The sequence below is a fragment of the Thermobia domestica genome, chromosome 10 (assembly GCF_964235325.1).
Source record: "Thermobia domestica chromosome 10, izTheDome1.hap1.1, whole genome shotgun sequence".
Lineage (NCBI taxonomy): Eukaryota > Metazoa > Arthropoda > Insecta > Zygentoma > Lepismatidae > Thermobia > Thermobia domestica.
This window is the reverse complement of record NC_137463.1, coordinates 233,162,945-233,227,866: the sequence shown is the minus strand read 5'-3', so window position 1 is coordinate 233,227,866 and position 64,922 is coordinate 233,162,945. Positions and strand designations below refer to the sequence as shown.

Genomic DNA, 64,922 nt, shown 5'->3' with positions numbered 1-64,922 from the left:
AAGCCTGAAGCTTCTTGTTTCATTTGTAAAAAGGATTTCACATATGACCCAAATAATCCTTCACAAACATCTTTTTCCGGGACTAATAAATCAAACTCCCATATTTCATGAATTTCAATTAGCTCATACCCATTGTCTAATGCTTTGTGCAGTTCGGGGGTACAGAACGTACCGGTAATGATACGTTCAAGATCTATGTGCGTACATTCATCACCATTTTGTTCATCCATGCACGATTTACACAATCCAAAGATTAATCTTCCTCCCGTAACATAAGGGAGGATTGGAAAATATAAATCGGAGGGTGGAAGAACACTGCATTTTACAAGTCCATGAATGTTTCGCACATTGGGGAAATTGGGGCCATTGTGTACTTTAGGTACATTCACAGGCATGCCTCGTTTACACATTGTTGCGGGATAAAGGGAAGTGACATCTACGTAAACTACGTATTCGTCCTCTGCACAGTCTACATATAACTTAAAATTTTCTGTTCTACCTCCTTGATAGGCAGATTTCGGAATGAGAGGATCACGAATATGTTTGCACCGTTGTTCGAGGATCTTCTGTATACGTTTATCACGTTTTACCATTGCATCCCATTCACATTCCCAAATTTCTATTAAATTATAACCTAATTTTTTCAAATAGTTGCGGCAGTGCACTGTTTGTTCGTATCTCTTTTCAAAAGTGTTGTACGCACCATTTTCTTTGCATAAAATGCTATTTCTATTATCTTTATAACAGCTTTTACAGGAATGCCAGTAACATCCCATGAACTGATATATAGTGTTTGTTTTAGCGTCAAAACCATCGACTTTATATCTGCCAAACCGTTCCTCCAACGCATTATTCGAAGTAACAATAGATCTCTTTGTTACGTGTTCCATATACTTCAACCACTTTAATGCTTTAATACTCTGTTGTTGAGTAAGTTGGAACCCGTTTGGAGGAATAACTGGAATTGTGTTTTCAATCAGGTGATGACACCGGTACGTCAACATTGCTAGACTAGCGATCGTCGTGCTGGAAATAAAACATTGAATACCATTTGTTTTCTCTTCAATCATGGAGGTAAATTTAATTACTGCCTCCGCCAATATACGCACATCGTTCCGGCAGTACTCCAACAATTCTTTCTGAAAATCAAAAATATCACCATTCCGTACTCGCTCTTCATGCCACAGCATAAGTTCTGCCCGGTCTGCCGTACTACGTGAGTCTGGGTCATAATAATACAATGCCGGCCATTGTCCAACATAATTTTGATGTTCCTCTGTATTAAAGAGGTATGGGAAATCTCCTTTTCTCAATTCAACATTCAATCCTAAGGTTTTCGGTAATTTGGATAATTTTACACCAAGATAAAGAAAAGTGTCCCGAAAATAAAAACGATTACTAATACTAATTTGAAATATCTTTTGACCGTGCATAAGAACATGTGGAGTTATTTTTTGTTTCTCAATAAGTGTCCGCACACAAAATAGGCCATCATATCGCGAATTATTGTGAGCAAGTGCCACAATGATCTGATACTCTGGCCTTTCCATAAGCACATGTTCAATAAACGCCTCCATGGTTGTGAAAGAAAACATACGGTTCCCGGATATTTTATCTCCGCACTTGAAACACAAACTATCTACTCCAGTATTTATGCAGTGAAAACATAGATTCAAACAACAACATAAATTTACGGCATGCTCCCGTTCACCTTTTTCATTTGGTGCTAATAGCATGGTTTCCACATCAAATATAATATACAAAAACCGTTCAGTGCGTTTTAGTTTACACTTTTGAACGAAACATCGATGACCAACAGTTACGTGCACTTTACAAAGACTACAATAGTAGTCGCCGCATACATGAGCTGATTTTCTTTTTCTCACATCGTAAATTACACCACATGCGTTACACAATTTCACGTAATCACATGTGGATTTCTTTACTTTATTTAGTGTTAAATGGTTATTAAAGCAAATGCCTTCAGGAAAGTTTCTATTACATTGTGTACAATGTACCAATTTCGCGTTACTATCTTTACCATGAAAATGTTCACAGTACGAACATCTCATCTGACATTGGTGAGCCGCACGTGTTTCATAAAATCCTTCCAAGCACGACAATCCTTCCAAACTTGTCTTGCCCATAAAGGAAGTAATATTCTTAATGGGCTGGAAATGACCCACAGTATCCCCTCTCTGATACAAAATAAATATCTTTTTCTCCGCATTTATTCCTGGGTAGCGTACCACAGGTGTTCTGGAATTTTCCGGTAATTCATATACTACAATTTGATAATTCTTTTTCACTAAATAATTTTGAAAAGCAACTACATCTTCCAAATCAAATCCCTGTTTCCGTTCAACGTACATTTTCGCATCATTACACAATTTTTGTGCTTTATTTTGCCAAGTTTTGCGTGTAGGCAAGGTCATAGTGTATAAAGCCTGCTTACTCTCTTCATGTTTCGTAATCCAATATACTATGGATTTTGGCAGACAAAGAAAATCACTAGCCTTTGTGGCCACCACATGATCCTTGAGAAAAATACTCATTTCTGCATATTTTCTTACCGCTGCGCGTTTACGTATACCCTGTCCGTGTAATCCATCAACGATGTCAAACCGGAATTCTAATTGATTTCCTAAAAGAAATGATTCATTGCTATTTAGTACGTTTTCCACCGTTCTAAGAACCACATCGGTATTCAAATTTTGACGTTTTCGCCATGGAACAAACACTTCTTTATTCAGGAGATTTCTGTCGGAATTTATTCTTAAACCAACAAAATCGTGGGGTCGTGTATCCCTCAGAACGGTAGAAAGCGCATAATCCATCATGGACGTAATATAATCCATGGGATTTGTAATTATATGTTGCACCGTTGGTTTTACAATAATTTCCACCCCTTTCATATTGAAACGCGGGTACTCTCTTACATTTCTCCCCACAATTTCAAACATATTACACTCTCTTTCATTTCCTCCATACCCTCGCAATGGAGGGTGCTAAGAAGTTGTGGGCCGCATATCTTCTGAATAATGTGCATTATTCAGACGATCAACACGCGCATTTTCTTCCTCAATTTCTTGCAATTTTTGCCACAACATCTCTGTAAAGTCAGTTTCAGAATTTTGAATTTCTACTGGTTCATCCAAATTAATTTCATTTAATAGTGCCCAATCAATATGTAATGAGTCATCATTATCATCATCATGTTCTGATTGAACATTTTCTCGATTTCCCGTAAATGAAAAGAACGCGGATACACTTTTGTCACTCACTCGCTCTAACTGCCCCTTCTCAGAAGCCATATACTTTAAATATGACATAAATGCCGCATCATACAGTCGATCTTCACGGAAAACTCCGTGATCAAAAAGCTCTATAATGTTCGCTGCTGAGCGAACATTATTCAGTATGATATATTGATTATTTTTATAATATAGGTACAAAAGCGATAGTAGATCACTTACAATTTCAGACGATCCAACATTCCCTGCTGCTTGCAGGTCCACTACTTGTTGCCAAGTCTGTAAAACACGTTCAGCACTATCCAAGCCTCTCAGTCTTCCCTGGAAAATGGTTTCATCAATCACGTTAAATTCCTCAAAGTAAAACTCCATTTTTTTCTGTAAAATACAAGACAAAAAAGTGCAATCAATATATGTATACAATGACTAAAAAACCTGAAAACAAACAAAATTTTGAAAATAATAATAATAATAATAATAATAATAATACTTACCGAATATTAATTTATCTCTGTTTAAGTGATGATCCAATTGAAATCCACGTCGCTCTCTGCTTTTTCTCGTTTCTATCACTTATTTGCTTCAGCATCTAAAACAGAAAAGAAAAAAAAGTGTACTTAGTTACCGTATTACGACTTTTCAAATTACAAAATATAATATTCAACGTAACACTAACGCTCAACCATATTGGCTTTGCATGTAAGAGAGCCATGGCTCGATTCGCGATGCAGATTCTGTTAACTACCTATCCAATATAAGATATACCATAAAATATACCATTTATAACTGAGAAAAATCTACAGTACAAGCAAGCGTGCGGTTCTCCACGTGGAACAACCCTGGTTCGAGTTCCGGAAGTATCATGGCTCCCTACTCAATAAAACTTCCCATATACTTTCTAAATACCAGTTATACGTCTTACACAATTCATAGCTACATATAAGTAACAATATCTGCTAAGCAAAATGTTTATCGTACGGCTTTTCACGTGGAAAAGCTCTGGTTCGATTCCCGGGAGCGCATTCTGCTAACTTTCTGTACAATATAATTTATATATACCTGTTATGTCATACACAATTCATAGCTATGTATAAGTAATAAGTTCACACTTCAAGCATACAATTTAGCGTACGGTTCTCCACGTGGGAGAATATTAATTCGAGTCCCGGTGCAATCATTAATGTTGATTCCCTCCATATTACATTATACTATATCTTAGTCACGTTATAATTCCATAAAAGTACACCGAGTCATATCATTTTTAAATGCCGGAAAATCCGCAATCAATTCCCGATAAAACCAAATAGTTCCGTCCCCTTATACTTCCAACAATTACAATATGTCCCTTTCCCATATAAAAAAATGAACAAGTATACTACAAGAAAACTACAACGTTAGTACTTACCAATCTTTCAATCTCTCCTAGTAATAAAATATCTTCTTCGCAAAGTTAACACTTGATGTTCTTGGCTCACTCTTCTTTCTAAATGTACACATCATGCAAATGCATCAGTATTTATATACCCTTCAATCTTTCCAGAAGTTTCGAGTGTGTTCTTCCCCCTATTCCAACAATAATAAATTAAAAAAAGATCTCGAAGTTTCTAGTGCTTTCTTTCACTCATTCCGACGATCACAATTTCTAGAATATTCTCCAGCAGCTGCCGCGTTACATGTGCTGCATATTAATGAATTACCTTGTTCTACGTGTGTGATCTGCATATTTTATTTCCGAAAGGTCTTTTCTGTATTCTGCTTGTCCAATTAACATTTCTTTTAACCGGAAACCAATTTATTATATGTCATGTTACCTCCGGCCGCACCTGCATACATTATGTGTCATTAATATGCGGGAAAAAAGGGTGTATCCATTTTTTCAAACGTGCATTAGGAACTGCTAAAATGTCAAAAAAGTCCTCACTCATGAATATTTATGACTGTTTACTTTTGTCTAACTTGCTACTAGTTTGTCTTCCACTGTTATTATCTCGTTGCTCATAGATACCAGTGATGAAGTAATTGGTCGAAAATCACGCGGCCGCTTCTTACATCAATTCATGAAGAAAATTGGTTCCAATATTAGGTACCTAAGTTCAGTATTAACAAAAAAAAAAAACTAGCCTCTTGCAACCATGCGTAGCACACTTTAATACTTACACTTGAAATAAAAATATGACAGGATAAAGACGATTGCCTTTGTCTTTGAATTTCATATGTGAATAACAATATAGGGCTTTTCAGATAGAGGAGGGGAGGGGCAGGTTTTATTAAACAAGATCGTACACCTGATATGTTTTAACTATAGGCAACTTGTACTTGCAGGCTTAACTCAGTCTTCTGAGGTCAAACGACAAATACCATTAAGATGTTCAAGAGAATAACGTATCAGCATTATTACATACTACAGACACAAAGATACCACTAGGCTCTCAAGTTTCAAAATTATATTGTGTGTGAAAGCAGTTAGTAGATTTAATTCTTTGTCACATGGTAGCTACACCCTGAGAGAAATTCAGAGGGGGTCCACGAGAAAATTCTTTCGTCATAAATAAAAGTTGTACTACTTAGAATTATTATAAAACGAAGATATCAATTGGAAGATGGTTAAAAATAAATAAATTTAAGAAAAAAGTTAAGACATGGATAACTGATATTTACCCTCGTTTACGCTCTTGGTTCAATTTAGCTGTATTTATATGCTTTGGACATTTGAGATAGAAATGAATAAATCGAGAACCGTTACCTACTAACAAACACAATAGGTAAAACCTAAAAATGCGAGCCCTAGGAGTTATAATTTTTGCCAAATTAACTTCCTGCCATTCTGTCCTGCCATTTCGTCCGCTGCCATTTTGTCCTCCTGCCTTTATTTCCTGCCATTATGTCCCCTGCCATTTTGTCCTCCTGCCATTCTGTCCTAAATTCAATGAACTGTTTTCAAAGGCATCAATTATCTCAGATACAACTTTTTCAACAGCTTTGATTGTGGACATACCTTTCCGAAATCCATATTGTGCACAGTTAATGAGTTTGTTATTTTCAAAGTACAGAGTTAGTTGTTCTTTCATGCAATGTTCAATAATTTTTGATACAATTGGTACGAGAGATATTGGTCTATAGTTGCTGGGACAGTTTTTGTCCCCTTTTTTATGTATGGGAATAGTAACCGCAATCTTAAGACAATCTGGGAACACTCCTTCTACTAGTATCCAATTAATTGTGTAAGGGGTTCCACTATTACGTCTATAATGTTTTTAATTGTACTATTAGTAAACCCATAATAATCCTCGCTACCAGATGTCTTAAACTTACGAACCACTGACAAAATTGTTTCAGGTGTTACGTTTGTCCATTTAAATGTCAAGTTACTAGTATGATTTCTACATGAACTTAGAATACTTTTAAAGTCTATAACACCGTTTTCTGTGGACTTAGAGATATTGCTTGTATTACCATTTACATACTTAGCACTACTTACAAAGAATTCATTAAAAGTGTCAGGGGATATTGATATTAAATCATTTTCTTTTCGTACCCCTATTTCCCTGTTTATAATTGTCCACCCTGCTTTACATTTTTTGTATGGTTTACAATAAAATTGTCGTTTGCCTTAATTTTTGCCGCACTTATTTCCTTTCTGTAGTGTCTTTTAGCTCTGATGTATTTTTCTTTTGCCACAGGACAGCCCGATTTAGCCCTATTGTACAGCGGGGGACACTTCTAAATGGTACACCTTAGCCGTAAATCTCCATATGGCTGTACCATTTAGAAGTGTCCCCCGCTGTACCAAGCAATGACAACCTTACGAAGCTCTGCTAGTTGCGGAGTATACCAGTTACTAACATTTTGCTGTAATTTGTTTGTAGATAAGTTATAGCGTTTAAATTTTCTTGGACAACATTCGTTTAGGCATCGTGTTAAATTATACATAAAAAATTCACACGCTTCTACTACATTTTTACATCTGAAGAATATTTGCTGCCAGTCAATTTCTTTTAATTTATGTCTTAAACTACAGATATTATCTAAACTAAGTACTCGAAAACTCTTGGTCACCACCCTAGTATTATTGTGTTTGACAAAGGGGTATAACACATATAGGCCATCGTGATCTGACAATGAGCACTGTACTACACCACACGATAAATCATTTCTATATACATAGGCCATATATATATATACACAGAGAGAGAGAGGGAGCGAGAAATCATTCCATTATACCAGAACTCATGCCCCCGTTTTTACATTTGCTCAATGACTCTTGAAGCCAGAAACATTTGTGGGAGAGAATATTTCCCAAACAGTTGATTACAGTGTTTATTGCTTAGTTATGTTACATTAGGCGATCTTTTTAAATTCTTCAAATTATTATTAGAATTGGTGCTGTTGTAGTTTATGGATCCATAGATTTATAGGATCTACAGGAAAATATACAAATGTTATTTCCGTGCTATCTCGCTTTATGGAGCATATTTACCGGTATATTCATAAAATATTAACTTCTCTTAGCAGCAAATGTAGTGGTATGCCTTAGAAAATGTCTCTTAAGGAAAAAAAGTGACATTGTTTTACAATACGAATCCATAGATTTATAAAATTTACAGAAGAAATTTTTAATCAAGTTTTAATAGAGTAGTGTAGAAGTAATGAAAATATGCTGTGCACTTACCTCTGAGATGCGTATTTACATGGAAATATTGACATTAAAGTCGGCATTTATTCCGAAACGTTATCTTCCGTAAACTGCCACAAAATTTTGGCAGATCTGTAATTATACCCATTTTGTGTCGAGAACAGAACCCACCCAACCCCTGCTGGGCTTCTATCTTGTTCCTACTCTTACTCCTACTACTACTTACTCCTATTTCTACTACACACTCCTACTCTTACTACTACTACTATTCCTATTCCTCCTAACTGCTACTATACATACTCCTACTACTCTTACTACTACTACTACTACTTATTTCTACTCCTAGGGGCGCGGTGGCTCAGTGGTAGAGTATTCACCTTCGGTGCTTGGGGTCCCTGCTTCGATCCCAGCTCGCGCCGTGTGAAGTTTGTGGCGGACAAGCCATGCTCGTGGGTTTTCTCGGGGTTCTCCCGTTTCTTCCCACTTTCTTCATTCTACCATTTCATTCATTTGTCAAAATCACCGTCTTCTTTAACCTAACCGACCTAACCGTGGGTCCTAAAACTCAAAGATTTCATTTCATTTTCTCCTCCACCTAGTACTATTATTGCTACTACTACTACACCTACTCCTACTACTACTACATCTACTACTACTTATACTATGGATCCGTATAGTAAAACTACACGTTGTTTGCTGTTTTGCAGAACACCTGTTAAATTTAACTGCACCGGAGAATGCAAGAGCACACCTCAAAAATGATTGCTGAAGGTGGGGCGCGGTAATTTTGGCACCGGAAATTTTGGCACCAGTAGTTTTGACACGGTAATTTTGGCACCAAGAAACGAAGCAAGCGGAAAATTTGGCACCATTTATAATTGAAGTACAGAAAATGTGAGAAAATACTTTGAATGTAATAGATATTTAAATTTACATGTTATTAACTAGGACTGTTCCAGCGCGATAAATCAAACCAGTGACGATTGTACAGTCAGCGACAAAATTTCTTTCTCTTCTGTAAAATTTATTTGCCTATAACTTTGGAATTGATGGACTGATTTGAAATGTTTTCTGTAATTTATGGAAAACTGAATCTTCTTTGAGTTGCTGAAGACTGCACTATGTTCACTGCACTGGGTTTGTATTTTACTTTCAAATGCAAACAGTAACAGCTGATTCGAACCATGGAAATTGAAGTACAGAGAAAAAAATAGAAAATACTCTGGATATAATAGATATTTACGTTTACATGTTAATGACTAGAACTGTATCAGCACGAATAATGAAACCAGCGACGAATGTACAAACACCAGTAAAAGGTAATATTGGTAGCTTCATTAGGTATTCAAAGCAAGTCAAAATGGAAATTATTGAACTCTTAACTAAGAAAACTTAAATACACACTTACGCAAGAAAAATTAACAAATTAATAAATTAGTTTCAATAACACATAATTTGCAATAATATATGATTCACAATAATCCCAATTCTAAAACATTGCACCTTTTCTTTACATCTTTAACTTTTGTTGTGCACAACATTAAATGAAACAGCATGCAAAAATTCTTGCATGCTCTTTGTACCAGCATTGTAGACCAAGCACAAATTTTGAAGTCTTTTCTGCAAATGCTCATAGATCCGCTTCGTCGTAAATTGGTACATTAACATCTATTATATCCAGAGTATTTTCTAATTTTCTTTCTCTGTACTTCAATTTCCATGGTTTCAATTAGGTTTTACTGTTTGCACTTGAAAGTAAAATACAAACCCATTAGAGAGGAATTTTAACTTACTTTGAATATATAATGAAACTGCCAATAGTATCTTTACCGGTGTCTGGACTGTCAGTAACAAACGTTCTTTTCCTATGTTAAAATCTCTTCCGCGAATATTTCTCGAATGGACGGACAGATTTGAGTGCAATATTCAGCAACTTAAAGCAGATATAGTTTTCGGTAAATTTCAGAAAACTACTCAAATCAGTCCATCCATTCCAAAGTTATAAGCAAAATAAATTTTACAGAAGAGAAAGAAATTTTGTCACTGACTGTACATTCGTCACTGGTTTGATTCGTCGCGCTGGAGCAGTTCTAGTTAATAACATGTAAATTTAAATATCTATTACATTCAGAGTATTTTCTCACATTTTCTGTACTTCTATTATAAATGGTGCCAAAATTTCCGTTTGCTTCGTTTCTTGGTGCCAAAATTTCCGCCTTTCGCTGAAGGTACAGAAAATTAAACCAGAGAGAAATGAATATATATATATTTTTTTATGAATGTGTATGTGGATCCGTATAGTGATGGGCAGTGGGAATATTCCCGGTGAGAAGGAAAATAAAAATTAGGAATATTCCCGTGTTTTTCCCTGACATATCAATTCCCGGGAAGAAATGTATTTCAATTTCTTTACTTTATCTTCCAAATTATAAGAACCATGTGACTAATTACTTTATTTTCATTTATTATTATTTATTTATTTTATTTATTTATTTATTTAAAGAAGAAAATTAATATATTGGATGTATCCAATATATTAAAGAATATACATAAAAAATACATAAGCATATTAAATTATAAAATAACAATATACAAAATATTAATGAAATAAAATAAAAGAATAAGAAAAATAACTGCTACAGAAATTAACAAATAAATTTTCTACTTATAAGTGCTATTACTTCTCTAAAGGAAATCGGACTTCCTGATTCCCTTTATTGGTAGAGTTTAACGTACCCGGTATTCAGAGATGACAGGACTTCGGACTTCCAGAAGTCATGTCTATCTCACAGTGTCGGGTAACTTAATTCAATGCACTTATTTCAATATTGCGAATTTTTTTTGTATTTTTTATGCAAAGAATAAAAAAGAAAATGACTCACATAAGCAAATGCTTGTGTGTAAGCCTGATTCTCGTGTTTTATTTATTTTCTTATCGTAACATATGAGGTTTATTCTTACTTTTAACTAACAATAGTTTTTTTTAAACACTTTTTAATTCTTTTAACCATTGTAAAATTAACCTTTTATATGTTTTGAAATTACTTTCTTCTTTGATTCGGAGTGGGAGTTCATTATAGATCTTCGATGATCTGTAATATGTTTGGTGTTGAGTTATAGATTTAGTCGTTGCTCTAATTTCTAAATTTTTGTTTGCCACATTTCTGGTTATATACGCATGTTTTACTACTTCCCAATTGTTTCTGTTCTTTTTAACATATATTAATACCTTCTGCAAATATAATTTTGAAACTGGTAGTACTGAGAATTGGTCATAGATTCTATCTAGTCTACTCTCAAGTCCCTTTTTTAAACATATTTTTACAATATTATTTTGCTGAACAATCAGAGGTTTTAAATGAGTAGGGTAAGCAGCTCCCCAAATTAATATACCATATGTAAGTATACTATTTACAAGAGCATAATATACAGTTCGTAATATTTTTATGCTTACAATGTTTCGTAATTGAACAAATTTATATAATAATTTTCTTAGTATCGTGGCGATATGTGTAATATGAGAAGACCATTTTAGATGCTTGTCAATAAATATACCTAAGTATTTTACTTTATTTTCACTAATAAGAGGACTACAGTTACATTTTTCAATATTTTGACAATGATGCAATTTAAGTGACATGTTTTCTGGCTGTCCTGTTAAAGTTGGTGAAAACGTTATATACCTGTTTTTTTCAGCATTTAATACTAACTGATTATTATCAAGCCATTGTTTTACTTTCTTCATTTCTGCTTCAGTTTTTTTAAATACATCTGTCCATGTTTTACCAGTAAATATAAGTGAGCTGTCATCAGCAAATGATTGTATATGCCCGTCCATTTTTAAATTACACAAATCATTTATATAAATTAAAAATAATATTGGGCATAATACAGTTCCTTGAGGGACTCCTTGTTATACATATAAATAATTGCTTTGAAAATTACCTATTTGGACGGCCTGTTTTCTGTCTTTCAAATAACTGTTAAACCAAGATAGCGATATACCCCTTATTCCACATCTTTCTAGTTTATTTAAGAGAATTTTGTGTGATATTGTGTCGAATGTCGAATTTACTTCTATGTTTTAAATAATTTCGAGGTTTAACAAATTAAAATTAGTTGACTACTTTATATAAGTTCCATTTCCATTTGCACTAAAAATTAGCAAAGTACTAATTTATAAATGATGAAAAGGAACCAGTTTGTAAAGTAATTTAGAAATTATGTAGAAATAGAGATGAAGTACTATCAATACCCCCCGAACCACCGTTAGTAGTAGACGTCGATCTGTCTCCTGGCTCTGACTAAAATTTCTGAAAAGGTGCTCAGACTTCTCTTACATGTAAATTAACGCATGAAATTTCGAGAAATAGGTACGAAGAAAGGTCGTGTGTTCCAATGTTACGTGCTAAATTATAAAACTAGGTCAGTGTCTTGCAAATATTGTGAACATAAATATGTATGCGCAAATGTGTCTTCTGAGACATGGTGAGATATATATGTCTTCTGACAGTTACCCAACCTAATTTGTTTATAACATATAAAAATTTAATATGTTCATAATATCAATAGTAGAGTCAAGTTTAGAAAATTCACATACATATAAATTTAAACTGTTTAGCGGTGTAAAAGTGTGTGGACTTACTATACCATTTTTCCAAATATTTACTTGCATAGAACATATTGTAAGTAAAAATACATTTATCGTATTCTCTAAATATAATAAAATATTAATAAAATAACATAATCCCGTTCAGAATATACATTTTGAAGAATCCGGACATAACAGTAATAATATACGGTGATAAGAAACGAATTTATTATTGAAATCATAATATAGTAATAGAATTCAATTTTCTTTGTGTTTGTACATAAATTCCCGGAATATTTCCATTTTGGGGAATTTTCCCTGGGAATATTCCCGAAAAATATATTCCCGCGAATTTACCCATTTCTAGATCCGTATAGTAAAACTGCACGCAAATTGACTTTGGAAAAACTTAGTATAATGAAAGGTGTGCATATATGGCATAAAATCAGCAGTACAAGACACAAATTAGCAAACCAACTTGTGCTAGGTGGCCACTACAATTCTAACCGAATCAGGGCAGGAACACAAGATCGGGCTTCGACCTCCAGCGCTGGAGTGCTTCTGTAGCGAGCATATGCATCAGTGACAATGAGTATTTGCATAGACAGGGATATATGGCATGAAATCATATGCCTTGCGTATGACAGCTTTACGACTCTTCTGTGATAACTTTGTTCACTTTCTATACTTAACACCTCACTTGATCTTACTAGAGAACACTTTGCATTTTGTATATTTACCTTATTACACATGTGAGAGATTCCTTGAAATCCTAACGTTTTGTGCTCTCCAATGTCCGGTTATTCAAACTTCTGCTTCAATTTTCTCCGATCTCTGCCTCATCATAATTTCCTTACAGTTTACGGACAATATCATTGTTGTCAGTACATTACTTGAGACCATTCATTGTAACTATTCCAGCAGTTTTGGACACCTTTTAGATCATTAGGTGTCACGATTTACAACACAACACTTAGAAATCAGAATTTGTATTTCTATAGAAATACGTAGCTACGGTGAATTTTTCAAAAATGTGCCCCATAAAATTGTATAGCACCGTTATTTCAAAAGAGGAATGTATACAAGTAATCAAAATATGTGGGATTTTATACACTTTCTTAATAATCCTGTACTTCTTCAGCAGAGAGTTGATTGTAGCATAAAAATTTGATCTCACATTTCATCTATACTTTTTGTTATAAAAACATTCGAGTTCTCTGTCTATATTTTTTTAGTATATACTTGAGAGTATTTCTTTTTTTAATCCAATACTTCTCGTCGTTTCAAATCAATAGCGGTTGAATACTACACAGGCATATTGTCTCGTAGTATTGGACCTTTCTTAACATCAATAATACCGTATATTATCTGGTGCGCGTCTGCCTCTCACATCTAAAATAACGTAGAAAAACGTAATGGAAAATTTAATGCTTTTAAGAACACGGGCATATCCTCGGAAATAGGGACAAAAATTCATGAAAAAAATATCGTTATAATTTTTAGTCAAGTTGTTATTTTGATAAAAATATAGTTGTTTGTAGCTGGCATCATTGATTTTTTTTTCAGGGAATCTTTATTTTGTTATTTTTCCGTGGGTTAAATTTCATCTACTAAGTTTTAATGTTGATTATACTATATAAGCTCTATTTATTATTACATAGGTCTTATTTTTTCTATGTTGGTATCCCAAGTAAAATTGTACATAACTGATATTAATATGAAGCCTTGTCTTAAAGTAAAGTTCAATGTTCAACCTAATTAAACTGTGCTTATTTCAAGTTATTATAAATGTATGTTGCTTATACTTAATAATAAAAGGTCGTTCACAAATGTAACGTGAGTTGCCCGACTCTGTGCACATTCCATTAAAATAAGTAGTCATAAAATCTAAATAAAAATTTAATATTTTTGCCATAATTAAATTATATGTTTTCCTTTCTTGCATAGTAATTTGATGCACGTAGCTATCCCAAGGCAAAAGAAAATGTACTGAAAAATCACAGCCTCTGAATGTAGGGAAAAAATTTGTAACGTGAGTTCCCATACTATTTTATTTTTTCCTAGGCTTGCTGTATCATATAAAATGACGATAGTTGGTAGTTTTCTGTATAAATATGACAATTTTACTTTTTTTTTTTTTTTAACAAAAGCAGAGCTTTTAAGTTTACTTGTGGTTAGTATTCTTCAAAACATCCGCCATTACGTAACGTGAGTTACAATGGACATACCCACGTTATGCTATAAAGATGCCACAATGAAGTGAATTGCTATTCTATGACAATGGTCCAGTGCAACTAAGTTGCTTTTTCTTGTTATATGCAACAGTAGATTTTAAAAATGAACGGAAGATATATTGTGGCCCAAAGTATATTTTAAATAGTTATTTTATTTTATTTTCATTTAAATTAATTAAAATTATATTTTGTTAAAATTCAAAACTCTCATTATTTCAAATTAATAAAATAAAATTAAAAAATGCTGCAAACTAACAAAAACATTACAAAAGCACGTTGCATTGTATTTATATTTATGTTTATATAATCATTAAATAACGTTAAAAACACAATTTAACAAATGTTGTAATTATTATAATAAAAAATATTACTTAAAAAATTTAAAAAACGTAATATGAAAAGAAATTGTAAAATTTTTTTAACATCTACAAAATTTTTGGTTATATCAAAACTGTCAACATTGCAAACACAGGCATTATAAAAATTTCAATCACAAAACCACAATAAAAAAACGAAAAGGTTTCATCAATCAAATAAAACAACACAAAAATAAAAAATAATGCAGCAAATTTCAACAATTAAAAAAAATCCAAAGCTTAAAAAACTCAAAGCAAAAAATAAAAATTAGTAGTCAAAAAAAGTTAACAATTAATAATAAAAAAAAAAAACTAAATCCAACTCTAAACTTATATAATCTACAATCATTAGATATTCTCTATAAAGTCCAAATACCAACAAGTGCTTCCATATAATAAACAAAATCTCTAATTATAATCATTATTAAAATACAACAAACACTAATCCATAAAGCTATTAAAAAGTAAAAAAAAAATATCGCCAAAACGCAAAACAATCCAGCAGGTATGTGTCCCTTCCTAAATTATTACCAATAATACAATAACCAAAAATGCCGTTAATATAATCTAACAAAATTTAGCTTACCCAATCATTACACTATACACAAATCTTTAAATTAAAAATACATAAATATCAATATAATAAAGTTATTACTTCTCTTTAATAACTTCTCGCATAACATACAAAAATCAATCATTTCCCGTGCATTTCAAATAGTGGACGGAAAAAAGCTTTCTTATGTCAACAAACAATTTCATCCCTTTATTTAAACACAACACAAAAAAAATTCACAATATGTATAACCCAACCGTCATTAACTGCCTACACCCTTCGAACTAGGGAGACCCGGGTTCAATTCCCGGCGGGAGCTCATATGGTTCGGATTCCACGTTAATCAGTAGGTCCACGTCTCACATAGCCTCGCTGCTGAAAGGGACGCTAAACTGAAATTCAACAACAATCAACAACAACCCTTCGAACTAACCCTTACGCACGGACTCACCAATTCGCTCTGCTACGACCCTTGTACATTTTTATTTTATTTATTTATTTATTTATTTATTATTATTATTATTATCTAGAACAGGTTGGATTATTTTGGCACTATTTTGTATGACATATGTCTGCACGTTCTATTTATATTCGTAATTGATAAGCTTCCTAAAGTGAATCTGCACAGAGCTATCTAGTACCTCCCACAAGAAACAATGATTCAAAGCCCACTTTCTGATTTAGAAAAAGAGGGCTTGAAAAATGTTGCTTGAAAGTACTCGCCAGCTAAAAGATATATTAGCAAGACCATTTTGCAGTCAGGGTTTATACAAATGAACAAAAATCACTTTGCGACACAGTAAATATTTCAATACATTTTTATTTTGTTTATTGCCATGTATCTTACAAATAAAAGAGCGTCATTTGCTATTTATTCTTGAATTAATGTTATTGATTGATCGGACTTTACTCGCCAAATGTAAAAGAGTACTCGCGAGTGGATTTTTTCAAGCCCTCTATATATAGTCAAGCCATTTAAATAGTGTTCGAAGCAGGGTTGGCAAAAACCATGGTTTTTATTTAAAAAACCAAAAAAAAAACGGTTTTTTTGGTTTAAACCAGGTTTTTAGGGTTTAAATGATTTGCTCTATATATTCATATCATATATGGACAGAAATAAGTTTATTTCGCCTTGATGTTATTATGCAACAACCTGGTTATGCTGGAAGGGGTCACATAAGCTTAAAGCGGAATAAAAGCCGCTTCTCGAGCTACATCCGAGAGAAATTGTCCTCCATTTGAACTCAGATCCAGGACTAATTGGTCACAAATGCGATACGTCTGCCGACTCACTCACGAAGGAATCCTGATTAAAAAAAAAATACGTTATACGGATCTTTACATGCTTCTTAATATAACTGTCAAGAGTCATTTCAGAAGGACAAAAAGATAAACAATTGCACAAGTGAAACCATTACACAGAATTACATATGAACAATTTCAAAGTACTACGGAGTACAGAACTAATTAGTTCAAGTTACTTAACAACGATTTTTATTGGTCCAAATTAAAGCAATACACCGACTTAATCTGCATATCAATAAGAAAAGTGAATAAAGATACGAATTATTTGAGTCCACTTTGGCTCAAACTCATTTATACATAAATAGGTACCAAAGATACTTATTTCACTAAATGCCTCTCGTTGGGTCTGTATGACCCCCACCACCACCACCACCACCACACACACACAAAAAGTACGGCATTTTCGATGTATTTTATCAATAGTAAACGTTGAAACGAAACAATATTTAGAATTTTTCTTCGATTGCAATTACATAACAATAATAACAACTACAAAAAAATCACAAAATAAACTTGTAAAAAGAAGTTGCTTTTGTAGTATAATCTTTTTGAGTAATGAATGGGGAATTTAAATCTGAATATAATACGAATAATATACGTAGTGAAACGTGATAACCCACAAATGTGTGTTTATCAAGATTTTACAAACACTTACACTTTTACGAACATTTTTTGTTTTTTGGTTTAAACCAGTTGGTTTTTTTGAAAAAACCAGCTGGTTTAAACCATGGTTTAAACCACCTTGGTTTAAACCAGCCAACCCTGGTTCGAAGTGAAGAAAAAAGCACAGGTGGCATGTTTTTATTACGATTTTGACTCGATACATCGCCTATCTAAATGTTGAAATGCAGTGAGAGTATGGTATGTTGCCTGAAATATTGCACTTCTATTTACATAATGACTGAAAACTAATGGAGAGCTTCTCTGTAGTAACGCGGGTGGGATATGGAGAGATTTTGATTCCTCCAACAACTTTCTGAATATATATATATATATAATATAGGGTGTTTCAAAACAACACCGACAACGTTTGGGAGGTGATTTCTGACACCAAGATAAAACAAAAAGTATAGACCAACTTATGTGCACAAATGCTTCCTTTCGGAGTTACAGGCTGCTGAAAACATGAAAAAATGATTTTTAAAGGTCCATAGCTTCAAACTATGTGACCTACCGTAGTCGGATATAGATTCACTTTTTATAGAGGTAGTTAGTGAGTACTTCAACTTATATGGCCGTAGCCAAAGTCCCTCCATAAAAATTGTTGCGTGAGTACCTTAGGATTTTGATACGTGTATTTTTGGATAACGCACATATTAGTTCCTAAATAAAGTCTTGACCCGACTACGATAGGTCCCATAGTTTTGGAGCTATGGACCTTTGAAGTTCATTTTTTCATGTTTTTGGCAGTCTATAACTCTGGGAGGAAGCATTTGTGATCCAGGTTGGTCTATGCTTTTTGTCTTATCGTGGTGTCAGGAATCAGCTCCCAAGCCGGGGTTGGCAAAAGCCATGGTTTTTATTGAAAAAACAAAAGAACCCGGTTTCTTGGTTTAAACCTTTTCTTTTTCTTTTTTTTTTTTTTTGGTTTAAATAATTTGCTGTGTGTATTTATATCACACATGGACAGAAATAAGTTTGTTTCACTTTGGTGTTATTACGCAACAACCGGGTTATGCTGGAAGGGGTCACATAAGCGTAAAACGGAGTCCAAGCCGTTTCTCGACTTACATCCGATACAAATTGTTCTCTATTTGAACTCGTAACCGGGACTAATTGGCCACAGATGCGATATGTCTGCCGACTCACTCACGAAGGACTCCTGATACTTTGTATTGATCTTTACATACTTTTAATATAATTGTCTAATTGTCAAGAATCATTTGAGAAGGACAAAAAGATAAACAGTTGCACAAGTGAAACCATAGTACAGAATTACATATGGACAATCTCAAAATACTGAAGAGTACAGAAGAACTAATTAAGTCGAAGTTAGTTCACTACGACTTTTATTAGTCCAAGTTAAAGAAATACAACGACTTAATTTGCATATCAGTAAGAAAAGTGAATAAAGATAAGAATTATTTGAATCCACTTTGGCTCTGACCCATTTATACACAAATAGATATCAAAGATACTTCTGATATCAGTAAATCCTCTCATGGGGTTTGTATCACCCCCCCCCCTTTTCCAAAAGTACAGTCTTTCGATATATTTTATCAATAGTAAACATTATTAAAACGAAACAATATTTAGAATTTTTCTTTGATTGCAATTGCATAACAATAATAAGCTATAAAAATCACAAAAGAAACATTCATAAACTTAAAAAAAAGAAAGTTGCTTTTGTAGTATAATCTCTTCGAGTAATGAATGGGGAATTTAGGTCTGAATATAATACGAATAATATGCGGGAGTGACACGCGATAACCCACAAATGTGTGTTCATCAAGATTTTACGAACACTTACACTTTCACGAACATTTTTCGTTTTTTGGTTTAAACCAGTTTTTTTTTCTTTTAAAAAAACCAGCTGGTTTAAACCAGCCAACCATGTCCCAAACGTTGTCGGTGTTGTTTTGAAACACCGTATATATCCCCCTTATGTTGTATTATAGGGAACTTTACACGATAATGCTCAAAAATCGAATGAGGGTATTAACAATTTCCTGTGGGAAAACTCCCGGTCTCTCACTCGACTGTAGGGTATTCCAAACACTTGAAAGATCGCTCCCAGAGCAGACAACTCTTAAATCCTCCCGTGCTCGAAACATGGCATTTATATGCATTAAGGCAGGAAGACATACACACATACATAACAAAGAAACAATTTAATATGGTACATCAAAATATAAACAAGGTAAACTTCTTTGAAGACATCTCATTTTAAGAGCAAAAGTAGGGAAAATTTAAGAAAAATGTCGGTTTTGTCAACTTAGAAATTATTTCTAAATAAGAAATAAAATCTTTCTTCTTGCAAAGCAATTTGTGAATTCATAAAAAATGAATTCATTAAAGGTACTTAGCATCTGCTTTTCAGTGACGATATGTTTTAATCATTGAAAAACCAGAGACGGTATGCCTTCATCACTTGAAAACCGGAGGCGATATTGCATACTACCGGATACCGTCTTACTTCGACCACTGCCTATTTTTATATATATATATATATTCCCCCTATTCCCCCTCGTTCCGGAGATAGGGGTGGGGATAACTTTTTTGCCTCTTGCACTTGACGTTTTTCGTTTGAAACATTCTAGCACACCCTGTAGTTGGAGTTATGTTACAAATTATATCTCGTTTGAAAGGTGATGAAACAGGCTTGCAGATAGTATATAGATTGTCCCAGTACTGCATATAAGAGGGAAATTTTTCCTATTTCCGTATAAAATTTCCTTTTTAAAACAATTTTGCACTGTTTTTGAGTGAAAACACTCTCTAGAGCAACGTTTCCCAACCGGTGTGCCGCGAGGAAATCGAAACAAAATTATTAAATCTATAGCAACCAAATTGCAAGACATAGGAAAAACATATATATTTTTGTATTTCACATTACTATGAATTTCTACGATGGAAAAAATTACTGTAATTGTAATATATTATTCTACATCTATTGCTGTGTAGCTGACAGTATTTCGGCTTGTACACATTTCCACGGTTAGCTGCTATGTTACGCTTCAATTGAGAGTCATACTAACACCGAGAAATGGAAGCACTTGTACGGTACGCGTCAAGTGAACGTTTGTAGAACACTCATTCGCACGTGAATGACAGAACAACACTGTTCAACAGCTGTTTTGACTTTGACGCATCGCAAGCTATGTGATTGCAATAATATGCACCGGTTTTGGTTAAAACAGCAAACTTAAAAGTACAAGACATTTGTTTGTTAGTTCGTTATCTAGTGATCCTCGTTCTTCGTGAAAGGTTGAATACAGTTTTCGGAAAAGAAAGCGTATTTTTAAAAATCTGAGTCCTATATTTCATTGCAATTGTTTTCTATTTTAAAATTAGAATAAAAAATATTCATAATGAATTAACATAGGGGAAAACCAGTGCTCGAGCTTTCATCTCTGTGAGAAGGAGATCAGTAATCACAGAAAAAAATACCATGGTATTTTATATTTGGAAATAATAATACTAATAATAATAATATCTATGAGTGTGCAGCGAGAATTCAAGTTACATCCGTAGTGTGCCGCAAGTTGAAAAAGGTTGGGAAACGCTGCTCTAGAGGAAGAGGATCAGATTAGTTGAAATTGGTTTTTCAAAGAATATCTATAAACTTTCGGCATCCTCCTCGTATTTCACTAATTAAAGGAGATAGGTCTGCAACTTCTTTGTCGTATGGTCATGTTTTATGACAATAAAGGTGGATACTACTTTTAACCATAAGATACCACCCCAATTTCATCTCCGTGTGAGGTGTTCCATCGCACATGCCCTGAGAGATTAACAAGTCGAAGAAGAAATGCCGCAGAGTATCCACTTTGATATCCGGATTTGACCCCCTCTAAACTTCTTTCTTTGGGGAAATGTAAAGAACACAGACTATGCCGGAAAACTACAATCACAAAACAACAAAGATTTGAGACCAAATTGAGCACATGTATGATGCTATATCGTTAGAAACAATGCAATCGAATATATCTCTGTTTTACGTCGTTATCAACGATGTATTGTGGCGAAAGTTGGTCATTTTGAACAGTTACGTCTTTAAGACGCATAAGACCAACGAAAATGGCACATCTATCTCCTTTGATTAGTGAGATATTCTGTTTTATATAGTGTACACAGCAATTTGGAATATATGTATATACTTTATTTCTTAAGGATCATCTGTTTGCTGCTTGTTCTGGCAGAATGTTTGAATGGAATATGACATATATAAGCATTAAAATGAGATAGCAAGAACAGGAAGATAGAGACAATACTACAATACGAGAATGAACTCTTGATCAAAAATGCGTGACACCACTGAGGAGAGTCCATCTGCAACGGAGACGGAGACGCACAACTTCTCGAAGCCCCTGAATGTAAGTTGTTTATTCAGTATAATTTGAAGTTTAATTTTGTTCTGATATCTTTAAAAATCTGTAATATTTCAGCCATACTCAGTAGTCTAGTGGCTAGCGCGTGTCTTTGGTGCTCATGGTTCCTGGTTCGATTTCCGGCGAGAGAGCACAAAAAAGTTAATTTCTCCATCATTCACAACTTTCATTAATCATACATCTCCTTTTGCCCAGAAAGCATAACCATTTGACTTTAAGTGATATCTCGTAGTTGTATCACATCTCATCCTTAGGCGAAATTGGTTGCTCCTTTTCTTCTTACGATGTTCACTCCTAAGATTGTTGTCCTTCTGTGTACTTGAAAGAACTGGACAGACTGAAGAATGCATAATTACTATATAAAACAGGGAGTTAAATAACACAGTTTATGATAACCATCAAGCTAGTGTATAGGTCAGTGTCGATCTCGTTTTTTGTAAATCTGATTGACAAACGATGCCTTATTAATCAAACGAAAAAAACGTTATTCCACAATTTGTTTTCATACTCGATAAATGTGCGAATGTACTGTGCAGTACGGTTTCATCATTTCTTGTAGCTAGATGCAACACAAATGAAATTAAGAAGTTGGGGCTTTAGATCTGATTTTATAAACTAAAATCTTGAGAGCAGAGGCTCGTGACCTGCGTTTGCTTTATAAATGAAATTAAATGCTTTTCAATTGGAAGAGGGTGAAAAAAGGGTTGAAGAGCAATTGATGAATTTAGGTAAATGTCTACACATCCTTTGCTTAGAACTCTCGGTGATCCTTCATCGATGAAACTCTCAGTGTTTTGTAGTCCTTCTTCAGGAACATGGGATCCAAGTTATGAGCGGCCAGATGGCTCGAACTAAACTGGGCACAAATGCGAAAAATCCGAATATATAATAATAATAAATCGCGAACAAAACAAATCACGAACGTCTTTAAATATCGAAATTATTCTCGCTGTTGACCAAAGAATACGCAAATCAACATGTCATTCACTAAGACTTTGATAAGTTGTCGAATTATACGTCGCGGAGAGTTACTTTTTACATCCTCGTCTTTGATTAATATCGTCCGCTTTCTCCCAACGTGTCCTCTAGCGTGCCCCATATCGATTTCGTTAGAAGACCTCGGTTATTGAATTCCCAGTTCAATGAATCGGCAACTGACTGATGAAATGCTAAGTGTGAATAGACTGACGTAAGATAAAGTGATCTTTAGGAATGTGGACAAAGGAACAATCTGCATGTTTATTCATTAAGAAATACATAATAGAAAAAAGTCAACACAAAATAGAAATTCTTTTACTGTTGCAGACAAACTTAGAGATCTCTTGCCCCAACCACTACCCATTTGCCCACACACAACCCTCGGGCAATCTTAGGCAGCACGTGCGCTGTCATTCTCTTCAATGTTGCCGTACTTCTGTAACACTTGTATAGACCTTATTGAAAGAAACAAAATTCAGCATTTTTTAAAAGACAAAGGAAAGGGGCAACAGAGAGATGTGGCAACGTTGATTTTTGGGTAACAGGAATCATAAATCTGTAACAAATGTCGCCAAGAACAGCAAGGTAAGCTTTGAGGACTTTCCAGATTCCAGGGAAAAAGTATCTCTAAATATGTCTGTAAATAAACTGTAATTACACTGAAAGAAATTTAACATTCATCTGATAATGAGAATTCATTGTGCACGAATTCAAATAAATAGTGTTTGTCATTTCCACGAGTTAGTTCAAAATATCTCATGTCCAAAACCTATTATTATTTTACACCATTCATCGTGCTGTACACGATATCTTCCAAGTACGATATACTGTGTACCATATTTTGATCTTTAACATTAGACATACAGTAGTAAGTTTAATTTTGGTGTCCATCATTAGCCCAGTGCAGGTTTACAGCGTATTCATGATAAATCCACACTTTTATTAATTACCAAAACATATATGGAAAATTTATTATTGCGAGGTACTTTGTCAATGAGAATCAAGTGTAAGGAAGAGAGATTATTACTGAGAATCTGTAGTCTCAATAGATATTCTGTATCCATGTAAATCGGTGCAATTAGGTCAAAGGAATTTAGAATTTAGGTAATTTGGAGACGAGACTGTTAAGAAGTGGGTTGCGCTACCTGTTTTCGAGATTGAAAACAACGAGATAAAATGCAGTTGTCTGGAAAATTATATAAGTTTTGTTTTGTTTGTTCATACGTTCAAGTTTAGCGTTTGTTATGTTAACTGAGGAAACTTCACGTGTAGTTCAGAGGAACGCGACGGTATGTGAAATGTGAAGTGGACCCGCAGATTAAGGTGCAGTTCGAACCAACACAATGTGTTCAAATTTTCATTAAAACTTTCCCACCAGGATTCGAACCCGGGACCAATTGTACCAAAGGCTCACGTGATAGTTACTAGACCAGCAGAGAGGGCGCAATATAGATATGATTAAAAGAAATTTGACATTCTGTGTCAAAGAACATCTTAAGGATGCAATACAGAACACCTGGTTTAAAGTCTTTCTGAACGCTTTAAAAGAAACATAAACACAATTTATTAGAGTAAGGAATTTTAGTCGGAGCCGAAAATAAAATCCAAAAATTGGTTTTGCATAATTTTGTGTATGCTTTTAAAACAAATGAAAAAGTGGAAGGCTGATTAAAAAAAAAAAAAAAAGATTCAGTGTGTACCTGGCACATTAAAAACCAGTACGAGTTACGAACTGTTTCCTAATATATTTGTTAATTTTTAAAATTAGAAATTTAGTAATTTTTCCTAAGTTTAGACTATAATATCTCTTACGTCATATTTTCAGTACCTACCAAAAAAAGAAAAGAAAGAAAAACTATAAAGAAAACAATTCTGTGTATACGAAACACTTGCTAGGACCTAATGAATACTAATGTTAATGTTTCAATAGTGTATAGAAGTTTTCAGAAAAGTCGAGCAGAATAATACGGGCATCCCGTGTTTTTTCCCCGACTGTACATTATAGACCAATATGATTCATGTCTCTGTAATTACGCTACAAGTTAGAAACAGTTCGTAATATCAATGATATACAATGTGCGACTTTGCCTTACATAGGTGAATGGGCCACAACGTGTTATTCCTTTGCCCATGGTACGTAATTTTTTGTCCCTGGACATATCTTTGTTATTCTTTTCGAATGAACTATGTTTGATTCCAAAGTCCGTGTGACACGTTCATAACCCTTCTTCGCAAGTAAATCCTCAACATTTATAATTACAAATAAACTTGTGTCAGAAAAAATGCTACTAACTTAAGTATGTTGGAATTTTATACTTTTGCATAGCAAGTAATTGCAAGACAATGAAAACTAATATGTCTAATAATTACAGGTAAGAGTAAAAATTGAGACTTTTGATGACCATTACGAAGAAGAGAAAGCAGTACTTGGATTCGTACCTGATCCTGAAGGGAAGGAAACTGCAAACAGTGAATTAAGCTCTCAATCAGGGATCGAAATTAACGAGATACAACTAAAGTCAGAAGTTGTAGTAGAGGAAGAAGAAGAATTTAATGATATCAATAATGACTGTAATTCGCAAGACGTTGATACTCAGTCACCGCTTGAGGATGAACCAAGTTATGAAGAACTAGAACTACCTGCAGACGTATCATGCGAATCAAGTACAGATACTTCCACATCACATAATGCAGATAAAAGCAAGAAATGTAAAGGGCTGTCTCCAAGTGTGTAAGTGTATTTTCTTTACATTCGATTCGCAATTGAATTACTGAAGTCGTACACTGTTATGATTAGATTGTGTCTAAGTGTGTCGCGATGTCTCAGACGTTCAGTAAAATATATCGTCAGTCAAAAATGGTTGGAAACCACTGGTCTAAGCTGAATACGTTTAAATATGCTATTAATAGACAGGTTTATTAATACGCTATAGGATACGTATCTACTAGGCTCTTATCTTGCATCCAGAATGCAACTAGAGGAGCTGTTATTCAATAGTGCTCCAGAAGAAACCAAAGTAATATAACCAACTAAATTAACTTCTGGATACAAGGTGATTGCCTATGTATTTAGTAGATAGTTTTGTTTGTCTTCATAATGTGCATTATGCTTTAAAAACATCATTTGCAGGAAAAAAAAAAAAAAAAACTCAATCTGAAAACAAACTGAAATTCAGTGTTCAATGAGATATTTAACTACGTTGAAGGAATTTTGAAAAGGGTACCCACTGAATGTGCACGGTTGTTCAAGCATAACATGTAATTGGGTTCGTTTATACTAAATTTCTTATATGTTAATATTGTAAGCCATTCATAGTGATGACTGGAATCAGGATTTATATTGAGTAAAGATTCTGTCTCTCTAACACACATATAAAAAACTCCAAATAATGTATATGGAGTTTACGAGCTAGGGGGAAAACTAACGAGACGATTCTATAACTGAAACCAAGTCGTAAAGTGCCTGTCCACTGATGTCCGGCAATGAGTAGTTTGGGAGTCACAAGCTTCCGAAGTCAGGTGAAAATAAAATTTCGAGCTAAGTATTGAAAAAATACACACTTATATGCTCTTGAAATATTCTATCTAAAGACATATGTTTCAAAATCATGCAGTATCTACGCATAGAATTTTCTTATAAAATGGAAAATATTCCTGATAGCTCTTTGAAGTAAACATGGGTACAAATGAGCATGCATGCACCATTGATCATTAACAAACGAAAATTCCTTTGCGAGATGTTGTCAGGAGTTTCCCTACATTCCCCTTAGACCTCCGAACTTCGATGGACACTCCCTCAAGAGATTTGCACAATATACACTTAACACCCCCTAATTTGAGATTGCAATCGTTGGCATACTCAGAAAATTTTTTCAAACCTCTTCGAAAGACTACAGATTCGTAGCAACTATAGGTTTCAGAAAGGATTTTTTTTTTTTTTTCGACGTGCGTCTTTCTGATTCCTGGAAATAAACAGAAGGTGATCACAAGAATGTTGAACAACCCCTGCCCGCGGCGGTTTCTCTGCTTTTCAACGAGTGAGAAAATAGAAACTATTCCGGTGTAACACATTTTAACTCTGGTTATCAGAGAGTGAATATACTTCCGAGTTCGATTGTTTCGCTTTAGTTTACGGGAGTATGAAGAGAGCAAGAAATACGCTGGAAAACTGTTTTTCAAGAAGAAAGAAAGGGTATGTTTATATATCTAATACACGTTTCATATATTATGCAAACATTGAAGAGCTATTGTTTAAAAAAAATCTATTGCTCAGACCAGGATGGGGTAGAATGTAGAAGTAGTCAGGGCCTTTGATATGGTATCATTCAGGTATTCGCATGGTGAAACTGAGAAACCCTGGAAAATCTCAGTTAAGGTGGTCGTCGCTGAGTTGGAACTCCCGTTCCTCCGCAGTCCACATTGCAAATCCGAAGTTCATTTTGGGTATAGAGATCGTCTTGAGGTGTGAGAAACAGGATCATGTGGCGACAACCAACGTCTGGTACTCTGGAGAGTGTCATAGAGGAGCCACTTATGTCACCAATGATCACGCTATCAAAGATAGGTGTGTTCAGGTGTGCCGAGTGAGCAAGGAACAGGCTGTCACTCGTTCCTCGCTGGCTGCCGACAATGTATGGGGCACCCACTTTCTTAACTTGTATTACTTTCCTATTCCATACAGGTGCAGTCTAACTGTTTCAGTGGAAACATAGAACCTTTCTGTAAGTTCATCACATGTTAGGTCGTCCTAAATGGCTGCTTTCAGACGTGTTATCCAACACATGTGGTCGTCCACTGCGAGGTTCATCCGAAAGGCTCACATCTCCCGAACGGAATTTCTGGAACCAATGCTTGGCGGTGCGTTCCTTCACGACATTCTCCCCAAATGCCTGGCGTATGCGGCAGCTGACAGATCCATTTTAAAGTCTTACATGAAACGCACGCGAACAAGCTGCTTCGATACCCCCATTTCTCTTCAACACTGGGCGAGCTATGGTAGCTGTGTGTGTGCAACGTGCCTGTATTACTGATGGTCATTGGTCAGACTAACTCGCGATCATACAACACATATATTCCTGTAGTTCAGAAACACTTGATTTATTTATTTTGTACTATGATCGTGAATTTTTTTAAAAAAATTGCTTTAATTAAAAAGAAGACTCAACGAATCATATTTAAATTAACAAGAAATTGGCTACTTATCAATGTGAATCCTTTCTTGGGAAGTCTAAATATTTAAACTTTATAAATTATATGACTGAGATAACAGATAACCCTAAAGTTTTATCTTTCTTTGTAAACACGAATGAAGTTGCAGTTTTCTAACACAATACGAATATTTAATGCATAATGTCATGGAATTACGATGGCAGGGTTGGCAAAAACCATGGTTTTTATTAAAAAAAACAAAAAAACTGTTTTTTTGGTTTAAACCAGGTTTTTTTTTTTTTTTTTTTTGGTTTAAACCAGGTTTTTTGGTTTAAATAATTTGTTCCATACATTCATATCATATATGGACAGAAATAAGTTTGTTCCGCCTTGATGTTATTATGCAACAGCCGGGTTATGCTGGAAGGGGTCACATAAGCTTAAAGCGGAATAAAAACCGCTTCTCGAGTTATATCTAAGAGAAATTGTCCTCCATTTGAGCTCGGAACCAGGACTAATTGGCCATAAATGCGATACGTCTGCCGATTCACACTCACTCACGAAGGAATCCTAATAAAAATAACGTTGTACTGATGTTTACATGCTTCTTAATATAACTGTCAAGAGTCATTTCAGAAGGACAATCAGATAAACATTTGCACAAGTGAAACCATTATACAGAATTACATATGGACAATTTCAAAGTACTACGGAGTACAGAAGATCTAATTTAGTTCAAGTTAGTTAACAACGACTTTTATTGGTCCAAATTAAAGAAATACAACGACTTAATTTGCATATCAGCTGGTTTAAACCAGCCAACCCTGTACGATGGTTTTCAAAAATTAGTAGTTCAGTATTCCGCTTAATTCCAAAGTTGATACAAATATACAAAAATATTGATTTTTGTCATTTGTAACCATTTCTATAATTAGAACAGCGTTATATTTAAATAACCAGGAAAGGAAACATTTTCTTTCATATACGAGATCTATCCTTACGAGTCAGAGTGAAACAAAGACAACTTGAAGAGGTCGATAATTTCAGTTGCCTGGGAAGCATTCTGACGATAGACAATTACTGCACCAGAGAGATCAGGTCAAGAATTGTCATAGCCAAAGAAGCATTCTACAAGGAACTTGTAACTTACAGGCTTACTATTGGACTAAGGAAGAAGTTCGTCAGGTACTATATATGGAGCTTGGACATTGGGAAGTTAGAGAAGAAATATTTAGAGAGCTTCGAAATGTGGTGTTGCAGGAAGATGCAGAAGATAGAATGGACAGAAAGAGTAACTAATGAAAATGTTTTAAAACGGATAGGAAAGAAGAGAACACTTTTAGCCAGCATCCTTCGTAGCAAGATCAATTGGATTGGACACATCTTACGAAGGAATTGTCTTCTTCATACCATCATAGAAGGAAAGATGGGAGGAAAGTGAGGAACAGGGAGAAGAAAATTGATGGATGATTTGACAAATAAAGAAAATATTGGGAGTTAAAAGAATAAGCTGAGTACCGAGAAACGTTGAAAGCACATTTCAGACCTAAACCTAAAATAAAATATAATAAAATAAGAACTCATTAGTTATTATTATGCTAAAAGGCAGAATACTTAATCATAATAATAATCCAGAAGGAAACAGAACGTCCAAAAAATAGTAATATTTACTATTTGTGAAAGTTATTCAGATTTATCCCTTTTAAAATGACTCTTTCAGCTATTAGTACTTGTTCCTAATTCGTCTTTCCCTGATGGAACGCAATTGCTGGAATAGTCTTGAGTCTTGTAGCATTTTTTATTTTATTTATTTATTTCGTTATCTCGTCTATGAATTGGAAACGGCGACTTTTCAGGATAGATTTCAAGTTGGGGAATAGAAAGAAGTTTGCAGGTGGTGTCAAATCAGGGGAGTGGGATTGTGGGTGTATGACATTTCTGTTGTTGTTCGCCAAAAACTACGTACTGTGGAGTCTAAATAACTAGGATCTTTGTCAGGGTACACCATCCATGTTCCCTTTTTCCAGGCTTCTGGTCTTTTCTTGCTCACAGCCTCTCTCAAACGCCTTACCACTTCTAAATAATACTCTTCGTTCATAGTTTGGTCACGTGGGACATATTCGTGATGAGTAACAACGCCACAAGAACCACAGAAAATAATGAGCTTCCATTTTACCTTTGATCAAACTGGACATTTATTATTATTATTATTATTATTATTATTATTATTATTATTATTATTATTATTATCTCGCCGAAGATTTTTGCCACCCTCTGAGACGATTGTGCCTTTGTTTGAGCGTCATAGCCATACAACCAAGTCGTCACTCTTATGGTCAAGAAGCTATCGTCTGTGTTTGCACAATCGGAAATATCCATCTCAGATTTCTACATGGGTTCCTTTTTGTTCACTTGTTGGCAATTGTGGACTGAATATTGCAGCAACACAATACATATCCAGTTTGTCAATTAAGATCACGCGACAGGAAGATGGACTGATTTTTGCTTCCTCAGACATTTCCTGGACGATAAAACTACGATTTTTCCGTACATTATTGCGCAGTTCCTGAACGTAAACGTCACCACATGATGTCGATGGCCGTTCAGGTCTTGCCTTATCTTCGATGGATGTTCTTCCTGCTTTGAAACATTGAAACTATTCATAACATTGCGTTCAACTCATACATGCTTCCTCGTACACTTCCTGCAACATTTTCAAGGCTTTTGGAAATATGTTACCTAATATGAAACAAAATTTTACATACACACACGCTGTTCGTCCGAAATCATCTTTTTCTTAATACCACTTAATTACCAGAGGTACAGGATAACTTCCCTCCAACAGTCAGTCTTGTAATGACACAAGACAGAATGATGTAATTACGTTAAAATTCTTGGGAATAATCACATTACATGGCATTGGCAAGCAGAAAGTCTAGGACAGTTTCGTATTTCGTAATTTAAAAAACTGTTTTCTTTCGGAGTAGATCTTATATTTCTTCTTAAACATATCAGATTATTTGTTTTATTCTAATAAAGTTCATTAATAAAGAAAATATTATACATGTTCAGAAAATTTTGGGGCCGCGGTGGCTCAGTGGTAGAGCGTTCACCTCTGGTGCTTGGGGTCCCGGGTTCGATCCCAGCCCCCGCCAAGTGAACTTTGTGGTGGACAAACACAGTGTGCGTGAGTTTTCTCGGAATTCTCCCGTTTCCTCCCACTTTCTTCATTCCACCATTTTCATTCATTACTCATCATCATTGTCTTAGCCTAACCGGCATAACGTGGGACGTAAAACTCAAAGATTTTCATTTTATGTTGAGAGAATTTTGTTGTTCATAGTTTTATGATTAAATTGAGGTAAGTGTATTTTTTTCCCTTTAACTTGTTTATTTGTAAATTCACTGAATTAAATGAAGTTTGTTTACAATGTAATACTCGAAAATATATAAAAGTTTTCTGGTTGTGTTTCTAGGAAAACAACTATTACGGATTCAGTCTTCCAGCGTAAGTTTCGTCAGAAAGCATCACTACAAATTCTTAATTCAACTGACCAAAGTATCAGTGGCAGTAGTTTGCACTCGAACTCCAGTGACTCTTTTCAACAGATTTTCAACACGTTTTGTGCAAAGGGGAAAGTTCTCAAGAAATCTGAAAATGGTTTCAATATTGTGGTCAAAAGAGAAGGATTGCAACAGAAACCCAAAAGGAAGCGACGGAAACATTACGTAAATTGTGAAATATGTGGAAAAACATGCGATAAACGAACTCTGAAACAACATCTATTGGTACATAGCACTACGAGAAATTTTGAGTGTGAGATCTGTTTTAAAAAATTCAAAGTACCGGAGACTTTAAAAAATCATATGCGAATTCATGACGAAGAGAATCGAAATTTTGTGTGTTCGATTTGTCGAAAGATATACGCATCTGAACACAGCTTAAAACGTCACATAAAGATACATTCACAAGAACCTAAGTATTATTGTCGTTTTTGTAACAAAGGATTTTATGAAAGATTCCATTTTCAGATCCATGAGAATGAACATACAGGTGAAAAGATTTATGAATGTGAAGTGTGCAGTGCTCAGTTTGTTTCTTATACGACTTTCCACACACACAAAACAAAGCATAAAAATGATATTTGTATGTGTGATGTCTGTGGCAAGACTTTTCCAGGGAAAAAGCGACTGAGAGAGCATCTTCAAATACATGGTTCAGTATTTGCCGGCAATTCTGTGTCTAAAGTCACTGTTGCGTGCGATGTTTGTAATAAGACTTTCGTATCACGGAAATCACTCAAAGATCATACAAGGATACACACTGGGGAAAGACCTTATGTTTGTGAAGTATGTGGCAAACGATCGCGCACATCTACATTGCTCGCACAACATTCAAAAGTACACACAGGAGAAAGATCGTATACATGTAGTTGCTGTGGTAAAGGATTTATTCAGCGCACATCTCTTGTCATTCATCAAAGGTCTCATACAGGTGAACGACCGTATAAATGTCAAGTGTGTTCTAAGTCATATGCTTCAAGTTCAGCGCTGAGCACACACAGAAAAAGTCATATGCGTAAATAGGGAATCCTTTGTTTCCTTTCGTTATCTCTTGAACTAGGTAAATGATATTTTAACAAAAGAAACACTGACCAAAGCTTAAAACACACTTTATTTTAAATTATAATAACTTTTAAGCTTTGAGCAGTGTTTCTTTTGTTAAAATATCAATCCAAAGCCATGGACAGTCTTACTATAGGTAAATGATGTACCGGATTTAGAAGTAACATGTGGTAAGTAATCCAAATTTAGAAATTCTATTGTATAATTGTTGACGTATCAGAGCATTGCTTCCAGTTTGCATGAAATGGTTCGCTCAGCGCTTAGAGGGTTTATTGCTTGTTTCTGCCGCTGTCAAGGAATATATTTTTCCTTTTTAATAACTTAAGTATGACGATCCGTATAACGAAACTAACGAAAGTAACTTACTTTGGAATGAATAAAATAATTGTGAATGCACATGCGTAGTAAACAATTCAGCTATGACGATTTACAAAGCAAGAATTTGGGTCTCGTAACCGTAATGTAGTATGTAAGTGGTTGAGAATATTACATATTGAAAATTGGCAATAAATACTAATTGCAAAGGGCGTTCAAAAAGTTTTCACAGATGGGTGTAATATTTTTATTAGTTGTAATATGATGATGAAATTTTAGGTGAACATACACTGTTTTGCTTCCTATTGTTCACAGGTAAATCACAATGGACAGTGAATACATCAGGACCCGACAGTGATCGGTAATTTAATTTCTGTTCAAACCTGGTAATGAATTATAACCATATTATATATGTATTTGCCCACACAGTTTGATTATTTTCTCTCTTGCAATAATTAAAATGTACACTATTCTAAGCTATTTATGGAATAAATAATTATACGTTAACTGGAGTAACTTCGTGATATATTCAATATAGTATCAATATTTGCCTCAAATACCACAGCAAACTTACATAGGCTCTTGTTATTCGGCGTTCAAAATCATTACATCGTTACTATAATAGATAAACAAGTACCGTTCGTTGCCATAACAACGAGTAAAATACAGAAGTCAACATACAAACTTGGAATTATCAACAAACAAATCGATATTAATCAGGACATTTTCAACTAACTATTCTTTTCTTTTTCTTCTTCTAGTTAGTGTGATATTTAAATTCACTTTTTCCCTAAAGCTGTTATAGATAAATATTATATAAACGTTGTCATTGCAGAATCAGCCACTTTCACTCATAGGGAGTTGCTTCCGACATTGGACCGCGCCAGTATCCAACGAAAAAAAAAAAAAAAAAAAACTTTTCAGATCGGACCAGAAAATTATGGCCTTCTTTTCCTGGGAATCTTTTTCATAGACTTCTTGGAACATGGCTCCATAATTAACAAGGAACGCCACTGTTTGTCACTGGATAAGGTGCGACGCATTCTCCAGACCAAGAAAACGAAGCTGCAAGGTAAAAGTCATCAAACTCCATCATAACAAATTCCAAGCCTCACAGAGCCATGATGACACAGCAAACTATCATGAAAATGAGATGGGAAGTCGTGTCTCAACTTCGGTGTAGTCCGGACTTGGTTCCTTCGGATTTTTTCCTGTCTGGTCGTCAGAAGACGCACTTGCGAGGAAAAAACATTCGACAGTGACAAAGCCCTCATTTCTTGCATGAAACAATGGTGTAAAAGTCAGCCACTGAATTTTACTAAAGTACATTCAAGGCATGGATAGGGCACAGCAGATGGATGCTGCAAGATGGTCTTGTAGCCAGAGGATCAAGGTATGTTCACTTAAAAATTCATCATCATTTTGCATCTAATAAAAATATTATACCCATCTGTGCAAAACTTATTGAACGCCCCTTGTAACTACCCAGTTTTTGGGCGGTTAGTCTATATGGAGTTAAGCTTTCATTCCAAGCTCCGATTTTATATGGATCTACAGCTTCACATGGAATCCAAACTACATGAGCTTACCGAGAATCGAACCCAGTTTTCCTGCCCTGACGCTAAACATATAGCCACGAGATTTCTACTCGATTTTAACAAGAACTTTTGATATATACAAGAGATCGGTAGAAACCGTATGAAGTGTTAAAATTCCACCTATATACCAGTTACTCACCAGGTTCTGTAATCTATGGGAAAACGTTGACCGAATTCGAGGAACAGCAGTGGTATATTGGTCAGAATCATATGTGGGGCAGAAATGCATGCATGTGTCGAGATGTCTGTTAGGCAAGTAAGGAAGATTTTGAGATTTCTGTTACATGTATTCTTTCTTTTGTTGTTCTGTGTGTGTAATGTATATATCATCGTGAGTAGACATCTTATACATTAAGCTTGTTACCATGTATTGCCGCAGTTCGTATTTGAATTCATGTATTTTAATTATTATGTATATTAGAAATAGTTACACTAAAACATGCACAAATCTAAAATTCTAAATCACTATATTTGACGAGAAATTACTTATTTTACATCACAGTTCAAAATCATACATCAAACTGTCGTGGCAATTTTCTTAATTATTATAAAACATCTCCTTGACAACCGTTTACATCACTATAGCAACGTACAAACAGCAATATATATATATATATATGTGTGTGTGTGTGTGTGTGTGTCAATCCAGAGATATTGCTTACATTATTTGTTTCTTCTATTCTGTCAAATGCGTGAGCACTGCTGCCTTGATTACGAACGAGATATATGAAACACAACGTTATCGTTGTAAGCTAAATTTTGGTATATGTTCAGAAAAATTTGAATTCTCAGTGTTGTTCTTGTTTAAGCTGCTATTTGTCATTTTCTTGTGTAATTCCCTAATTCTCAGTAGGGCCAAATTTAAATTAGTTAAGTTGGTAGTGCTCTCGCCGTGTTTCAGGTGCTTTCATTCTGTATTGTTGAAAGTTGGGATCTATACCTGAGATGGTTCACTTCTTCAGGATTGTGGGAAAGTATTCTAATGAGGACCAGGACCCTTCTCTACTGGATTGGATACATGTAATGTTGGAGAAATGAATCCTGTTTTTGTAGTTTTCCCTTGACGTCTTCTACTTTGTTTTCCGTTGATTCCCTTTATCACACAGCTGTAGATTGTTTGAGTTTCTTTTTCTGTTTCTGCTTGGAAGTTGTCGTTTTCTGATTGCAGTCTCAGAGCTATACATCTGGTACTTTACGTCTTCATTGGTGCTCATGTTGGTTTTGTAGGCATTCTTTCGTAAATCTGTAGGTTAAACTACTTCAAGAAATTTCTCTTCTCGTTTGAGACTGGGAAATATGAGATGAAATCCTTGTTTAGTTTTTGTAAGGTGTCTTTAGAGGCGGAAGAAGTACATTCGTTCTTCAATGAAGAGAAAGTTGTATGGTTCCAGTAAGTATTTGCCTATGTGATGGACTATGCCGGAACGGTGTGTGGGCATATGTTGTTTTATATATATATGATTTATTTATTTGTTCAAAAAAATACTTTAGAAGCAAAGGATATATTCAGAATAACATTCGTTTTTGTGGATAATGTTATCAGTTATCTCTTGACTTGGTCTGATTGTGCAGGAGGTGCTGCCATCTAGAAAATTCTTGGGAGGTGTCCTACACCTGCTTTTCAGCTGAAAGACGTAAAGAAAGCTGCATCCATATTTTTGTTATTGCAATATTGTGGATACATTATCATTATGTTTTCAAAGGGTGCACATTCTTATATTAGTGCTGTCCCTTGTCGATTTAACCGTTGAAGTATTTTATAAAAAGAATGAAACAACAACTGAGTTGTTTCTGGCATATTCTATTATAAATAAAATATGTGGAAACTCATCATGGAAAATGGCTGTTAGAGGACATTTTAATAAGTTACCATGGAAGTGAAAAGGACAATGAGTAACGTTAGACGAAGGATTCTAGTGTGTAATTCTCTTTATTTTTTATTTCTTAAATTTGAAACTTTTGTAACCAGAAATTTTGGGCAAGTATTTATTTGTTATTTAAAAATGAGCCCAATGTATGTTTATTTGCGGATGGTCAACACAAGAAAAATTAAGGAAAAAAAGCCTTCTGCCTATACTTGTTTATTTTTCCTGTCTTTATATGTTACTTTTCTACAATAAAATTGTTACTATATTTTTGTTAGAAATTAACATTTGATTTATGAGCCAAATATACCTATAAACAGACGTACTATCAGATACGTCTGTATATTTTTAATATCTATAAGACGTAACATCTTCTATATCTATAATGTAAGTAGATTGGTCCTGATAGCGGACATTACCTATATCTGTAAGAGGCGAGAGATTTTTCCTTTACTTGCAACTGTCTGGAAATCATGTACACCTAGAGCTGCATTTCTCAAAATCTGGCTCGCATATCAAAGCAGTCCTCGAGATATGCTCTTGTGATTCTCTTATGTTGAACGTTAACCCGAAAGAAGACAAAAATAAAATTCAAGTGAATTGCATATCACACATACACTGTAGTTAAGAATTTCAAACAGGTATAGAACTCCCTTGTGGTTATGGTTAGCGAACGTTTCGATGCGGGAGAACCGGGTTCAATTTCCGGTGGGAAATGATGTGGTTTTTATCCCACGTTAGTTCCCCGTCATATATAATCTTGGTGCTTAACAAGATGCCAACCCAAATCAACTAATCACGGAAGTATAAAATATGTTATACAATTTAGATAAAGATTGTACAAATTCTAATAGCATATATATAGATGTTATAAAAACAACAGAAACACCGTTTAAAAAGTGCAACTTATGGACCATAGGATGCACATTGTTCCCAAAAATGGTGACATATCATGGGCAATGATGCTGGAAACTTTTTGAGTAAATAATCGTGAACAAATTTTGAAAATTGATTTCATTAAAAGAAGAGTAAATGAAAGAACCAAAGATATTTGAACTTTGTAAATTATGTGACTGAAATAACCCTAAAGTTTTATCTTTCTTTAAACCAAAAAAAAAAAAAAAAACCGAATGAAGATGAAGATGCAGTATTTCAACACAATACGAATATTTAATGCAAAATTACGGTAGTTTTCAAAAATTAGTAGTGTAATGTTCCCTTAATTCCAAAGTTCCTATAAATGTACAAAAATTGATTTTTATCATTTGTAATAATTAGGTATTTTGTACAGCATTGTACGGAAATAACCGGGAAAGGAAGCATTTTCTTTCATATATGAGTCAGAGTCATATACGAGATCTATCCTTACGATTCAGAGTGAAACAAAGAGAACTTGAAGAAGTTGATGATTTCAAGTTCCTAGGAAGCATTCTGACGAGAGATGCTTACTGTACCAAAGACATCAGGTCAAGAATTACCATAGCCGAAGAAGCATTCAACAAGAAAAGATCTTAGCTCTTAACTAGCAGTGTTAACATTGGACTAAGGAAGAAGTTAATCAGGTGCTATATATATATGGAACATTGGGATGTATGGTTCAACGACATGGACATTACTTAGAGAAGAAATATTTTGAGAGCTTCGAAATATGAATTGGAGGAAGATGGAGAAGATAAAATTGGCAGAAAGAGTACGAATAAAAATGTGTTAAAACAGATTGGAAAGAGAGGAGTCAAATGCCGCTGCAGCGAGGCGGAAGATGTGCCAGGCCTTTGGTAAGGGTATCGTGATTACACGGACAGTGCCGAGGTGGTTTAACAAGTTTAAGGACGGTGACGAAACATTCGAAGACGCACCGCGTGCCGGAATACCAACACACGTACAAAATGAAGATCCTCAGGCAGCAATTAAGGCGAACAGTGGCCAAACATGTGAGACACTGGGACTACAATTCAGTGAGAGGAGAAACAAGTTGGCAGTACCTCCGTCAACTTGTGAATCGATGGGTCCCACATGATTTGATTCCGGGCTAGAAGGCAACTCGAGCAGACACCTGCGTTTCTTTGCTGCCTCGTCTGAATAGTGAGCCATTTCTGGACTGGGTGTTGACATGTGATGAGAAGTGGGTCCTGTACGAAGCTCCACGGAGCCGTCATCATTGGTTAGCATCCCATGAACTGGTTCCAAAACAGCCGAAACCAGCACTGCACCAGAAGAATGTCCTCCTGAGTGTTTGATGGACTGCTCGCGGCATCGTGCATCGGGAACTGTTACCAGCTGGTCAGAGCATCAATGCAGTTGTGTACTATGAGCAGCTGAGCCGTGTTTAAGAAAAACTTGAAATTCTGGAGCCAGCACTTGTGAATAGCAAAGGATCCTCCTGTTACAGGACAACGCTAAGCCCCACGTGGCTAGGATGACTTCGAACATCATTCTATGCCTTCAGTGGGAAACAATATTGCATATACCATACTCTTCGGACATTGCGCCATAAGATTATCGCCTGTTCAATTCCATGGACCTTAGAGGACGCGAATTCAAATCCCTAGTAGAGGTGCAAAATACACTTGATACCTTCTTCGCTTCGTGGCCCAGCAAGTTCTACCGCGATGGAATCCATGATCTTCCAGAACGTTTTCAGGTCGTCGATGCTGCAGGGGACTATTTTTTATCTTCCAGATAAGTCTTAGTGACATCAATGTTCGAAGGTGGTGGATGAAAAAGCGACAGAACTCTCTTGGTTACCTTTATCTAGAACTGCATTTCTCAAACTATGGCCCGTGTATCAAAATGGACCTCGAGATATGCTCTTGCGGTTCTCTTACATTGGACATTAGCCCCAAAGAAGACAAAAATAAAATTCAAGTGAATTGCATATTACATACTATAAATAAGAATTTTGAACAGGTATAGAACTTCCTTGTTGTTATGATTAGGGTACGTTTCGACGCGGGAGAACCGGGTTCGATTTCCGGTGGGAGCTAATAACGTTTTGATCCCACGGTAAGTCCCCGTCACATATAACCTTGGTGCTTAACGGAATGCCAAACTTCAACCAATTAGAGAAGTATAGAATATATAAATATAAATTTTCCAATTAGATAAAGATTGTACAAATTCTAATAGCATATATATAGATGGTTATCAAAACAATAGAAACACGTTTTAAAAAGTGCAACCTACCAGTTGAATCACTTTCGCCCCCAGAACAGCTCTGATGCGTCGTGCCATTGAGTCAGAGGTCGTGGTAGTAGCAAGTGAAATATTATTGCACCATTCAGTATGCAGTGTATAATTTAATTTCGTGAGAGAAGATGGAGTCGGATATCTGTACTGGATTCGTATATTTAAAACGGACCACAGATATTCAATTATGTTCGGATCCGGAGATTGGGCGGAACAGGGGCGGCCTTCAGCTTCATCCTTCTCTTCCTTAAACCACGCCCCAACACCTCTCGCTGTGTGAATTGGCATATTGTTATCCTCGAATATGGGTTCACTTTCCGGAATCAGCATATAGACAATAGGATGCACATTGTCGCCGGGAGTGATGACATCATGAGCAGTGATGCGACCGGTAGGCGTAAGCACAAGAACCACTTAAAACCAAAATGTGGCTCACAGCATCACTGGTCCACCGACATGATTCGTGGTAAGACGGAGACACTACGGATTATGCGGTTTTTTGGGCGTCCGCCATGGTTTGATATAAGGTGAACAATGACTCAACCATATCATATGTTTTCAGTCATACGGCGGATGTCCATGTTTCATGTTTGTGATACCATTGGCGTTATGCTAAAGCGCTGTCAGCGGTTTATCCTATACAAGCTGACCCTGTATGCTCATGTCATGGCGGACTGTGAATGTCACATCAGACTGTAGGATGTGCTTCTTGAGTTCCGGCATTTGTACTGCAGTCGTACGATTGTTCTGAGTGACAATAAGGACCACCCCAAAGAATCATTTATACGTAGTCGATTCAGTTTAACTGACATCACTTTCGACTCAGTCGACTGTATAAATAGGACTTCGACTGAATCCCCTACTAGTCGAAGGCGACGAATTGACTGGCACTTAATTTAAAGATGTTCCATTTTTGGGGGTCGACTCAATCTGATCGACCAGCGAAGCCTGCTTAAATAATAATAAATGATTGTTTATGTAATACATCGAATACACAAAATAAACTCTTCAAAAAAAAAAAGACGACTCAGAAGTAACTTTACTCCTTTGAATCCGGAATGGCGGCAGAATGCGAAACATTCTGAAAGAGCCAGTCCTAATGAAGACTCAGATGGATTTCCAGCATCAGTCAGCAATGGGTTCGGAAGTTACGGGCCTGTAATGTTATAATAGGAATCCATAGGAAATACAGGATTTATCCGTAAAGTAGCGGGACAGGGTCTAGTAAAAAGAATTTATTGATCCGATCAGCACATATTGTTAAAATTCTTCAAAATAGTCTCCTTGGGCATCGATAAACCGCTACCAACGCGATTCTCACGCTGCAAAGTCTCCCTGGAAGTCAGCTGCCGTAATCTTTTACAGAGATTATGTAACATCCCGTTGGGTAGCGGGAATATCGTCGAAACGATGACCTTTCAGGCTTCCTTGAGCTTTGGAAACAAAAAAAAAGTCACTTTCGAACTGCTCCAACATCTCGCGGGAAACATCAAGTAGTTTTTGTTCATCACTCAACATTTTTGGCACCAATTTCGCATAAACCTTCCGCATGTTCAAATTTTCAGAAATTAGTTTATGAGCCGTTGTTTTGCACATGTTGAAGTCTTCGGTCATTAGTCTTACACTCAAACGACGGTCGGAGTCCAGGAGATTCACTGTGGCCACATTTTTGTTCAAACCACTCGTTGAAGGGCGTCCAGATCGCTCCATGTCTTCAACGGTCTCCCGCCCGTTCTTGAATTCACTGAACTACCGGAAAACCGTAGCCCTTGACAGGGTGTCGTCTTCGTAAGCCTCCTTGACAAAGTAACTCACATTCTTGCAAAAATTTATATACAAATGAGGAATTGGAATTCCATGAAATTCTAACGTTATCCTCTCCCAGGTCAGGTAATTCGAATTGCTGTCTTGATTTTCTTTAACACATGAACAATATATCGACTCCTTTCATCAGTGGGGAGCTTTAGTAATTCCAGAAATTTCTCAAGGTTAAAGGTAAGGAACCATCTCAATTGTAAACTATTGGCACCTGACGCCTTGTCGAAAGGTAGCGGAGGTTTTGAGATGTGAATTCCCGTAAGATTTTCTCAAAACATATTTTTCTCCGAGGGAAGAACTTGTAGATCATTAACAAGAGGCAGTTAACTACAAAATTAGAATGTAGGGGAGAATGGGGAAATGGCGATCACGTAAGCAAAAATCGTTATAATCTAGCTCGTAAAGCACGAAACGTTTCCGCGATAAGTCGATCCTATAGGTAATTCTGTCTAGTTTATTGTGACCAATTTCAAAATATATCTCTTTATTCCACTGCCAAGCTAAGAACAAAAGTATGAGCATACTCAATTGGCCGCTATTTCCCACACGGTTGGGTAATGGCAGTCAGGGAATTCGCCATGCTTTACATATGAAGAAAAAACCTCAACACCATTAAGATTTCAAATTTATTCATTAACTTTAAAATAATTGGGTATTTACTAGGACATAATAAACCGCAGTTTGGTGTAAAAAAGATTAAAAAAAACTACTTATTCATTGAAGTTACATATATTTTTCGTCAACACCTTAATATATTTGAAATATAAATCTATTGGTATTGGCAAAAAATCATCAAATAAATATATACGTCTGGATCCAGTGGAAGATTCTTGTTCAACTTCATCATCTCTGGCCTTTGACTTAGATTACACTGGAAGAGTTTTGTTTGGGGGTTGACTGTCAAGACTTATTTATTATCGTTTATTTTAATGTCGGGGAACTCCAATCACTGACTGCCAATACCCAATCCGTTTGACCGGGGCTACCCAAAACGCATGTTTTGAGTAAAACACGGTCAACACCAACATACAAACAAATGAATGCATTAATTTATAGATTGCTTTAGAACTATATGAGCAGAGTGTAGTAGTAGGGAAGTCGCTTTTTGTCAACAACAAAAGAACTTTTGTTTGGTTAATTGCTTTATTACTGTGCACTTTTCACGTCTGTAGGGCCGTAACGGCCTTGGGGAGGCTGCCTCGGCCTTGGGGGAGGTTTCTGGGGAAGTGGTTTTATTAGTTGTGCAATGGAGGTTGTTTTGGAAAGTGGAATGACCTCTTTTCTTGTAGAAACATGATCCTACACGATTCTTGAATCGAAATTTTAAAAATTAAAATTAAAACTATGTTTCAGATAATTAGAATTTCAGTATACGGCTTTGAACGCGATCCCTAGCTTCAGACATGATCCTACACGTTTCTTTAATCAAATTAAAATTAAAACTATGTTTCAGATAATTAGAACTTCAGTATACGGCTTTGAATGCGATCCCTAGCTTCAAACATGATCCAACACAATTCTTGAATCGAAATTTTAACAATTATAATCAAATTAAAATTAAAACTTTGATTCAGATAATTAGAACTTCAGTATATGGCTTAAAACGCGGTCCCTAGCTCCCACAAGCTTTTTTCCCCATTAATTTAATTATGATCTGACTTGTAAAGCTTGTAACTAATTGAACAGTTTATTTGAACTAGAAAATTATGAATAATGAATATGATTACACCGTTGAAGGACTCCCTGAAACATTACCCTTCAAGCTCCTGCATTATCTATGAATTTCCTATGTTTAGCAATGATTTTAATGCTGCTTTGTTTTACTACGTAAAGTATTAAGATGAGTTACACTAACTTTGGAAATAAGGAAATGGGAAGGAATTGGGAAAGAATATTTGTTTATTTTCATTTATTTTTTGTTGCGAACAGCAGTCCTTTCGTTATAGCTTGCTTCTTAAACTGACAGACTTATCTTCGCTATTTCTCGACGCTGCTCAGTACAAAATCGAAGATACGCAAACTGCTGTGTTTTCTCCAGCTTCCAATGCATGACTGAATGGGGAAGAATGAAACTCAGCTCTCTCATACCCTACGCAAACATCCTCGCGATATGATTGGCCAAGCAAAGACCAGTTTGTTCCGCCTCCAATGTTTAACCAAGGGGAGATAGCTACCTGTCAATCATTGCCTCTAGTTTTGAGTGAATGGAAGATTTCCCCCTTCCCTTTGCCCCCCATCAATGTTCAGAGATTCTTGTGTGAACACGTTCATTCCCTCCCTCCACAGTGAGTGACATACATTTCTTGTCACAAAAGGATGTTTACTTCTTTTTTCCCCTCAACTTTCTAACCACTTTTGATGGTTGGTTCCGGGCGCGACCTTCCCTTCCATTACTCTGGTTGACAAACAAGGTGATTGGCATACTTTACCCTTGGATTGAATACGTCTGATGAATAAACGCTTGGGTTCCTGTATTTGTTTCGGATGGCCAGCATATCTAGTTTTTGCAAAAGAACACAAAGACCTGTAGAATGGTCTGTTCTTTTCGGCAAAAAACACAAGTTATTCGAACAGATGTTGAAAATGATAACCATATAGTTTAACTGAATAAAGCCGACATTGGCCTTCATTTTACGTTTAAAATCTATGAAAATTCCAGCTTGAGCCCAGCTTAACGAATTTTTACTTATTTTATTGTCTGGCAAACAACTATTTGCCGTGAAAATACGCCAATTTGGCTAGGGATGGTATCGAGACGAGACGAGACGACACTTTGTACAGTCTCGGTCTCGTCTCGGTTGATAAATAACGGCCTCGGTCTCGGTCTCGTCTCGAGTAAAAAATCACCGTCTCGGTCTCGTCTCGGTCAACAGATGCTTGTCTCGATCTCGGTCTCGGTCTGGAGTACCAAGTCTCGGTCTCGTCTCGAAAGTCTCGAAATAAATAGTGTGAAATTAAAATAGTGAAAGTATTATTCTCGTATAGTCTGTCGTTTCCGCTTATTTTTTCCTTTCACTTTGACTTAGAATTATGGTATGGTGTACCTCTTCAAAGCTAATTTGCTAATGCTAATGCTTTCCATGTGTGTATTCCAGGTTCAATGATCAATGGGTATATCACCCTAAAACCCTAATAGTAACCCATATTTCACTTTCAGCAATAGGCTTTGTCTCATATAGCCTCATAACTGCCTATACAATTAAACTCTATTAAATTAACTCCAGTACTATACAAGTTTATTTCCTTCCTTTAAATCAGATTTGTTCAATACCTCCTAACGGATAACGCAACACATAGCAGCACGAATGTAATAAATCGTACCGAAATTGAAATTTTACAATTTCTCATTTATTATTTAATACATTCTGCTTTGACTGTCATTTTAAAAACAAAATATAACGTTCATTATCTTAACAAATAGGGTAACTTATTACTACAATATACGTATTTTGTTTCAAATTGATGAAATGCTTTATTACCGTTTCACATCTCCGTGTTTAATTGACACCTTATAACACGAACGTCCTGAACTTTGTGGTGGGAGCTACTACACTCATCTTTGCTATGTGAGATCTCAAGTTGGATCACAAAACAAGTTAGATTCAAAGTCCGATGTTTCGCATAGTTCGCGTCTCATTTTAAGTGCATTTTGTTTCTTATACAAGTTCATAAGGCCGTAATGCATTACGTAAGCACATATCCAGTGCCGTAACATAGATTAATCTTATTCCTGAGCTCTCAACGGTGCATGTAATCTTCATTCGAGAAAACTAATCGTGCCTTCATTACGTTGAAATTTTATATTGCTTGAAAACTACTTGCGAAACTTGAACATACATATTAGATAAGTATATAGGTAATTAGAGTTATCTGTGTCTATTTTTTCTGACTCGCCAAAACAAGTGATTCTTAACTTTCTAGTTTTCTTTTGTATTAATTTTCGTAGTTTTGCTGCAACATGATGAATTGAATAGTCAAATATATTTTTTTTCGCTCTACGACTTTCATTAAATTTTGGATCCATTTTTAGCCTACCTTACCTAGTAAAAGTTATATATATATATATATATATATATATATATATATATATATATATATATATATATATATATATATATATATCTGAAGTTTACAGGTAGACTATGCTAAGTCACTTTTTGGTTGAAATTGAGTTAATACTTTTTTAATAGACTATTTTCTTTCTAGTGGTGTAATAATGTAAGTCTGAAAGCATCTTACTACTTTGTAACTACTTAGTAAGTTTCAAAAACAGTACTATAGGTCTTAGTTGAGAACCCGGTTTTTCGCTTCTTTAAAATTACGAAATGATGACTTGGTTTAGTTTACCTCTGAGGTCCAGATATAATAAAATCATCACCATCATCATAATAAACCATTATCAATCCATTGCTGGATGAAGGTCTTTCCAAGTCTTCTCCAACAACTATCTACCTTGGGCAATTCTTTTCCAGGTCACTCCTCAGTAGTGTTTGATTTCGTCACACCTTCTTGTATGCAGAGGTTTCCTAGACTGTTTTTGTCTCGTGGTATCCAATCTAGAATTGTTTTCGTCCGTCGATCATAATTTCTTCTTGCAATAGGTCCAGCACATCTTCCAGCTCATATTAAATTATTTCATTAGCACTATCAGTATTCATTTCTATATATCTGGGCTACAAATAGTTCGAATTCGTTACTTTCGGAGTACAGACACGCTACTTTTTAATCTTCGGATCTGGCAACACTGACTGAATGATTTAAATCAACACAATGTGAGATCTCCAAAATGTTGATGTTAGTGATACTGTTTTGTCCTTTGTTACACTAAATAATGTATGGGCTATTGTGGTTTTGTTAAATAACTAAATTAGAAATATGTAATACTTTACGTAGCGCAATTTGAGAAAATACAACTTTATTTTGCTTTAGCACCATTGCTTGTTTATCTAGTGGTATTGCAGAGTATTTAGAAGAATTTCCCAGCTTGGTACAAAATTTCAGCATTTTAAATATATATATATATATATATATATATATATATATATATATATATATATATATATATATATATATCGCAGATCCTAGGGGAGGGCTATAGAGACTATAGCCCTCCTTAACGCTCAGGTATACACTGAATAAAATGAGCTTCAATCCTACTTTCTTTACACTGGATAAAGCGGCAAACCATGGTTTAGCCCCTCCCTTGATCATATACTGGGCCCACGGCTATATATATATATATATATATATATATATATATATATATATATATATATATATATATATATATATATATAGATAGATAGATAGATAGATAGATAGATAGATATAGATATACTAGCAGCGTTCACCCCGCTTCGCTGCGGTCACCCCGGAACGCAATAAACTTTGTTACTTAGATAATTTTTACTTTTTCGCTTTCAAGTGATATGATAAAAACCATAGAAGATTGCAGTAAATGTTAACATTATATCGCCTGTCATTTATGTTAACCCGCCCCGCTTCGCTGCGGTCACCCCCGAACGCAATAAACTTTGTTACTTAGATAATTTTTACTTTTTCGCTTTCAAGTGATATGATAAAAACCATTATAACGCCTGTCATTTATGTTAACCCGCCGAGTGACACGGTCATGCGGGTTGCATATACATACGTTTATTTTTATACCTATGATGAACTAACAAAGGATTTGTACGTAATGGACACCTGAATGGTCAATTATCTCAAGACACTGGTAATTGAAAATTAAAGTGATATGATAAAAACCATCTAGGGTCCAAATCCTAATAACCCCCCAAAAATAAAAGAAATTGGTTCAGCCGTATTAGCGTGATGAGCGGACAAAGGATTTGTACGTTCTCTTTTATATATATAGATATATATACAGGATGGCCCATTTTAATCTTTCCACGGAATATCTCGAAAACGGTTGAACATAAATGAACAAAAACTCTAATAGGAAATGCCACGGGGCACACCGAATGGTGTTGTCGCGGCGCCTCCCGGGGCCGCCCTTCATGGGGTCCCAGGACCAAACTTTAAAATTTTAAATGGAAACATGGGGCGAGTAATACCTCGTTCCATAGATCTTTAAAAGGTAAAAAGTGTTGTGGCAAAAGATTTTTCATATCAGTCACTGTATTCAAGATGGCCGCCAATACATGTTGCCTGTATCAGATAAAACGTCCAGTACCACTAGACTCCTAATATGAAAATAGTTGGAGATAAATGAACAGAATAAAACTCGTATAGGAAAAGCACAGAGGGTATTTATCATTTCACTGCTGGAGTATAATGCAACGGAGAAAAAGATTATTAAAGTGTAATTGACATGATGCAAAGGAGGAAATGATAGAAAATTATCTTTCTGATCCCTGTCTGTAAGTAGGTGAAGCGGGAATGAATGGTAAAATCTCAAATGAGAACCTCACTTTTATTTGCAATAGATATGATTTGTCTGTAACACTTATGTGTATAAATGACTGGTACTATAATGAATAAAAATAAAGTGAAATTCGAGTTTAACAACATTTTGCCCACCCCTGATAATTTAACGCAATGCGTGCATGATTTTGAGATATATCTGCATCAGTATGTACCGTTTCGTTACAAAGAATCACAACTGAAATTACCGTTGAAAGTTATTCGGAATGTAACTGTGGACATCTCAGTGAAACTAATATTTTATCACATGCAAGAAGACATAGAAGGAAAAGAAGCGAACCAGTATCATGCAGACGACTGTTGAACAAAGCCAATGTTTGTAAACATTGTTCTAAAATTGCATTGTTCGACAAATTTGTTTCGCATTTCAGTTGATTCATTTTGCATCAAACCATTGCCTGCAATCAAAATGGCAGATACTATTTAACAAGAATTTTACATACTTTATCCCATCACAGAGACATTTATCTCTTATAAAAACTCATTTCAAATAACTTTGTTTCGTAGATACAATTTGCAAAAACTAAGGCTCTCATTTGCAATTCCACCGATCCTTCCCGCTTCACTCACTTACGGAGTGAGGTTAGGATAGAATTCTAAAAATTAGATTTCTTCTAATCATCTTTTCGACTGTTGCAACATTCCCGAGCTATAGAATGATAAATACCTCTGTGATTTCCTATTTGAATATTTGTTCTGGTGTTTTCATATTAGTGATACTGGACGTTTTATCTGATGCAGGAACCATGTCTTGGTGGTCATTTTGAAAACATTGAACAATCTTTTGCAACAGCACTCTTTAGTTTTTAAAGATATATCGAACGAAATATCACTCACCCCTTGCTTCCATTTAAAATTAAAGTTGGGCCCCTGGAGGATGACCCTGGAAGCCTCCGCGACAATATCAATCGATGTGCCACATGACATTTTCTATTTGAGTTTTTGTTCGGTTCATTTATGTTCAACCGTTTTCATATTAGTGGTACTGCACGTTTTACTGTATCTAATAGAGGCAACATGTCTTGGTGGCCATTTTGAATACAGTGCCCGATATGAAAGATCTTTTGCCACAACACTTTTTAGTTTTTAAAGATCTATCGAACGAGATACCACTCACACCTTGCTTCCATTTAAAATTAAAGTTGGGCCCCGGGAACCTTGCTTCCATTTAAAATTAAAGTTGGGCCCCAGGATATATATATATATATATATATATATATATATATATATATATATATATATATATATATATATATATATATATAGAGAGAGAGAGAGAGAGAGAGAGAGAGAGAGAATTCTGTTTGCATCAACAGTGGATTTTGTTTCGGGAGAGGCTTGAGGAACGACTAAGAAACATTTGCGTTGTACGTGCAATGCAAAAAATGTTCACAAGTTTATTTCGGGAGGGGTTTGAGCCCGATAACCACACCCTAAATATGCCACTGTACATCAGTCAACCGTTCTCATATTATCTAATACAGCAACGAAAGAAATTTTGAGTGAAGGCAATTTTAGTATCTATCAATATCAATATTCGAGACGAGACCGAGACTTTCGAGACTGACCTAAGTCTCGTCTCGGTCTCGTCTCGATTTATAGAGGTCTGTCTCGGTCTCGGTCTCGTCTCGGTATTTCAAAGTCCGTCTCGGTCTCGGTCTCGTCTCGGTATATAAAAGTCCGTCTCGGTCTCAGTCTCGTCTCGATAATTCGAGACGAGACCGAGACTAGTCTCGGTCTCGGTACCATCCCTAAATTTGGCGCCTTTAACACACGAATTCAGACATACTGAAGATTTTTTTTCAAACTTTAGGCATTGTGTGAAAATTCCCTAATATTAGTTATTACCTCTATAGAAAAAGAAAGAAAGAAATATTTCCTTCGATTCGGGAAGATACCAACAAACGAAATACCACAATTCTTTTCTTTTATAGAGTGATGCAATGCGATATTACAAGGCAAATTCATTTACTTTAATTTTCTCCTCTATTCCATTCCTCTTAATAAAAAAATAAAAAAATATATAAATGCATTACACAATCATTGGTAAACTTACTTTACTGTTACGACGCGTTACGTTGTGTTTCTTTAAAGTGTTTCTTTCTGGATTTTTGTGTCTTGTTCAAAGAAGATATCATATCCAAGTAAGTTTTATATTATTATAATTGATTATAGATATATTTGCATAAGGATCGTAAGTTTTATATTATTATAATTGATTAGATATATTTGCATAAGGATCGTAAGTTTTATATTATTATAATTGATTAGATATATTTGCATAAGGATCGAATGGGAGGAACCCTTCCTAGAAAATTGACACATATTGTTTTTATGAAAATAATTAACACAGTGTAGAAACGAACCAAGAATTTTCGCCAATATGTTTTAAAATTGCGGGGGAACCATAGCACCCCCAAATCGGAGGAACCACGCCCGAGTTATAACACCTTCCGTGTTTGCCAAAATCGGGGAACCCAGCATGACTTATAATGCACTCCGTGTTTACCAAAACCGGGGGAACCGCGCCTGACATAACACCCGCTGTGTTTGTCAACGCCGGGAAAAGCCAACTTCCTGAACGGGTTGGCTTGCCCCACGAAGGAGCGAAATATTTGGTTTAGAAAAGAGATTGGTTGAGGGTGTTAGCGCCTCTACCCTTGAATTGTTTTACGGTTAATTAAATTATTGTTTGAAGACTAAGCCTTACTTTCGTCGTGGCGAACTTAAGCACCAAATCGATGTTTGAAGACTATGTTTTTTCACTTACGTTTTATTTCATAGGTAGTCCATACTTTATATTGTTTGAAGACTATGTCTTGGTCTCGATAGCGTCTCGATTTCGTTTGTTGAACAACTTAACCAAGAAAAGAGTGAAGGATGAAACTAGTATTATTATTATAGCTAAGAATATGTGGGGAACTTTACACGGGAAAACATCTTGGTAGTGTTAATCTTTTTAGAGAAAAATGGGTGGTGACGTATCTTAAGAACCACCACTGACGGACTTTACGGCAAAAATCAAGTGTGCAATTTGTTTGAATCTTTATAACTGAAATAGCGATTAAACAGAATTGCGTACTGTTCAATATTTTTGATTGTAGATACTATATTGTTTAAATATATTGTAGGTTTTATATAAATACATTGTGTTTGAATGATTTGTCTAGAATCTGTATTCATATTGGGAAGTCTTTTCGGAAAATAGGCAATTTACACATAAAGAACACTTTTAGAACAGATACATATTCAATATTTACTACAGATAATGTTCAAAATATATAGTCTTATTTACTGTAGTGTAAAATAATTAAGTTCATCAGAAAGATAGACTTTTGTCTTGCTTGTATGACAAGAAGATTTAAAAGATTCCCTAATATTTAGAAAATCAGTCAGTATTAAGTGCACAGATTTATTCATAAAGTGTTCCCATTCTGAAAAAAATGTACTTATATAAAGTTGCCAGTTGTAGTCGATGCAATTTACCGAGATACACTTGTTTATTGCAAATTTTACGTAAATGTGTAGGCTTTTCCTTTAGATGTATGACACTTTTCCACAGATAGACTCGAAAGAAAAGAACTACGTTCATTTATTCACTTTGGATCATAGAACTGTACGGTGGACTTCCCCCTTTGAATTTGCGTTAGACTAGTATGCCCATCGCAAATCTTGCGAAACGTAGTGAATACTGAAATGTTTTTCCAAGACATGACGAATAAAAAGAATGTAATTGAGTGAGAGAAATTTAAGTTAGATATTCTTTATCTTTGAATAAGTGTTAAGAATATATTTGAAAAATGTAAGAAATATGAAGATGCGTATTTTAGACATGTTGCAGTATTCAAAATTTTAATCATATGCTAGTCACATGGTTTTTTGTACATACTAACTCTATATTAAGCAAGGTAATGAGTGAGAAAAATAAATATTGGAACTACAGAAAAGTAAATGATTGCAACGTACTTTGTAAAATGAAATACAAAATATCTTGTTAGGAGGTGCAAAAAGAGAATCCAATGCAGTGTGAGTGACTATGAGAGAGCGAGACTTTAACCATAGTGTTTAAGACTGAATTCCCCCTAAACTTTCCAATTAGTGAACGCTCTCTTTTGCATGGAGAAGAGGAGACTATGCCCGTGTTTAAGAGTAATGCCCCCATTATTGAGCGTTATTTGTTTTATACATGGATTTCGCAGTGGGAGATGACGGGTTTACCCCGTCTTTTTTGGTATTAGGATTTCAAAGTAAACGTATGCCGCAATACTGGTAGAAGGGATATCCCCCGAAATGATGTGGTAGGGGCCCCTAACGAAATATGCATTCCGTTACTGAAAGACTAGGCTTCATGCCCCAGAAATGAAGCGGTACGGCACCACCTAACGAAATATGCCTTCTGTCACTGAAAGACACGGGTTTATGTTCCTTATTTAACCCAATAGTTTTACTTATACTTGTATTGATCTTCAATAGTTTCATAGAACATTAAGACCAACAGAATATACAAGCATATGTGAGAGAGAAAATTTTACGCAGAGGAGACATTAAGATTGAAATAGTGAATGTACGGTATGGTTTTATTACACATTGAAAACATATATATAATACAAATATACTATACTCACCTTAAAAATATATAGAAATATACGGAACTCAGTCACATACGCGTCTGCAGTGCTGGACTTTCATCGCACAACTAATCTTTAATTTTGAATTTGCCGCTAGGTGTCACTAGTAGTTCTTTAAAATAGTATTAAATTACTATTGCTAGTGTAGTGGTTCTGAATTTTTTTCTTGAAAACATATTGGTAGTAATAGTATAAAAAGTATAAGGAAAACGTAGACATAGTGTTTGTTCAGTTGGCATGACCCAAGATTGAAATACAGATCCCCAAACATATGAAGTGAACGCCTTACCACTTTTTAAATAAATAAATAATTTTGTATAATTGCGTTTTATAGCATCAAAATTTTGTTTGTTTGTTGTTGCGGTGGACTCATATAAGTTTTCATCGGGATTGAGATATAGGATTTTACAAGTGCAAGAGTTTTTGCGGGCGAATTAGATTTATCTTTTTTATACTTTGGTGAAAGATTGACTTGATTTTATATTTCCGCCCTCTAAACATTTTAACCTGTGACGTTATGAGGGATGACGACCCTCATCGAGCACACTATTCAGGAAAAGAGGGAAATTAGGTACCACGCAAGGCATTTGTTTGGTGTAAATGAGAAAAACATTATTCAGAATATCATAAAAAAATATATTTTTGACTGAATGCCCCGCCGGTAATTGGACCGGAACCGTTTGTACCGCAGGCCTTTTTGGATCCGTTTGCATCGCATGCCCTTTCGGGTCCGTCCACGTCGCGACACCTTCCTACCGGGAATCGGGCCCGGGACCGCTCACATTCAACGCAAAAGCGATAGTATAACAATACGTTTTTCCATGAATAAGAACATCTCGAAAATAAATCAAAGATCCTGGATGGTATCGCCAATTATAATACTCCTCTTTTCAGGAATGAGAGAAATATAAAAATAAATGAAAATCATGAAGCTGAAATCGCCAATTATAACAGCTCGGGTTTTAAGTCATTATGTTTTAATGCTAAAGTACATAGAATCATGGCTGAGATAAGCCAATTATAACAATACCATTCCAGGGTATTAAAAAAAATATCAAGGTTATATTATACTTAATGTTCAGGTTGCGTCAGCTTTAGCAAGAGAGAAGGAAGACAAAACAATAAAGTTATTATCTATCATCAGAAGATTTCCAAATTCTTGTTTTGTGGCCAACCAAGAATAAGAGTCAACATTGTTCAACTTAATTACTATATTACTAAAAAAAATGAGCAATTGGAACTGTATAAGTTCAAGTTTATAGATTGCATTCGAAATCATAGAGTTAAATTTTTCGTGATTAGTTTATTCGTGCCATTCGTTAATTACAATATAACAGATTTAAAAAAAAAGAAAATTATTAAACATTTGCCTCCATCGTGGTATCTCAAAGATACTCTATCAACATTTTATGAAATTATGTCATCATAATGGTTTAACATATTCAGATTATCAGACATGATTCTCAACTTTAATAGATATAGGAAATTCTTAATACTAACACAAAATTGGCGATCCATCCTCTCTACTTCTATATTTATAAATAAACATCTTAATTGAGCGTTCGTTCTTTATGGTATCCCTGTCGTATATCAAATGAAATACAAACATAGGCCATATCATTACTACTACAACGTCATTCTTTTAACTTAAAGTGAATAAGTAGCATCATTACTTCACATTAGCCTATTCATCATTCTCATAATACATATAACGTAAAAGGCACTGCTATCAATGGAAAATTGAAATATTTACAAATGTATAGCGAGTGAAAGGAAAGAGAAGAAAAAAAATCACATCTATTCGACAGGTACAAATATTAGAACGCCTTTCAAACTATTACAACTTAACTTATTATTGTTTCTGTTCATAACTAGTTAAGCTCGAAGAGGGATGGATACGCATAAGAAATCATATTCTAATTGGGCGAAGCAAGTTGAGACATATTCCAACGTTATTAGTTTTCGATGAGGCAAAATACATGTTTAATAAATAGGCACGTAATTATAATCATGGCACGTTCAAAGTAAACATCTACCTACTGAAAAAAAACATCGCACGAAATGGTAATTTTAGAAATAATGATATTAAATCCGGAAGTATGTACAAAATAAAGTTTTACCGGATTAGCACAGACCGATATCAACATCAAAGAACACACGTTATTTTCTTTTTAATTCTCCCTAACCTACAAGACTAAATATACGGTGCAAAACAATGTGACAAGACATATGAAAGAGAATTTTAAATTACGAATATTATGAAAGGGCACATAACTGAATAATAAAACACGTTCAAAGTACAAAATTTCCCGATTTCACACGTATTGCGCATGTAGAGATGTATTACAAAACAATATCAAAGAGCACACGATAAAATATGGAAAGCGCATATACAAAATATATTACAAAATAATATCAAAGGGACACACGGCAGAATATGGAAAACACGTTCAAAGTACAATTGTTACCGGCTCTACAAATACGATATACTTTTCCCTAACTTACACAAATGTATTTTAAAAGGACACAGTGGTATATATATATGTGAAGACACTCTCAAAGAAATTTCATCATCATTAACATTTACCAATGACATACGTTACGGAGCATTTAACATTCTAACATAAACCGTCAAGTTATCACAAGTGCGTTCAAAGTAAAGTTCACCCCGGCAAAAACAAAATATATCACACGACAAAACAAAAGGCACATATTAGATCTGACATCACGGACAAAATTAATTTCTCTAACCTAACCGAAGTACGGACAAAATTAAATTTCCTAACCTAACCGACATAAATATTATGGTTCACATATTTAAATTTTTTTACCTAACCTAAACCTACAGCAAATATTTCACAAAATAAAACATCATCAAGGGACATGCGTTTAACTAAGCTTACCTAACCTAAACATTCAAAAAAATCTCAAAGTACATTACTACCTAACCTAAACATTCAAAAATCTTAAAGTACATTACTATGGAAGAGTGCGTGCAAAGTAAAGTTTTACCGTATCAACACACAAGATTTTCAGGTTCACGTATCAAGTACATAAGATTTCATACTTCGATCATACATGCTTATGGCATGCAATTATTTGTACATGAGTGGACGATGACAATGAGCTTGGAAGACGCGTAACGTTTTTCGATTTAACTACACATAGTGATCTTGAAGCACTTCATGACTGAACAAGAAAAACAGAGAAAAGATATTACAAGTTAGGAAGGTTCCACAGGTTATGCAAGTCCAATCTTTCAGTTCAATAGGCAGGTTTCGTATACCCACTTCTTAAACTCCAAAAATTGATGCCACTGGATCACCAGTTCGATACCCTACAGTCGTAGGAGACCGTCCGTGTGGCCCATTGTCGTCAACTTTGAAAAACTACATCCCCCTTGCCATCACTATACCTCACCAGTAATGGCGGAGATGGTATTTGGCGGCCTTGGGCCTAAAGGTATTTAAATTAATTTTGAAGTCAGGCTCCTCGGTTGCTTTCTTCACTTTCTAATTGTCTAGGTTGACCAAAAGATTAAAATTTAGACAAGGTTAACTTCCCAGATATCTACTTTAGCTATCAAATTTCCAAATTTAAAGGAGCCTAACTCAGACCGCCTTCTATATTCTTTACATCATGGTGGTAAACTACGTCATTTTTCTCACAATACCAGACCTTTATAAACGTGTTTTCGATATAAGATATATGATTACGGATGAAATAATATTTATAGTCATTATACATCCGTACCGATATATCTTCCGCAGTAAATTAATTTAGATATTAAGTTTAATATTCTGATCCTGACAATTTGAAGTATGATAAAATTTTGTAACTCACCTATATGCGCCCGGTATTGTAAATATAGTTTCCATGACAATAGGTCGATCCAACTACGAGCTTTTCCGCCATCTTAATTGACAACGATTACTTGACAGCGATTCGAGTGCCCTCTTGTAATGATAGCCAGAATGAGTGCCAAATGAGCATCAGAATGAACAACAAATGAACATCAGAGCGCATAACAAATAAGCGATGGGTAGTATTACAACTGAATAACTGACGGAATTATATAAGGTAAAGTAAAAGTATAAATTAAAATTTCACTATATAAGCTATGAATGGAATTATTACAGTAACGCGAACAGTTGCAGAAAAGACAGTTCGAAATTTTGGTGGTAAGTTATTGGTGTGTTTGCGTATTTCATATAAAACTAATCACCCTTTGCACCATTTATTTCATTGGCAACGAAACAAATTAACTTCAAAACGAATCTTTAGAAACATTAGGGCGCAGTATTACAATACAATAACCAACTTTAACGCTGCGTAAACCACCGGTAAACATTAAAATACGGGAACCAACTTAAACAGAAATGTAACCGGTAATCGGTCGGTTACAATAGCAACTACGCTACGCGGGACCACCCGCATTAAAGCCAAAGGAGTTAGCGACTACGCTGTGAGAGGGAACACTAGTTCCACCTACCGGGAATTGAACCCGGGGGTGCTTGCACTGAATGCAAGAGCGTTAGCGATTATATTGTGAGGGAACACTAGAGTTGAACTTAAGTTTAACGACACGTTTAGCTTTGGGTCCTACACAGCACAGATAGTTTGCTTGTACAGATTTATTGAGAATTCGAAAATATATGAAGTACTGTTCCAGAATCCTACATAGCTCTTGCAAACTAAAGATATTTTTATAGGTTTTGTACGCTAAAAGAATCTGATTTTCTTACATAGTTAGAATAACAGAATTTCTATTTCTATTAAGTGTATATTGTGCACATTGAAAACAATAATTTGGTGAAAATATGTTGTACTAATAACATTTTTTTATTTTGCAGAAAAGATGGAAAGGTACCCAGAACCATCCGCATCACCTTGTAATTCGGAGGAATGCCGAAGAAGATTGAGAATATTCTTCTAAAAAGAATCAAACCATCACCCTGTAGTACCCCCATGACTTGTATTGAATATTGTGCAGGAAAAATACAAGAGAGAGGGCAGAGAAAATCATATTATTTATCATCAGCATGCCCTCTAAATAAGGTGAAACAAAAATGGCATTCATGTGAAGACTGTGTTAATGAAACCATATTGGAACTTTATGTATCAGAAAAAGAGAAAGAACCAAATGTAAAGGAGATTTTAGGAGTGAAGTGGGTCTTAGAGGGGATGGGAGTGTAAAGTGTGTGGGGGAAAACAAGAAGTGATGGAAGAGGAAGTGGAGGAAGAGGGGTGGTGAAGTAATTGTGGGAATATATATATATATAATGTAAATAAATCGTGTGTTGTTGGATGGGTGCTGGGAAATTTGTGTATTCTTTCCTATGACTTTTAAAAACTTTCTAATCTTTTAACAGTGCTGAGGTATTTTGATAATAGTCTCAATAACTAATGTGTAATGAAAATTCATTTTGTGCAAAACATATAAGGTTCCTCTTTTATATATACTTGAAATTATTGCAAGTTCTATTTTTTTGATGAATGGTTGAATTTTGAGTTTATTCTTCTTTTCAGCAAGAAGTTTCTATTTTTTTCTAAATTCTTAGGATAACATTCCTTGTAAGAATTAATCTGTTGCCACATGACGTATCTCCGGGAATTGAATCCTCGATGAGTGTGAACATTAGGAAGTGATATTAGAAAATGTTTTCATACAAATAAAAAATATTAAATGTCCAACACTGATGTACTATCCACTTACCCAAGACGGTCATACTAACCACTTAGCCATGAAACAATTTTAATTAGTACTTACATGATTTTTTCACTAAAAACAAACCGTACACGAAACTATACTGTACAAAACAATTGAAAGAGAGAAAGAGAGAGAGAATTAAAGCAGTATTTTCTTATTGTTAATTGCTTATTTGATTTTTCACCAGTAATATTTCTCTTTGTCTTGTGGAAAACTAATCAAAGTTTGAACTTGGTTAGGCTAAAGGAGACAGTAATTATGAGAAATGAATGATTTAATGTTGGTTCGTCTTATAAAAAAGAAAATCTTGAAAAAGTGAGTGGAAAACTCCAAGAAAGTTTACGGACACGATTTTGTTCACTACAAGTCTAACTGTTGGTACTCCCACCGATGGGAAAAACTACCACTGACCCACTGCTGTGTTATATTGAAATTTGAAATCAGATTCTTTACTAGTTAAATAAATAATTAGTGATCTTTCTTCGCTATGTATTGAAATGATTTTCCCTGACTGTGTATTAATATGAAATGAATTCTGACTTTCCACAATTATTTTGGTTAGGCTAAAGCAAATGGTGAAATGAAGAAACTGTGAGAGGAACGCTTGGAAATGCTCAAAAAAAAAGTTACAGACACGATATTCTCAGCCATAATTTTAGTTGGTCAAGGATTGAACCCGGGATCTCGACCATCTAAGGTGAAGTTTGGTTCAACAATTAGTTTGAAAATAGGTATTCGTAAGGACAGAACAGTAAGCAACAACTTGTATGTTTAGTATCATTCTAACATTTAATTGGTGTAAATCTCCCTTGGTTTTGAATTTGTGAGCGTAATGTGAAAACGATCTTATTTTATTTGACATCGCATTTGCGTAGTAGCATTAAGGAAAATTTCACGTAAGATAGTCATTGATATGTATGAATTAGTTTGGAGTTTAGCATTTTGTTCACCATCATCAAAGCTATTTTCTTTGTAGTCCTTAGACAGTAAACTGATAGACTTTGAAGTTCTTTTAAACCCTCCACTTGGTAATCGAATCCTTTTATTACTTATTGCTTCTTTTGAATATTTATTTTTTATTGGATTATCTGCTTTTGTAACATGTATTTTGACTTACCGATTTCAATTTTTAACGATTTGATTGTTCAAGCTCTGAACAAATTTATTTGAGAACCGATAAAAATTGCTTCGAACCACTAATGTCTATGAACATATTAAGAGCTACTTGTTAAATAAATGGAAAGTGAAATTAGAAAATGTAAGTACGAATGAAATCTAGATGTCAAAGACATGTGTGCTATCCACTTAACCATACAAACTTTTGTTTCATCTCGTCTCGTCTCGTCTCATAGGCAAGCTTGACATTAGAGAACAAAGAGAGAAACTATCCTTATTACTTTTAGTAGTGAGGTTATATGAGACGTGAAATCTAATATTTTGCCAGGAACTAAGCCAGGTTTATCATGGTTCGTTAAGCGGTTAGCTATAGTGTTTGGAATTATTCTGACTGCCTTATCATTTAAGTTACATGGATCGTTCAGTTTAATCTCCTTTCCTTTCCTTATGTTATGTAAGCTAAGAGAAATGAATAACACCGACAATCAAAACAAAACAAAATGTACATTTAGAGGAAGAGAGAGAAGTACAGAGAAAGAGTAAGAGAGAGAAGTACAGAGAGAGAGGGGAGAAAGAGAGAAAGAGGATGTACACTACCACTGATCCAATGCAGTCTACAAAAAGTTTGTATTCAATAAACTTCATGGTTTTGCGAAATATGTTCCTATCTTTCTCTACAATAATTTGATAGTTCACATCATTTTATTTTTTCCCAACATGGCGATCTTCAGATTCAATTGAATTCCTCATAAGCAATACGAAGCTATTGCTAACCTAATGATAGATTTCTCAACAATTTCATAGTTCTCACTGTAATTTTTCGTATTATTTTAGAGTGCATATGCCCAGTAGACTCCTTGTTAAAATTGCTTGAACACTAAATAATGATAAGTAAACACTTCAAAGTTAGACCTGATACACAATATATATATATATATATATATATATATATATATATATATATATATATATATATATATATATATATATATATATATAGCTAAAGCTATTAAATACCAACAAGCTGAATGGGCTCAAAAACTTGAAGTCAGAAAGTATACTTGAACTGAAATCTTTGTTTCTAGTGGGTATGAAGAACTCCTCTTAAGACAAGTGGGTGAATAAAATGAAGGAAAACTTGAGTATTGGCAATCGAATCACAAACTAGCACATCACAGATGTGTACTCTATTACACATAAAGCTATTTGATTGTACAACATATATGTTTGAGAAAACAGAAAAATAGGTTATATACTACACTTTATCCGTAAAAAAGTCCAATTTCATGAAACAATATTTGGACGTAAGAAGGATAGGGGGCAGAGGATGATTTTGGAAACTTTTATACTTGCCCAGTTTACTACAATTATTAGGAATTAGATTTTTTTCTTTCTTTGTTTGAGCTTATCAGTATTTAAGGACATGTTAGGTATGAAGGTCTCAGTATCTATTTATCTATAAAAAAAGTGTACTGCACTGTGATCAATATTAGCATACGGAGATTTATCAACTGAATATGAGAATTTGTATGAGTTTGTAGCACAATAGCTGATTTGGACAGCAAATGCAACTGCAACATATATTCGCAACCTACACTAACCAATACCAACAAAACATTCTCGTTCTCCTTAAACAATGAAAATAAATGAAATCTTTGAGTATTACGTCCCACATTTATGTCGGTTAGGGTAAAGGAAATGATGAAATGCAGAAAACTGTGAGGGAAAACGGGAAAATTCCCAAGAAAAGTTACGAACACAATATTGTCCGGCACAAAGTTCAGTTCCCAGATCCTTAAACAATTTATAATTACCATTTGATCTTGCCTATGACCAGTACTATTTTCAGGTATTGTTTGTTGTAGTTATCTGTGTATATACTTTTCTGCATTAGTAGAACAACTACCCCAATCCAGTTAACAACTCTGTTGAATTTTACGCAGGAAATAGCGTATTGTATTGCAGGCAATGCCAAAAGCAAACAGAAAGGGGAGTAAACCGCTAAGGCTTAAATGGCTATTAGGATGGGGAGAGTGTGGTCAAAGTAGGAAACTCAGCATCAGAGAGACTTAAGTATGGGAAAAGTAAGAAAATGATAATAGGTACACCTTAAGATAATTAATATTGGAAAAGGACAAGAGCAAAGACTACTTAAGAATAGCAGAATCTAGTAGCCAGAGAATATTAAAACCTCTTCTTTAACTTTTAAATGCTTTATATTACAGTATAAGTGGGATAATCTTCATTAAAACGGAAACAAATTAAAATATAATATTACTGGTTCACCATATAATGTAAATTCGTCCTGTGAACACAAATACGTTGAAAAATAATTAAGTGAATACTGTGAAAGCGGAAATGTGAATATTCGGTCTCAAAATATTTCATTGAACTTAGAAAAGTATTTTTAAAGTGAACATATTCATGAAAGAGTGTACCCTATTCGTAATACAAACTGCCAGATTCAGGGTCATACTTGTTCAAACCTGTTTTAACTTAGCTTTCCAAAAAAACAATAAAAGATCGGTTGAAAGTTCTAGAACGAAGTCAGTAAAGTAAATAAATACCACAGTTAAGAAAGGATGAATCTATGTGTGACTATTTCAAGCAGCATGGTAAAACTCCGCACTGTTTTATATAAAAGACAATATTTTCAAAAAGTGTTTGAATAGAGACATCTTTTGTCAGTGCTGAAGATTAGAAGTCAAAAATGTCTAATGAAATTAGTAGTGAAGATGTGTACCTCTGTTACTGCAATAACATTCGCATAAGCATTCAAAGTTTAATAAACACGTTTCAAATGTGAGAATCTAAAAGAACTTTGGTACTTTGCAGTGGATGTACAAGAGAACGAAATAAACCATGACTATTCTGTTAGATAAAAATATATTGAAGACAAATGTGATAAGTTTTATTACGGACATAAACGAATGCAAGATGAAATTGTGCTTCAGTTTCAGAAGATGCATGACGATACTTTATGCAACAGTTCATAATGAAACATTTCATCAACAATTGCTAAAAATATTCTTGCAAAAAGATTTTAGGTTAAGAACATTGTTGTGAATAGAAAAAAACTTTGAAATGTGTTCACGATTGAAAGAATCCCTCAAATGACAGAACTGTTTCGTTGAATGATCTTGTCAGTATTCTGTAGGTGTATTACACATACAAAGTGTAAAAAGGATTTGGTATGACTTGATTTTTTTTCTGTGAGCGTAAAAACTGATAACGAATGAATCTTGCTGTATAGTGCGATAATTTTAAACATATGTTTTGATAATGATGCGAAGAAAGTGGTAAATGTTGCAAAAGAAGAACTGATTAACACCAATACAAAATGAAATCTATGTACAACTCAAATTAAAATATTGAAAGATACTCCTCTGCTAGAATTATTTTGGGAAATAAGTGTTTATAAGTCTTGAGGAGTTGTTAGCATCTGTTAGGAGTTTCATAATGTAAGAATGAATAGACATTTTTTACTAAATAAGTGATAGTAAGATTTCACTATAATACATTTAAGATCCTACAAACAATAACCACAAAAAAATTGGGTTCCAAACGTTTATGTATGTTAGTTATCAATTGGTCCTCATACAAGATGTAAATTTTATTTGCCAGCTTTAATTCACGGCTATATTATACTCTTAGCTCATTTTGTTCTTCTCATAAATGACCATCTGGTATTCAGAGGTTAGTTTGTTTTCGAACTTCTTTGCATCTGCAATAGTACAACCATTTTGATGCTCAATAGTAACATTGGCATCATTGCACAAATCCTTAGCCTGCTTCAACAATCGCTCAGGACGATTCTTTAGTTTATACAATTGTTCATATTTTTGATCAAGCCTAGCCTTACCGAAAATAATAGCCTTAAGAAGACAATAGCCATTTTTCTCCATTGGGATGGTACACTTTTCCAAAAGCGCTGCATAATCCTCATATTTGGCTGATCCACGGGTTTGACTCCTTCCCTTGCATGGATTTAGCAATGTGGATCTCCCTTCTTTCCAAATGTTCATTACTGTTTAAAACATTTTCAACTATATGGAATAATATATCGGTGTTCAATTAATTTTTAGGACGCCATGTCATGTACACCGGTTTGTTTAATTTCGACGCAGAACTTTCAATAGTAATACCGATATACGTATCATCATCGACGTCATTTAGCGTATGCTCTTGTACAAATTCGAATAATGAGCGGACATACCTTTGCGGGTCTTCGATTCCACTAGTGCGCATACATTCAATGGTAAATTCCTTTCCACGCAGAGCAAAATAAGGATAGTGCTTAGTTTTACTATTGACAATCCGAAAGTAATCCCGTGTGCCTGCACCATACAATGTACGTTCCAATGTAGAACATGCACTATGTTTTGGCGTAAAACTCGTACTAGCCACCGAAAAAACACCCAATAACTCGTCGGAATCATCAGCAGTTAAGGATGTAATCTTCCCTGCAGACACAAATTCACTAAATTTTTCACGCGCAGCTTTCAGCATATTGTCTTAACGAAAGAAACTCACACAGTACAAATCAACAACATCTTTTGCGGACTTGCAACTTTTCAACACAATAGCCGATACACAACCAAAATGCAAGAATGCTGCCTGCAGTAACTTTACATATGATAGAGTTACATTTACTCTCACTCGTAGCATGGCATTGCGTTAACAGCAAGTAAAACAAAATCTTTTGTTTTGCAGTAAGTCTGATCGTTATATCCATTTTCCGTACATTGAAGTGTAGATTGTTTTTCCAATGTTTCATGCACGGGTTCGTCCTAATGTTATCCTCCATTAATTCTATTCCTTCATGTACATGATACTCTTTCATGTATTTTTCTTTGTCTTCTTTGGTTTGACATGAGGTAGAAATCTTAAAGATTCCTGCTTCATTTGAAGAAAAGAATTCACGTAGACAAAGTATTTAAATGACTAAGCTCAGAGCCGAACAGTTCGAATTTCCATACTTCAATAATTTGCAGAATTTTATATCCGCCCTTTAACGCATTATGAAGTTCTGGGGTACAATACGTCTCTGTTTAGGCACGCTGGGCATCGCAATGTGTGCAGTCAACCATACCTTCTTCCATACACGTGCGACATAAGCTATACATAAGTCAACCGTTACACGTATATGTATACTGTTACATGTATGATTCTTTGTGTATATGTGTTGTATCATGAAACATTACAAATGGATATAGTACTGTAACATCCAAATACTTAATTGTCATCCAATTAAATCTGTATGCATAAAAATCATGCTTTCTCACACTATATTTTCATAAGATCATGTATATAATTAATGTAATTCTTAAATTATTATATTCAATCAAAATAAAAGTGCAGTTAGTCTGACGTATCGAATTAAATATTTTTTGATATTTAAAATACAAGGAATCTAATTCAATACGTAATCAAATATTGCAATGGGGGAAAACTTTTAAAATATTCATACATATTTTCTGCGCATTTGTTTCGCGCATCACCTACCCTTGCAC

General features: G+C 34.8%; 1 protein-coding gene across 7 annotated transcripts; it reads left to right on the top strand.

The window, feature by feature from the left end:
* The first annotated feature begins 7,442 nt into the window (after positions 1-7,442).
* Positions 7,443-36,788, top strand: LOC145663078 (uncharacterized). Of its 7 annotated transcripts, none has more exons than XM_081729296.1 (4): positions 7,443-7,596; positions 21,760-21,962; positions 25,328-25,686; positions 31,580-36,788. In XM_081729296.1, the coding sequence occupies exons 2-4, from the start codon at positions 21,891-21,893 to the stop codon at positions 32,688-32,690; spliced, it is 1,542 nt and encodes a 513-aa protein (XP_081585422.1). In that variant the 5' UTR covers positions 7,443-7,596; positions 21,760-21,890; the 3' UTR covers positions 32,691-36,788. The 7 variants fall into 7 exon arrangements, with proteins under 7 accessions (XP_081585422.1, XP_081585421.1, XP_081585427.1 ...); XM_081729295.1 differs by having other exon boundaries at positions 7,467-7,733; XM_081729301.1 differs by having other exon boundaries at positions 7,560-7,581.
* The last annotated feature ends 28,134 nt before the right edge of the window (positions 36,789-64,922 follow it).

Coding starts and splice junctions, on each gene's coding strand:
- LOC145663078 (XM_081729296.1), top strand. CDS start 21,891: ATGCGTGACACCACTGAGGAGAGTCCATCTGCAACGGAGACGGAGACG. Junction 21,963..25,327: donor ACTTCTCGAAGCCCCTGAAT/GTAAGTTGTTTA, acceptor TAATAATTACAG/GTAAGAGTAAAAATTGAGAC. Junction 25,687..31,579: donor AAAGGGCTGTCTCCAAGTGT/GTAAGTGTATTT, acceptor TTGTGTTTCTAG/GAAAACAACTATTACGGATT.